This window comes from Macaca nemestrina, chromosome 18, assembly GCF_043159975.1.
Source record: "Macaca nemestrina isolate mMacNem1 chromosome 18, mMacNem.hap1, whole genome shotgun sequence".
NCBI classification, from domain to species: domain Eukaryota; kingdom Metazoa; phylum Chordata; class Mammalia; order Primates; family Cercopithecidae; genus Macaca; species Macaca nemestrina.
In genome coordinates, this window is record NC_092142.1 from 74,551,039 (window position 1) to 74,622,961 (window position 71,923).

The following is a 71,923-nucleotide window of genomic DNA, read 5'->3' on the forward strand; positions in this document are numbered from 1 at the left end:
AGTGAGCTGAGATCCGGCCACTGCATTCCAGCCTGGGCGACAGAGCAAGACTCCGTCTCAAAAAAACAAAACAAAACAAAACAAAACAAAACAAAACAAAAAAAAACAAAACAAAACAAAAAAAAACAAAAGCAGCCCCAAATCTTTTCTAACAAAAAGCAGCCTGAAAAATGGAACCGTAGACATAGATAAGCAAGCTGGAAGCTCGCATGAATAAATGCCAGCAGCTGTGCTAATAGAAAAGGAAAGCCAGGTATGTTCAACATGGAGGCTTTCTTTTCTTTTTTCTTTGTCACTACATGTACAGTGAAAAAGCAGGCAACATGGTGGTGGCCAGGTAGAGAACACATCTGCATAATAAAAGATTTGGATGGGGTAGCCAGCTTCTTTGCATGCTATGCAAATGGTGCATCTGGCCTGACCAATCTTTGGTGCCCTATGTAAATCAGACACCACCCCCTCAAGCTCATCTATAATACCTTCTGCATTTCACTATGCAAGTGGCAATCCATTTTCTCCAGGACCCCTCTCTGCACAGAGAGCTCTTCTCTTTCTTTGGCTTATTAAACTTCCATTCTTAACCTCACTCTGGTGTGTCTGTATCCTAGTTTTCCATGGCCATGGGACAGGGAACCTCAGGTGTTACCTCAGATGATGACACTGCTTCGGTATCAACACTGTTAAATAATTATATCAGAATCTTTTCAGGTAGGCATGCTCCACTAACATGTGTGCATGTGCATGTGTTTTCATTCCCTAGATAAATGAAGGTGCATCTCATATTAGGAGCAACAAATTCAGCTGAGGCTAACTTAGCAATAAATACTGATGTCAAAATATTCTGGCACTTTTGCTTCAGTGTGCAAACCCTACAGAACCCTTTCACATAATGGACACAGACACTGGTAGGGATGTTCACTGCACAACTGTTTGTAGTAGTGCAAACTGGTATCTTTGTAAAACTAGATCTATATATACTGACCTTGTTTCCACACCTTTATATGGAGTTGAAAGCATTGTATAATGGAACAGAATTCAAAAGGATAAGATAAACAAAGAAGTAGTATTTTTCAAGGCTGGGCGTGATGGCTCACACCTGTAATCCCAGCGCTTTGGGAGGCCAAGGTGGGCGGATCATGAGGTCAGGAGTTTGAGACCAGCCTGACCAAGATGGTGAAACCCCAACTCTACTAAAAATACAAAAATTAGCCAGGTGTGGTGGCGCACTCCTATAATTCCAGTAACTCAGGAGTCTGAGGCAGGAGAATTGCTTGAACCCGGGAAGCAGAGGTTGCAGTGAGCCGAGATTGCACCATTGCACTCCAGCCTGGGCAACAGAGCGAGACTCCATCTCAAAAAAAAAAGAAAAAAAAAATTTTTTTTTCAAAGATATTTTTATCGTTCCAAAGTAAACCCCACATACGTCTTGTGGAGGCTAAAATAACTCTATCTTGGATGCTAACCCATGTGAAAGCAAAGTAAATGTGGCCTGTGAAGAACTCTGTGCTTCTATATTTGAGTACTTGTGGATGAACTGTAACCTAGCTTAATAGGTAGACATTGAAAACCTAACTTAGTAGTATGCATGTGTAACAGTAGCTAAGTCTTGGACAATTCCAGTGGCCATACTTCAACCATTCATACAATGCTGAGTGTTCAAATAAGGCATACACCAAGCTGTAACCAATCCAGCCATCTGTACCTCACTTCCAATTTCTGTATGTCAGAAATTGTCAGGTTGTACCTTTATATTTATTTATTTATTTTGAGACGGAGTCTCACTCTGTCACCAGGCTGGAGTGCAGTGGCATGATCTCAACTCACTGCAACCTCTGCCCAGCAGGTTCAAGTGATTCTTCTGCCTTAACCTTCTGAGTAGCTGGGACTACAGGCATGCGCCACCACGCCCAGCTAATTTTTGTATTTTTAGTAGAGACGGACTTTCACCATGTTGGCCAGGCTGGTCTCGATATCCTGACCTCGTGATCCGCCACCTTGGCCTCCAAAAGTGCTGGGATTACAGGCGTGAGCCACCGTGCCCGGCCAAGTTGTACCTTTTACTAAAGAACTTTGCATTACAGGAGTTGACCTAAAGGCTTGAGGTTTCTACATATTGCTGGGGCAATTGGCCAAATGGATGACATGGTTCTCAGCTGAGCGTGCCTGCTGCTGCCACAAGTCTGTCTCAGTGTGTCCCTTTGAGAGGGTCCCATTCTGCAAGCAGAGCCTGGCAGATCTTGTCCCACCTTTGCAAAATGTTCGATATGTCAGGCTGACCCAGATTCAGAGGTTGTTGCTCCCTGTGCTCAGGTTCAGGCTGCGAATGGCTCTTGAACTGTGGTACTCCCGAGCCCGTGTGTTCTTTGTGATTCTGGTGTTCTTCTTGGTATTGGAGCCAGAAGGGAGTCAGAGTATCTAAGTCCTTTTTCAGAATTGGCAGTGTCAGGACGTGATTCGGAAGTATCAGAGGCTGATGAGAGTTATCTACTTCCTGCACAGCCTGTGTGGGCTGCATGATCACGACATTTGGTCCTTGGGTCACATGGACCCTGAAGGAATCCCAAGGCGCCTGGGTTGAAGGAAGAACATGTAGAAGAGTTTGGTGCCCGCTGGAAGAAGTTGAGGAAGAAAAATAATGAGAGCTGTCTGTGAGGCTGAACAGGTTGACTGGATGCCACCCAACAGTTGTATCTGGTCTCTCGTTTGGGTCATCTACCAATAAATTTACTGGCTCCCTTCTGCAATTCTTGGGGTACAGAGATCTTTGTTTCTGAAACCACATCTAAGTGAGAAAAAGGGAGACATGACATCATAAGATATAAGCAATTGTAACTCTGCATCACATGCACTGTAAAACAAAGGAGCTATTAACCTAAGGACAAATCACAGGGTGATTTTATAGAGAGAGTTGGCTCTCTGAATCCATGGGTTCTGTCTATACACCCTGATTCAACCAACCATGGATTGAAAATATTTGGAAGAAAACCCAAATAAAAACCAATGCAACAATAAAATAATACAAAGAAAAATTCAGTATAACAACTATTCACATCGCATTTACATTGTATTAGGTAGTACAGGTAATTTACAGAGGTTTTAAAGTACACGAGATGTGCACAGGTTATATTCAAATGCGACACCATTTTATATGAGGAACTTGAGCATCCTTGGAGTTTAGTATTCAGGGGAAGGTCCTGGAACCAATCCCTCATGGATACTAAGGGACGACTGTATATGAAATCATGTATATATATGTTTATTATTATTTATTTTTATTACTTTTGTTTATTTTTCTTTTTTATGTGAATTTGAGAAAAAGAAAATCTTATACATTTTATATGTGAAATTAACTCCAGTCCATGTGTTCATGTGTGCATGTGTGTGTGTGTAATGTGTATGTTTGTATATACACAAACACAAATACATATTCTGAGGTTATAACACAGTCAGCAATTAAGTACAGGTGAGTTGAATCTCTGAGTGGAAAGGCACGTGTTCTCGAATTCTCCCTCTAATTGCAACAATGGATAAGCAAAAAAGATCTCTTGACCAGGCTGACATTTTTTTCCTCTTCATGGATGTGTGCATAAGAATTGATAGTTTGGCCGGGCGCAGTGGCTCAAGCCTGTAATCCCAGCACTTTGGGAGGCCGAGACGGGCGGATCACGAGGTCAGGAGATCGAGACCATCCTGGCTAACACGGTGAAACCCCGTCTCTATTAAGAAATACAAAAAACTAGCCGGGCGAGGTGGCGGGCGCTTGTAGTCCCAGCTACTCGGGAGGCTGAGGCCAGAGAATGGCGTAAACCCGGGAGGCGGAGCTTGCAGTGAGCTGAGATCCGGCCACTGCACTCCAGCCTGGGTGACAGAGCGAGACTCCGTCTCAAAAAAAAAAAAAAAAAAAAAAAAAAAAGAATTGATAGTTTGTGTGCATGTGTATTCATCTGATTAATGACTAACAAACACAAATAAATGTATTTGAGAGTTTGTGTGTCATAAACCCATGACTGTGCCTCCTAAGTCATGAGCACTTAACATATGCTAAATCACTATCCCCGTAACTTAGGTAAAAGAAAATACTCTGTGGGGGCCAATTTTGTTCCTCAACGGGAGAACATTTGACTATGTCTGTGAATTATTTGCTTGTCACAAACAGGGGAAGAGAAGGTGGGCAGGTGCTTTACTGGTATCTAGATGGTAGAGGCCAGGAATGCTGACCAATATTCTACCATGCACAGGGTGGCCCCTCACAAGAAAGAATTATCTGAGCTAAAATGACAACACTCTCAAGGTTGTAGAAAATCTAACAATGTTCTCAAAATGGGTAGTTTCTGCTAGTGATTCCAAATCCGTGCATAGCAATTTGATTTGAAAATTCTTCCTTGACAAAAATGGGACTTGCAATGCCAGACATTTACCATCCCTCGTCATTGCCCTTGATGACTTTGATAACCCAAGACAGCTCGAAGTTTTTCAGTAACACCTTCAGGGGGCAGTATCACAGGCAGGATATAGTCGGGGTCACAGACATGGAACTTACTTGAATTCTTGATTCCTGCAGGCCTGTTTGTTCAGTCAGTTTTTTCCTGGTAGCAATATCAGGGAATGGGTTCCTCTCAAAGGCTTGCACTAGTTTGTTTTTTTGAGTCCACGTGATGAATGTCTGTTTTTGCCGGGCTTCTTTTGGTAAGTATTCTAAAGGAGAACATAGAAGCTGTTAGGGGAATTTTCATATTCAAACCAGAAAAACAAACCCATGAAGATAATGCTGGCCATATTTGCTCTCTCTGAATCCCCAAGGTGGCAGAAGAGGAGGTCATTGCTCTGCAGCAGGACCAAAAAGCCCAGAGCTAGGCTGGGCCCAGTGGCTCATGCCTGTAGTCCTGCACTTTGGGAGGCCAAGGTGAGCGGATCACTTGAGGTCAGGAGTTCAAGGCCAGCCTGGCCAACTGATGAAACCCTGTCTCTACTAAAAATACAAAAAATTAGCTGGGCATGGTGGCGCACCTCTGTAGTTCCAGCTACTTGGGAGGCTGAGGCAGGAGAATCACTTGAATCCGGCAGGCAGAGGTTGCAGTGAGCTGAGATCACGCCACTGCACTTCAGGCAACAGAGTGAGACTCCGTCTCAAAACAAAATACAAAAATAAAAAATAAAAAAATAAAAAGCCCCGAGCTTGCTTGTGAAGAACCTGCCTGTCTCATTCAATTGTGGGAGGCCGCTCTGCCTATGGAGTGGCCATTCTTTTGTTCATTTACTTCTCTAATAAACTTGCTTTCACCTGAAAAAAAATTGTACTCTCAATGGGACCCACTGAGCATTCTTACCATGAGTCAGATGCTGGGACTGGTCATGCCCCTGGGTTTGATCTTTTTCTGAGAAGCATGTATAATCTAGTTTTCTCTGTTTTACTCTGTAGTTTTTAAACCAAACCTAAGTAGGAGAAGAAGATGTGACAGTCATGCAACTCAGGCTATGTCATTCCAAATATCAATTCAATTGAACAAAACTGATTTGACTACCTGTCGCTGGAATAATACCCACAAGAGAAAGGCAATGCATTGTCCTGGGAATGATGCTACTATTGGCATACGATTCAGGGTCACACATGAATCTCCCTTCAAATCAAAGGAGCCTTTCTTTAATGGTCATTTTTTGTGGCATCCAAAGTAAATTTGTTTGATTTAGGAGACCCTATGAGGTCTCTCAAAGGATTGCACTCTCTCTCTCTCTCTTCCTCCTAGCAGGATTTCAGTTTCTGAATATCTTTTCTTGACCCTCATCACTTCTTCACAGGAAATACCATTTCATAACATACAATACATATGGAATTAATTGCAGAAAAATTTCTTTAAATAGGAGAGCAGAATTAGCCATAGTAAAGAGCTAGGCTAACACTCATCCGTATTTCCTCTTAGTCATTTTTATCCCAGGGTTAACAATAGATGAGGAGACTTCTAGGGAGCCACACACCTCATTTTGTCACTCTCGTCCCTAACAAAACCAATTGAACTCTTTGCTTGTTTCCTCATTATTAGAGTCAGAATTGCAATATATTTTCTAATGATTTCTAAGTGTTATTATTTTGATAATTAGATATTCTTAAGAACATTTAGCGTCTTAATGACAACCAATATCCAATAAACCACTCTTATATCATAGGCATTGTGCTAAAGCTGGCGTCCTGAACCCTGTTAGGAACCGGGTGGCCCAGCAGGAGGTGAGTGGAGGGCCAGCGAGCATTACCTACCTGAGCTTCACCTCCTGTCAGATCAGCTGCTGTGTTAGATTGTCACAGGAGCACAAACCCTACTGTGAACTGTGCATTTGAGGGATCCAGGTTGTGAGCTCCTTATGAGAATCTAACTAATAGCTAATGCCTGATGATCGGCGGTGGAACAGTTTCATCCCGAAACCATTACCCACCCCTCCTTGTCTGTGGAAATACTGTCTTCCACAAAACCAGTCTGTGGTAAAAAAGTTGGTGAACGTTATGTTAAAAGGTTTTATCTCTTCTCTAAATTAATGAATCAGAATAGTTTTAGTTAAGAAATCTTAAGTACAGATGGAAACTGGAAACAAGTGAATAAAGTATAAACACTATAGCAGAGGCAACCTCTATCTACATCATTTCCTGAACTTGCCATTTTCACCATCATTCCAAGTGGGCCCAGTACCTCAAAGCCAATTACCAGTATTCCCATAGAATGTACTTTTGTTACTGGGACTTGAGTAATCCCTGCCTCCCACATCCAGTATAGATACATGAAGAGACAAGTAAAATTCTTCTCTCCTATATCCTCTCAGACTGAGATTCTTATAGCCAATGGCTTGTTGGAGACTGTACATTTGATGCAAAACCCAGAACTCATTATTTTCCTCTAAAAACACAATTTCACTTGGTCTTCATTGGTTTAAATACCATTTTCACTGATAGAATTATATTATTTACAGGGATCCCTTTTTCTTTCTTTCTTTCTTTGAGACAAAGTCTTGCTATGTTGCCCAGGTTGGAGTGCAGTGGCTATTCACAGGCACGATCCCACTACTGATGAGCATGAGTGTTGATCTGCTTTGTTTCTGACCTGGACTGACTCACTCCTCCTTAGGCACCCTGGCGGTCCCCAGCTCTTGGGACATTACCATATTGATGCCAAACTTACTGCAGACATCCAATCCACATACTGCAGACACCCAATCTGCATAACACAAGCACACTATAGCACAGAATGTCTGGGCTCAAGCGATTCTCCTGCCTCAACCTCCTAAGTGGCTGGGAGTACAGGTGCACACCACCATGCCAGGAATCAAAGATATCTTCTTTTTTTTGGTAGACATTGTCTCGCTCTGTCTCCCAGGCTGAAGTGCAGTGGTGCAATCACAGCTTACTGCAGCCTCTACCTCCTGAGCTCAAATGATCCTTCCACCTAAGCTCCCCCGAGTAGCTGGGACTGCAGGTGTGGACCAACACACCCAGCAAATTAAAATACATTTTTTGGAGAGATGTTGTTTTATGTTGTCCAGGCTGGTCTTAAACTCCTGGCTTCAAGTGATCTTCCAATTTCGGCCTCTGAAAGTGTTGGGATTACAGGTGTGGGTCACCCTACCCAGTCCAGGTATCTCTCTGATAACTGAAGAGGTTTAACTTAGCTTCATTTTATATCAGCTATTATATTTAAAATAATTCAGTATGGAATTTTATTTCAAACATTGTGTGTATGAATCGCATTTAAGACATTAAATTAAAAAATAGTCTGAGACTTGGGAATGCACATGCATTCTTACCCCAGTTTCCTTGTAATTACATATGAATAATCTATCTGAATATTCCAATACTAAAATATAGGACATAATTCTCATGGTGATTTCATTTCCTATATTCTCTAAATCTCAAAATATGACTTAATTACCTATTGGCAGAGACTGAGCCACTATATTCTCCTTCCCCATTAGTGAATACAAATGATATTTCCACCTTTGGTAAAATTCATAAACAGCATCCTTGTTTTTATTTGTTTTCTTTCCTTTTCTTTTCTTTTTTTTTTTTTTGAGACGAAGTCTGGCTCTGTCACCCAGCCTGGAGTGCAGTGGCGCAATCTGGACTCACTGCAAGCTCGGCCTCCCAGGTTCATGTGATTCTCCTGCCTCAGCCTCCTGAGTAACTGGGACTACAGGTGCCTGCCACCACGCCCGGGTAATTTTTTTTTTTTTTGTATTTTTAGTGGAGACGGGGTTTCACTGTGCTAGCCAGAATGGTCTCGATCTCCTGACCTCATGAGGCCCCACCTCGGCCTCCCAAAGTGCTGGTACTACAGGCATGAGCCACCGTGCCTGGCCTTTTTATTTGTTTTCTAATTTTGTGTAACAGGAAAACGTTTCTTAGCAAAATACCTGATATAAGGGAACTGGCAAAAGTGCTGGGCCTAGTCTTTCTCTTTACCGTGGTTCTGACAGATAATGAAGTAGAAATCTAATGCCCACCTGAATATTAGACTCTGGAACCCCAATTTCTTTGGCCAGTTGTTCTCTGGCAGCTTTATCAGGGAAAGGGTCATGTTGAAACCATGATTGGAGGATATCCTTTTGACTCTGGTTATACTGAATTCTGTTTCTCCAGAATTCTTTTTGAAGTATGCCTGATGAACAAAAAAGGGGAAGAATAGCATGAAGAATATATTTATAGGTTTAAATCTGTGGTTTAGTTTAATTAATTTATTTTGAGACAGAGTCTAACTCTGTTGCCCAGATTGGAGTGCAGTGGTGCAGTCTCAGGTCAATGCAACCTCCACTCCTCGGGTCAAGCAATTTTTATGCCTCAGTGTCTGGAGTAGCTGGGACTACAGGTATGCACCACTGTGCCTGGCTATTTTTTTTTCTTTGTAGAGATGAGATCTCATCATCTTGCCAGGCTGGCCTCGAACTCCTGGGTTCAATTGATCCTCCTGTCCTGGCCTCCCCATTTTGTTAATTATTATTATTATTATTATTATTATTATTATTATTTTTTTTTTTTTTGTGAGACAGAGTCTCGATCTGTCACCCAGGCTGGATTGCAGTGGTACCATCTCAGCTCACTGCAAGCTCTGTCTCCCAGGTTCACACCATTCTCCCGCCTCAGCCTCCTGAGTAGCTGGGGCGCCACCACACCTGGCTAATTTTTTGTATTTTTAGTAGAGACAGGGTTTCACTGTGTTAGCCAGGATGGTCTCGATCTCCTGACCTCATGATCTGCCTGCCTTGGCCTCCTAAAGTGCTGGGATTACAGGCTTGAGCCACCGCGCCTGTTCTATTATTACTCTGTATTTTTGCTTTTTTTTATGGCTAAAGTCATGCTAAATTGGGTACATAGACATTTAAATATATATATTAGAAAACGATAATTAATGGCCTAAGTTTCCAAAGAGAGAACTTACACAGAAAATGTACAAAATTACCAAAAGAGGAAGCAGTAGGGCGGAGGAAAATTAATAAAAATCAATGAAAAAAGTGAAACTCATGGAACAATTGAAAAGGTGAAATAAGACACACAGGAACTGGTACTTTTAATGAAAAAGAATATATCTCAAAAAAATTCAGTAGGCTGCATTAGACAGTTCATACATTCTTCCCTCCACATAAACTGTCAACTTTAAAACTTTAGGTAGATGACCCTTGTGTGGGACTCATGGCTGCCATCTTACATTTGAAATTCAAGAGTCCAACTTCAAAGCACCCATGGCTGTTCTAACACAATTTATCAGCTAAAAACAGCTGCTGCTCTACCAGTCTGTACCTCGAATCATGTTTGTGCTGTGAACTTTGACAAACTCTGAAAAATAAGCAAGGCATGTAGCAATCCCAAAGAACAGAGAAAAAGCTGATGGGAACTTACCACCTGAAGTACTGTCCAAATTCATCTTGGGTAGAAAACCTGGACTCCACGGAGATCAGCGAGTAATTGAGCAGCTCCCAAAGACAGGCTTTATATAGGATCAGGGTTACCCGACCCTTTCTTAAATACCTTTCAATTTAATCCCCTCATTAAATATTTAACACCTGTAGAAAGAAACTTGAAGTAACTAGATTAAGCGGAAGTACAGATTCTACTTGATGATTTTGTCTTTTTCATAATACCTTTCTAAATATGACTCTTGTTTAATTATTTCAGTTTGGCCATAGTAGTTTCCACATTATAAGAATGTTCTTACCTTACTTTGTATTTTTTGTTTTCCTCGCCTCTTCTGAAACTCGTGTCTTTTTATCATTGCGATGGTGCTGTCTACGTGTCAACTTGGCTGCTCTACACTTCCTATTTTTTCAATAAAACACGAATCTAGGCATTGCTGTGAAGGTATTTTGTAGATGTGATTGGGTTATATAATCAGTTGGCTTTCAGTAAATGAGATTATCCTGGATAATCTGGGTGGGTTATTTTCAATCAGTTAAAGAGCAAAGCTGAGGTTGCCCTGGGGGGTGGAGGTGGTGGGAATCACATCTGGCTGGGTGTGGTGACTCAAGCCTGGAAACCCAACACTTTGGGAGGCTGAGGCAGGAGGATCGCTTGAGCCCAGGAGTTAAAATTCAGTCTGGGAAACACAGGAAGACCTTATTTTATTTATGTAAAAATTAAAAAAAGTTCTATAAGTGCTCAGCTGCTTCATCTGCTGTTTCAGGAGTTTCCACCTGCTTTTCTGAAGGGCCTGCCCTACAGAATTTATTCTGCCCACCCAGCCCCTAGAATTATGGAAGTGAGTTTTGTATTGCTATGGCCTGAATGTTTATGTAGCCTCAAAATTCATATGTCAAAATCTTCACCACCAAGGTAATGGTATTAGGAGGTGGGGCCTTTGGGTAGTGACTAAGTCATGAGGGTGGAGTCCTCATGAAGGGATTAGTGTCTTCATCAAAGAGAGCAGAGAGGGGGAGGGAGAGAGGGAGATCCCTGTGATCCTTCTGCCATGTGAGGTTAGAGTGAGAAAATGACTTTCTACTAGGATGTGAGTCCTCACCAGACACCTAACCTGATTGTACTTCCCAGTCTCCAGAACTGTGAGAAATAAATTTCTGTTGTTGATAAGCTAACCAATCTATGGTATTTTGTTATAGCAGCCTGAATGGACTAAGGCATATATATGGCTTTATATATATATGTACAAGTGTGTATGTGTATAGACGTATATGTACCTATATAATATAAATACACACAGGCACACACACATATATATAGTTCACTAGTTCACTATTAGATTTGACCTCAGAACATTACTGATTGTTTCTCTGATTGAAACCTGAGTGATACAGATGTTGGTGTGCCCAAAATCATATTTACTGTCACGTGCGTCCGTGTGAAGAGACCACCAAACAGGCTTTGTGTGAGCAACATGGCTGTTTATTTCACCTGGGTGCAGGTGGGCTGAGTCCGAAAAGAGAGTCAGCAAAGGGTGGTGGGATTATCATTAATTCTTACAGGTTTTGGGATAGGCTGTGGAGTTAGGAGCAATGTTTAGCGGGCAGGGGGTGGATCTCACAAAGTACATTCTCAAGGGTGGGGAGAATTACAAAGAACCTTCTTAAGGGTGTGGGAGATTACAAAGAACCTTCTTAAGGGTGGGGAAGATTACAAAGTACATTGATCAGTTAGGGTGGGGCAGAAACAAATCACAATGGTGGAATGTCATCCGTTAAGGCTATTTTCACTTCTTTTGTGAATCTTCAGTTCTTTCACGCCATCTGGATGTATACGTGCAGGTCACAGGGGATATGATGGCTTAGCATGGGCTCAGAGGCCTGAAATTTACTGCTTTCTTTTGCATTAAATGAATAGTTTCTAATATAGCATTATTTTTCTTTTTTAGAGACAAGGCTTGGCTCTCTCGCTAGAGCCTCAAACTCCTGGGCTCAAGCGATCCCCCTGCCTTGGCCTCTGAAAGTGCTGGGATTATAGGCATTAGCCACGATGTCTGGTCAACATTTTCTTTTTCTTTTCATTTTTTTTTTTTCCAAGATGAAATCTGGCCCTGTGACTCAGGCTGGAGTGCCATGGCTCAGTCTCTGCCCACTGCAATTCCCATCTCCCAGGTTCAAGCGACTTTCCAGCCTCAGCCTCCTGAGTAGCTGGGATTACAGACTTGTGCCATCACACCTGGCTAATTTTTGTATTTTTAATAGAGATGGGGTTTCACCATTATGGCCAGGCTGGTCTCGAACTCCTGGCCTCAGATGATACATCCGCTTTGGCCTCCCAAAGTGTTGGGATTACAGGCATGAGCCACCGCGCCCAGCCTGGTCAACATTTTTATTAATGATTTTTTGCTGTATAGTTTGAGTGTTTAAAAGGGCTTTTGGCCAGGCCAAGGTATAGGGATTAAAGGCCTGAGCCACTGTGCACAGCCTTTTGCAGAATTATAATAAGAATAATCTAATATGGTAGACTTCATCTTACTTTTTTTTTTTTTTTTTTTTTTTTTTTTGAGATGGAGTCTCGCTCTGCCGCCCAGGCTGGAGTGCAGTGACTGGATCTCAGCTCACTGCAAGCTCCGCCTCCCGGGTTCACGCCATTCTCCTGCCTCAGCCTCCTGAGTAGCTGGGACTACAGGCGCCCGCCACCTCGCCCGGCTAGTTTTTCGTATTTTTCAGTAGAGACGGGGTTTCACCGTGTTAGCCAGGATGGTCTCGATCTCCTGACCTCGTGATCCGCCCGTCTCGGCCTCCCAAAGTGCTGGGATTACAGGCTTGAGCCACCGCGCCCGGCCGACTTCATCCTACTTCTAACCTGACAGCGCCCCCCCCCTTTTTTTTTTTAATCTTATTCTAACACAGAGTTCTCATAGATAACTATGAGAAATATTTAGTTTATAATTAAACATGAGGCAAGAAAAACTGAGCCCTTCCACTCCTTGCCCCCACCAATTCGGAGGTTAAAGCAACATTCATAAGACAAGGTTAAAATTATGGCAGGGACTTAAACTTTTCTTTTTTTTTTTTTTGAGACGGAGTCTCGCTGTGTCGCCCGGGCTGGAGTGCAGTGGCCGGATCTCAGCTCACTGCAAGCTCCGCCTCCCGGGTTCACGCCATTCTCCTGCCTCATCCTCCCGAGTAGCTGGGACTACCGGCGCCCGCCATCTCGCCCGGCTAGTTTTTTGTATTTTTTAGTAGAGACGGGGTTTCATCGTGTTAGCCAGGATGGTCTCGATCTCCTGACCTCGTGATCCACCCGTCTCGGCCTCCCAAAGTGCTGGGATTACAGGCTTGAGCCACCGCGCCCGGCGACTTAAACTTTTCTAAAAAATAGGCATAGTTAACCAATAACCTGCCTTCGATCAGGGTGTTTTTCTATAGGTTGTTGAGTACTCCAGAGTCACGTAGCCAGGAGTTACAAAATTTATAACTTCCCCAGCTACCCCTAAAAATAACATCGCGAATGTAAAACTCAGAGAATGAGTGTGTGAGATAGTTTTCAGATTTGGCACTTTAGTAGATCAAAAGCCCCTCCTGGTCCGTGAGGCCCCCTCCCAGAAACTAGCTCAGCTGCATGAAGACAGTTTTACATACCCCTGTGATTTCATAAATTGTTTCTCAGCACCCTGCTTGCCAAAATATCCTAAAAAAGCCCTAGCCTCCGAATTATCAGAGAGATGGGTTTGAGAAGTTTCTCCTTGTTCTCACCTGGCTGGCCCTGTGATGATTAACCTCTTTCTTTCTTTTTTTCTTTTTTTTTTTTTTTTTGAGGTGGAGTCTCACCCCGTTACCCAGGCTGGAGTGCAGTGGCCGGATCTCGGCTCACTGCACGCTCCGCCTCCTGGGTTCACGCCATTCTCCTGCCTCAGCCTCCTGAGTAGCTGAGACTACAGGCGCCCGCCACCGCGCCCGGCTGATTTTTTGTATTTTTAGTAGAGACGGGGTTTCACCGTGTTAGCCAGGATGGTCTCCATCTCCTGACCTCGTGATCCACCCGCCTCGGCCTCCCAAAGTGTAGGGATTACAGGCGTGAGCCACTGCGCCCATCCTGATTAACCTCTTTCTTTGCTGTAATACCAGTTGTTCTCAGGACATCTGGCTTTCTGAGCAGCAGACAAGATAAACCCAACTGGCTATTACAATTTTACCTTAATTACCTCTTTGAAGGCCCTCACATTTGAAGGTACTAGGGGTTTGGACTTCAACATATGAATCATATGAATGCGGGGGTTGGCCAGAATTCAGGCCATGACGGCCCTCCAAGGGTTAAATCTTGATTTTGACCCCTGAGTCCCCATTTCTGTCTCCTAAGGCTTCAGTGCGCACGTGACCAGGACTGGAACATGCCTTGCCAGATCTGGGACCGCATCCTTGAGGCTTCCCCACCCTGGGTTTTTAGGCACTGGAAGTCTGAGGAGGACACAAGTGAAAGTGGCTTGTTGGGGGCCCTGGGCCTTCCTGTGAGCAGTTGTCTTTGTGGAGGAAAATGGGATCGTGCTGCATGCAAGCCTGCAACACGACCCGCTCTTAACTAAGTCCTTGCTTAGCCTGAGTCCCAGGGCCTCAGGAATCCTTTGTGCAGTGACAGGGCCTTCCTGAAACGTGCAGATGTCTTTTCACAGAGGCCCTCAGTGACTAGGGGATGTGGGTACCCACTGGCAGGAGCCGGGACACCTGAGCTGTCTAGGAGAGGCCCAGGAATCTAACCAGACAGGCCCCCTGGCCCTCAGCAGCCCCCACTGCCCCAGAAAGTCATGCTCACAAAGACCACTGAGGTCTTTCCCACAGACCCTGGTTGTTTGAGAGGACAAACGTCTGGCAAACAAATCAAGAACAGACATAGAAAGTCCAAATATGAAACATTACAAACAGTACACTGCTACATATGCCCTAGGAATGAAAAAGAGGATGTTGGGGTGATTTTATAATAAATTTGAAGATTTCGATGAAATGGATATATTCTTAGAAAAATTCAACTTCCCGGCTGGGTGCGGTGGCTCACATCTGTAATCCCACAACTTTGGGAGGCCAAGGTGGGCGGATCACGAAGTCGGGAGATCGAGACCATCCTGGCTAACATGGAGAAACCCCATCTCTACTAAAAATACAAAAAAATTAGCTGGGTGTGGTGGGGGGGCGCCTGTAGTCCCAGCTACTTGGGAGGCTGAGACAGGAGAATGGCATGAACCCAGGAGGTGGAGCTTGCAGCGAGCAGAGATCGAGCCACTGCACTCCAGCCTGGGTGACAGAGCAAGACTCCGTCCAAAAAAAAAAAAAAAAAAAAAAGAAAAAAGAAAAAAAGAAAAATTCAATGTCCCCAAAACTGATCTAAAGAGAAATGCTTGTCTTGTAATTGTATGGAGTCAGTAGTCAACAATGTTTCCATGAAAATAATGTCAGAGCCAGGCAGAATCACTTTAAATTTCAAGCATTTAATAAAGAATAAATGAAGCCAATATCACTCATGAACATAGACACCAAAATCTTAAACTACTGGCACCTCCAATCTAGAAATACATAAAAAGGGTATGTCATAAGCTAGTTGGATTTTTCTAAAATCGCAGTGCTTTACCAACAGTCACCACATGAACAGATTATGGAAGAAAAATACCATCATCACAACAGATGAAGAAAGACATTTAAAAACTTAAAAATTCGGAGAGATTTCAGATTTTTGAGGGAAGAAGCTAAGAACAACAGAAATAAAAGGGAACCCCTTAAGCCCATATTTGGTAATATATGTTTGGAAATATACCTGATGTGAAGCTTGGCGATGTGGCAGTGATGTTGTTTCTACCCCGATTTAGCATTTTACTGCATTTCTCAGCCAAGTAGTAAGGAAGAAAAATGAAAGTAGAAGGACTGGAAATAAGAAAGAATACTTTTATTGGCAGACGGTGTGATTGTGTGCATATAAAATCCAGTGAATCCACAGACGCTAGTATACTTTTATTCACATTTCTGTTTATAATGCTATGTTTTGTCAATGGAAGAATGATAAGATTCATAAATATGGAAAGGAGAGCTTTATTTTTCATAAAGGATTGTAGCCTGCAGGGTGGCCGTTCTGACAAGCTGGGAAGCATAGCTCCCCAGCCAGAAACTAGAAATAGACACTTCAAGGGTCCAAAGAATAAGACAGGAATTTAAGCTGGATGGGGTGGCCAGATATACATATTCAATGAGCTATAGAGAAAATAATGCATATTTATGAAAGGAGAAACATATATATATATGCAATTCAGCTTCATGCCTCTCTGTGACCCATGTTCAAAGATGGCGGCATCAGCATGATCCCAGGGTGGAGTGTTGTGCTCTTTGACATCCAAAGGTGAAGTAGAGGACACAAAAACCCTCACTGGGCATTCGTCATAGACTGGCCAGGATCATTCCATAGTTGGTGGTCTCTCATCAGAAGAAAAGCTCATCTGTTGTTATGCTGAAACTGCTAAAAGAAGGGAGAGCAGTCAAGCAGTTGGTTGATATAAGTGGTGGAATCTTTTGAAAGGGCTGGTTTTTTTGAGCTCTTACAGAAGAAAGCTTAATGATAGTGAAGGAACAGGTATAACGAGCTGTGTCTGACCTCCCATCCTGTCATGGCTGAGAACTCAGTTTTATTTTTTTTGAGACGGAATTTCGCTCCTGTCACCCAGGTTGGAGTGCAATGGCTCAATCTCAGCTCACTGCAACCTCTGCCTCTCAGGTTCAAGTGATTCTCCTGCCTAAACCTCCTGAATAGCTGGGATTACAGGTGCCTGCCACCATGTCTGGCTAATTTTTAGTAGAGACGGGGTTTCGCCATGTTGTGTAGGCTGGTCTTGAACTCCTGACCTCAGGTGATCCACCTGCCTTGGCCTCCCAAAGCATTGGGATTACAGGCAGGAGCCACTACGCCCAGCCGAGAACTCAGTTTTCTCTTGGGTCCCCTTAGTCAAGATGTGGTCTGTTCAGTAAGTTGGGCCCTTAGAATTTTATTTTTATTTCTCAGTTTCATAACAGAGGAGAAAAGCTATTCTTTTTTATCTTGTCCAAATTAAACTTTCAGTAATTTAAAGACTATCAATACAGTATCTATATTTTTAGAAATATTTTTTACTATGTGTGTATGCATATATTTATGTGTATTCCAGATTTACAATACCTAGCTTTACCTTGTTTCATTTTGATAATTCTTGTACTATACTATTAATTAGGCAACGCACTTTAAAATTAAACATTGTGTCTCTGGTAAGGACTAGTTAATTCCAGAAGCCCAGAGATAGACAGGGGCTCACTGTTCACTTCTGTATTCCCTCTGTTCTCAAGTGGGTAATTGTGACGATACAGTTATTAAGGGTAGACTGTAAAGACTGGTTAAGTCCAGAGCCCAGGTTGATGGGAAATACCCTCTTCAGGATAATAGAAGAAAGGGGGGATGCCTTCTTTTTTATTTTTTCCTTTTTTCCTCCTCTGTTCTCTCTTCCCAGATGGGTAGTCATGTCTTCATATCACAGGACATGCCCCTTGGATGCATCCCCTAAAAGTGGGAAAAATTTAATTTCTCCAAAACGTAAACTATTTGGCTTAATAATGAACTAGGAGAAAATTACAAGTCAGCCTTGGAACCCAGTGCCCCTGTGCAAGAGGTCCTCAGATTAGCCTCTTCAGTCTTTCATAACTGAGAGCAGAACAGGAAGGATAGGGCTTTAAGCCTGTTGGGTAGGGCAAATGGCATCCCTTCCCCTCAAATAAAAGATCCATACCCCTTTTTATTACTTAAGGGACCAATTACCATTCTCCCACTGGTCCTTGGTAATGTCTAAATACCTCACACCTCTTTGGGGCAAAAATATAATCTCCAAGATCAGTGCTCACTGAATATTTACCTTTCCTCTAAATTCATCTTTCTCTCTAATAGCCTTATTTCTCCCAGGAAAGCTACCTAAATCATTAACCAATAGCTTCAACCTAGAAAGCCCTACCTCAGAGGTTTAGAAATATCCCACACTTATTCAGAAAAGTCCTAGCAAAAAATCTAACTGAGCAATCTCTTGAGGGGGGATAACTTTTTTTTCTCATTCAATTGTCACTTTATTGAAAGATGGTAGAATTACAAATTTAAACTATAGCCTGCTAATTTTTAGTTAGGCAGCAAGTTTTAATCTAAGGCAAACTGCTTATTCAGAAGTGATTATGGAACAACTCAGATGCAGAGTAAGAAGGATGAGAAACATCTGACTGGCTGATAGATTTCATTCTCTCACTATATGAAATAAACTTTTCATTTTTAGGAGAGGTAAACTATAACTTCAGTAGACACCAATACAGAAATATTTTGTCACCTAGACTAGTTTCCATTTAGTCAGTCAACTGTTTCTAGCTATCTCAATTGGGATAGATACATTTACATAACTGGCTGTGCTTGGGCCTTCTTTGCCAGCAGCTTAAGGTCTGTAATGCACTTGGTAATTGTCTCCTTTTCCTGCTGTGCAGAGATGCTCTGCACCAACCACGTGCTTCTCCACCCAATTTATAATGTGCTCTTGTTCCTTTCAACACATCATGTTCTGCACAGATATATGATAGTCCAGGCAATTTTTTCTCTGCCCCTCCATGAATGACTTCTGACTTCCCTTCTTGAATTTTCCTTTCTCTGAGCTACCTGTGGAGGCTTTAAATGTTTTAAAAACTGCTTGCCACCTCTTTAAAAGCACCTCATGGTTAAGTCATAACCTTAGTTAAGATTTGTTTCGCCTGTGAGGTTACTTTTGATAATGTTTAAAGGCCAGAAATATTGTTCATTTGGCCTGGATAAAGTAGGGTAATAAGAGATGTAAAATGATTTTTTAAAGAGCGCTATGGTTAAAAGTCAGCTTAATTAAAAGCAGATAGCCAAGCAGATACATATATTAATGGTTGAAATGTTCATGAATATCAAGTGGAATGAGAGTTAACTGAACGCACTGAATAGAAGAGTGAAGTAATCTTTTTGACTTTTTGCAAAATCCTTTGTTTTTCAGAGCCAAGAAAACATTTCTTTTGAGCTATTTACAGCTTTTCACAATTGAGTATACTCCTGTGAACAAAATTTGGAGCACATTTGTTTCTCTCTGATTTCTCCAGAATTTGGAAACTATATGTGAGTATTCTTAATGTGTGGCAATATAGTTATTTGCATAAATGCAATTAGAATGTTTTCTTTTGCAACAGGACACCATTAGAGAAATTGGCTGTTTTACCAGGACTTTGACTGGAATGGCATGCTTTCCTTTAAGGAAATCAAGCTTGACTTATAGGGCCAATAAAAGTTCCTTGGGGAGACTGGCCTCATACCTTGTCTACAGAGTCCCTGTATGGGGACCTAACCTGTGGTGAGTAAAGGATGTCACTGTCTAACAGGCCCAGGTGCTCCAAGTTATCTAGAGACCTCAAGAGGAGAGAAATCTACCCTTCTCATAGGTATTTGAGGGTACAAACCCATGGCTGTGCTTGGCTTTTAAAATGTCTTATCTGAGATTTCTTATGGAACAGAGTTCCATCAAAGCCAATTTTAAAAGCCTATGTAAAAATAATTATCCTTGCTGCATTTTATGCAATCAGGCCAAATATGATAAGACTAAAGTTTGTTTTACAAACAAATCATTCCTATCATGATTTTAATAAAAAGGAGGACTGTAAAGAGAAAAACTATATGTCACAATTTATGGTACACCTACTCTTACTTTCTAACGTCATCAGTTCTAAGCTTTTGTCTGCATTGTAGCCTAACCTTGCTTATTTCTGTGAACCAACCGGTGATCTCTCACTGCAGCTCAGAAGAAACAAAACAGATGGGTAACTTAAAAATCTGGACCAATATTCTAGTTCTGGGCACACTGAAATAAGTTGGCAGCCCAAGTCTTAGCAGGCATGACCATGGCTACCAGTTAACTGGGCATCTTGGCAGCCTCAATTTTTTGGAGCTGTCCTTATTCCCTTATTTTGCTTTGGCGTATGTCTTCTAAATCTAGTAACATGATCTGTCTCCTGTCGCCTTCAGGCCATCAAGCTCCAGATGATCCTCAGTGTGGGATACTGTCCTCTCAATATTCAAGAGGCACCCCTCTACAGGGGACCCCTAGACTGCCCATTAGTGGGACAGGAAGGCAAACTCCTGCCCCTGTCTCCCTTGGACCTTGCTAGATACTACTTTCGCCAACCCACGGAGTCATCCTCCTACCCTGACAGCTAGCAAAAGGCCAAGACATGCAGAACCACCACATCCCCTTTGTCAGCGGGAAGCAGTTAAATAAGACTGACCTTTATCTAATTTCTTTCAAAGATTTGAGGTCTTGGGCTCTTGAGGGTGAAAATTTTACAGGTAGTTAGACAGGCATGAGACAGGCAGGAGAGGTCTCTCCCCCACCCCCAGGAAAGCCGGGTGATGGTTCAGCAAGTTTCACATTGCCTCTGTAAAGGCAATAAACTGGCCACTGGGGCCAGGGAGAGGCCATTTTCTGATGATCCATACCTGTTACACTAAAGTGTTAATTGAATGCAGATGCCAGGGAGCAGCAAATTCTGGGGCATGTGCATCAAGAGACAAAATGGTGGAATATGTCCTGGGGTTACTCCACCAGAAAGGCGAGGAAAAGCCTCAGATGGGTACACACACAACTCCCTAAACACACTTTGTGTGCTTATTTTTCAAGCACTGCACATGTGGGCAGACTGCCCTAAAAGAAGAATCATGGAAAAGGGGTCACCCTATAAAGTCCTAAGATCAAAGTTAAAGACCACACTTGACCTTCACGTCCCAACTTAGGTTTCTTCCAAACTTACTTTCCTTTCTTTCCTGTTCTAAAGTCCTTTAAAATAAACATCCACTCCTGCTCTGGAAAAAACAATGAAACGTTGTGCCTCATAAATCTCACATGTATCTATAGATCTAGCTCATTCTTATTAACTGTGCTAGCTTATTACTTTATACTTTATTTTGATTCTTCATCAGTCAACTTGATATACTGTGTTTCTATGGCTGTGTATTCTTTGGAACACTTGGAAGAATTTCTATGTAGGATGCATCTAATAGAGAATTGATGGGAAATTTCAGCTTTTAACGCAAGTTGCCTAATTCATATTATAATATATGCTTTGACAAAACTCTGGAATCTTTGAGAAATAATTCTACATGTCAAAGACCAAAACTATTAAAAAGACCTGGAAGTTCAAAGACACTTGATCTTTTCTAAAAAATCAGGTCAGCACCTGACATTCAGAGACTCACCTGGGTACTTCAGATCTTTGTTGGCCTTGGCGTCACATCCCTAGATGATTGGGTCACAAACTCTGGATTCCTGGGCAGCAGCTGTCAGCTAAGAGGGCTGGTGGGGGTTGCTTCAGCACAGCAACTTCCTGAGGCTTTTCAGAGTCCTCTTGTACTGTTTTGTTTTCTTCCTTTTTCTAGAGACAAGGTCTTGCCATGGTTCCCAGGCTGGTCTTGAATCCCTGGGCTCAGAGAGATCTTCCTGCCCTGGCTTCCCAAAGTGCTAGGATTACAGGTGTGAGCCATTGTGCCTGGCTTTATGTACTGTGTCTTTAAATGCCTTACACTTAAAAGCTCCTGCCTTTATATTGGGCTGCTTTTGAGATGTACAAAGGCCAGGCTGATGTTGCCGCAGCTCCCTTCACAGGCAGAGCTTCTTCGGTGGAGCTGGCTGCTGAGAAGATACAGCTGGGTCCTGGTAGGCCATGCTTCACATCCTGGAGATACTGCTCTGGTCCATGGAGGAGAGAGTTTTGTAAGAGTAGCCTTTAGAACCCCCCATCCAATTGTCACTGCTGTGGGACTTTGTGGTTACTCTGTTCTTGTTGGCTATATTGCCTCTGAGGGGAACAATGCCTGAAGCAGGGGCTGGGCAAGAGCCTCCTTTTTCTGAAGGCAAAATGTCATTAGACTTTGCATGATGTGGTTTGAGCAATGCTCCTGCAATCTTTGTGCTTGCTAGTTTTTCAATCCATATTATATGGAGTCAGACTTGTCAAGGCCACCATAAACTACATGGTCACGAGCTATAACACATGTGGACACTGTAGACAGTTTTAGTTTTCTTCTTTTTTATTTTATTTTTCATAGACAGGGTCTCACTCTGTCACCCAGGCTGGAGTGTAGTGGAATGATCACAGCTCACTGCAGCCTCCACCTCCCAGGCTCAAGTGATCTTTTCACTCTGCCTCTGAAGTAGCTTGGACCATAGGCACAAGCCACTATGCCTAGCTAAATTTTTTGGTTTAGTTTTATATTTTTGTTTTGTTTTGTTTGTAGAGATGGGATCTTCCAATATTGCCCTGGCTGGCCTCGAACTGCTGGGCTCAAGTGATCCTCCTGCCTCAGCCTCTTGAGTAGCTGGGACCACAGGAGCACACCATCATGCCCAGCTAATTTTTTAAAAAAGTTTTTTTATAGAGACAGAGAGTCACCATGTTGCCCAGGCTTTTCTTGAACTCCTGGGCTCAAACAACCTCACCTGGCTTTTTTTTTTTTTTTTTCTTTTATTAATGTGGAGGCTTCTGGTAAGGGCTCTGCCTTGCACTACTGTGTGGGTGACTGGGGTTCTCTGACACTTAGCACTACTTTGCAGAGCTGCATCCTTGGTTCCCTGCTGCAGACCCTTGCCTACTCCTCACCTTAAAGTTGCTGCCCTTGGGCCCTGGGTTGCTCTGAAGCCCCTTCCTGCATATCTTGCCCCAGAGGCAGCAGGGGTGAGTCGGCAGCTATTTGGGGAGGCACCTGCTGCAGTTGAGAGCACAACGGCTTTCCATTATTCTGAGGCAGTTGACTCTGCAGCTGTGACTGAGCCGAGGGCCACTGCTTCCCTAGATCCCAAGGACCCGAGTCCATCGGCAGCCGCTCCTGGACCATCATCCCCTCTAAGTAATTCTGAGGCTGTTGGTGCTGCTGCGGGTGATACTGCCAATCATTCTGCTGCTGTTCTTGCAGCAGTGAGAAAGAGAATGAGCAATGACAATGGTCTTTCTTCACCCCATATGCACCTTGAGCATAATCCAAAAGGAAGGGACTTGCATGCTGGCTTTCCCTGGTTTCAGTCCTTTCTCCATGAAAATATGGCACAGAAGATGGAGGAGGATGAAGGCATACTGCAGAGTTGTAGCTGAGAAAACGATAGTCAGTAAAATGCCCACTTCCTGTGTCACCACCATACTCCAAAGCACAGCGTGGTTGCTTTTCAGTGCCTGTGACCAGATGGTAGCTCTGGGAGGCCACCTGCTGACTGGGAATCCCCGGTTTCTCCAGATAAGAGCACTGGGGGCCCACCTGTTGACTGAGAATCTCTTGGTTCTCCAAAGAGAAGCAATTGTAGCCCATCTGTTGACTGGGAATCCTCTGTTTCTCCAGAGGGGAGCAACCAGCTGTACTCATCAAAACCCCCTGGGCTCCAGAGAAGCTCTGCTCTGTGGCATAGTTAGGAACTGCAGGCTGGGCCTCCTGACAGCTTAAAAATGGATGGGCTCGGACTGGAAAATAATGCTTTTTCTGAAGAACAAATAATCTGTGTCTTTCTGCAGGTGGAAGTCTGGCTCTTTTATTTTGGAACCAATTCTAGAGGGAAAAGATAATATTATTTTATTGACTCTACTTATCTGAATATATTCTTGTATGCATTCCTTAATGTAGGAGGATTTTTCTATTTAAGCCTCTTCCAAACAGAGTCCCTGACTTGCCTGCTGACATTAAAGCATATAAATAATAAAGGCAATCTATCCTAGGAGGCACATGTGGTAACACAGGTCACGCACTGTGCATTTCTAGAACCATAACCTCCTTCACTGGAGACAGTGACACCATGGTTTACATGTAAACCGTGGCTTTCCAGAATCTCTCCCCAACCTGTTTGTGACCCATATGTGATGTTCTGCTTGTTCACGGAGAAACTCACTCTGTGCTACAGAAGAGGCTCCCAGCTGTCCCACCTAGTCGTGCATTGTTCACACAACCCTGCTACTTTACTCATACTCTCCCGGTAAGGAGAATTAGTGGTGTGTTTTCTGACATCCACATTTCTGTTCCTTTTCTTGACTTTTTTTTTTTTGGAGATAGAGTTTTGCTCTTGTTGCCCAGGCTGGAGTGCAATGGTACAATCTCGGCTCACTGCAACCTCCGCCTCCTGGGTTCAAGTAATTCTCCTACCTCAGACTCCGAGTAGCTGGGATTACAGGTGCATCACCATGCCTGGCTAATTTTTTTGTATTTTTAGTAGAGATGGGGTTTCGCCATGTTGGCCAGGCTGGCGCTGAACTCCTGACCTCGGGTGATCTGCCCGCCTCAGCCTCCCAAAGTGCTGGGATTACTTGTGTTTTACAAAAAATACAAGGTGCTGGCATGAGCCACTGCACCTGGCCCACTTTTCTGTTTCTTATATGCACATAATTCTTACATGCATTGGTTCACAGGTTACAACTAAAGAGTAGAATTGTTTGAATAACTTCCTGAGCATATATTTGTTGTATGACTCTGCGGGAAAAAAAAAGAAACCATTTTTCCTCTGCTCTCATACCACAACAATCAACAGGGAAAGGCTTGTGTGAGCAAATGTGTTTTTCCACACACCAGGCCAACAGTTCTGCAGTACACACAAGCTGGGCGTCCTTCAATTCTATTCTGACACTATATACCTGGAAATACTGTCAGATCCCACAGGTCGAGGGCTCAGTCCTGCAAGACTGCCCCTCCTTCAGATGCCAGTTGCAAGTCTTGGCTTCTGAAACTTTTGACTGACTGGCTTCAGGTCAGGGCTACTGTTGACCTCCTATCTGGGTTTGATTAACTTGCCAGTGTGGCTTACAGAACTAAGTGAAACACTCAGGTTTACCAGTTGATTAGAAAGGATATTACAAAGGATATAGATGAGGGGATGCATAGGGTGAGATATACGGCAAGGGACGCAGAGCTTTCCTGCCTTCCCTGGATAAGCCACCTCCAGGAACTTCCACATGTTCAACTATCTGGACCCTCTTCAAACTCAGTCCTTTTTTTTTTCCTGGAGGCTTTATTATATAGTCATGATTGATTAAGCCATTGGCTATTGGTGATCAATTTAACCTTCAGCTCCACCTCCTCTCCAGAAGTTGGAGGATGGGGTTGAAAGTCCCAATTTTCTAATCCTGCCTAGATCTTTTCAACCCTCATTCTGAAGCTACTAGGGGCTACCACCCATCAGTCAGCTCACTAGCAGACAACTCTCAGATTTAAATCTTAGCTAAGTGCTCTCCCAACCCTTCAGAACTGCATATTCGACTGTTCACTTAGTGTTTCCACTTGGATGTTTATCTTACATATGAAACTTCATGTGTCCAAAATGTAAATTTTGATTTATCTGACACACCTGCTCCTCCCTAGGTCCCCTCCTTAGTAAAAGGCAACTCTCATCTTCTATAGACTTAAGTCAAATGTCCAAGTAACCTTTGAGTCCACCTTATCTTTCACAGCATATCCCACACATGGTAAACTTTGTCAGCTTCATCTCAAACATCTACAGTCTCATTAGTCCCATCCATCCGCACAGCTAGCAAGCTGGCCCAAACCACCGTCACCACCACTAACTACAGCAGCATCAACTCATCCACTGCTTCCAAATTTGCCTCACTGTAGTCTGGTTTTCACAATACATACCCACTGTATTTTCAGAAGTACATAATACTATTTCTTATGCAATGAAATGCTATATACTGCTTAATTTTTTATATTTTCATATTGTTGTGTGCATGTATACAATTTTCTCTGAAATTGGTTATGGATACCAATGTCTGAGGATGTCTCAGGCCCTCATACATATGAAATGGTGTGGCATTTGCATATATACTATGCATGTTCTCTCATATGCTTTAAACCATCTCTAGATGACATACAATACCTGATATCTAATATAACACAAATGCTACATAAATATTTCTTATTCTGTATTGTTTTAAAATTTGTATCATTTTAAAATTTTTGTATTGTTATTTGCGCTCCCCCGCCAACCCCGACCTCCCCTTGTTTTTGAAACAGAGTCTCACTTTGTCACACAGGCTGGAATGCAGTGATGTGATCAGGGCTGGAAGTGAGAGCCACAGCACCCATCCTATTTTCATTTTTTAACTTTCCAAATCTGCATGCGGACCCAGTGGATATGGAGGATTAACTGTATATACATATATATTTTGATTGCTCTCTCCCATTTCTTTGAATTCTGTACCTTCGTATCCAATCCCCTGCATTCTACCTCCATCTGTACTCATTGCCCTTTAATTTTATAGGAAACAGCTGGATGTGGTGACTTATGCTTCTAATCCCAGGACTTTGGGATGCTGAGGCGGGTGAATCTCTTGACCCCAGGAGTTCATGACCAGCCTGGGCAACACGGTAAGACCCCAGTTTTTACAAAAAATACGAAGCCCAGCGGGGTGTAAGACCTCATTTTTTACAAAAAAATACGAAGCCCAGCGGGGCGGTGTGCTCCTGTAGTCCCAGCTACTCAGTGGACTGAGGTGGGGGAATCATCTGAGCCCGGAAAGTGGAGGCTGCAGTGAGCCGTGATTGTGCCACTGTAAATCCGCCTGGGTGACAGGAGTGAGACCCTGTTTCAAAAAAAAAAAAAAAAAAAAAAAAAAAAATCTTGAACTTACATCTATTACATTCACTGGACATCCAAATTTGTTGGCCAGTGTTTTCCTAGTTGTGTAATCAGGATAACAGGTTTCGCCAAATATTTCCTTAAGTTCCTGCAATAATTCTTCAGAAAATTTATGTCGGCGTTTTGTTTTTCTTTGTTTGTTTGTTTGTCTTTCTTCATTATGATGATTCTCTTTGGCTGGGAAACCTGACAAAAGTATCAACAGAGAGAAGAACATTGGAGAATGTTGGTAATTACCAGACCAAAGAAGAGTTCCAGTGTTAGCACCATTGATTCCCTCCCCTTCCCAAGGTGAAATCCAGGCGTGACCTCATAGCTACTCACAATAAAATTACAAATGAAAGCATGAATTGGCTAACTCTAGGCCTATGAGCCAGATCCAGCCAGTTGCCTCATTTTGTAAATAGAGTTTTATCGAAACACCAGTCACATTGATTTGCTTATGTACTGTCTATGGCTGTTTTCAAGCCACAGTAGCAGAGTTAGTTGAGGCTCAAATGTGTCTAGGGTCCACACAGCCTAACATATTTACTATCTGGATTAGAGAATTTATCTTTAAAATTAGAACTAATTGCAGAAGAATATTTTATTATTTCATCACTGTAATGTACAAGAGGAAAAACTCATCTATACTGATTGAAAGGCACGATATGGGCTACTGAGGGAACGCAGTCTGAGCCTGAAAGGAAGCGAACGGAGACCTTTGGGTGCCACTACGTTCTCTTTATCTGAGTGCTCTCTGAGTTCCATGAGTGTAGTTGGTTTGTGAACATTCATTAAATTAAACATGTATAAATATTCGCTATTTTAAGCATGCACACTATATTTCAATTAAATCCTTCTTTTTAAATTTATTTTGGAGACAGTCTCCCTCTGTCGCCTAGGCTGGAGTGCAGTGGCGTGGTCTCAGCTCACTGCAACCTCCGCCTACTGGGTTCAGGTGATTCTTGCACCTCAGCCTTTGGAGTAGCTGGGACTACACGTATGCACCACCACCGTGCCTTCCTAATTTTAAAAAAAATTTTGAGATGGAGACTCGCTCTGTCGCCCAGGCTGGAGTGCAGTGGCGCCATCTTGGCTTACTGCAAGCTCCGCCTCCCCGGTTCACGCCATTCTCCTGCGTCAGCCTCCCGAGTAGCTGGGACTACAGGCTCCCGCCACATCGCCCAGCTATTTATTTATTTTTGAGACAGTCTCCCTCTGTCACCTAGGCTGGAGTGCAGTGGCGTGTCCTCAGCTCACTGCAACCTCCGCCTACTGGGTTCAAGCGATTCTTGCACCTCAGCCTTTGGAGTAGCTGGGACTACACGTATGCACCACCACCGTGCCTTCCTAATTTTTAAAAAATTTTTGAGATGGAGACTCGCTCTGTCGCCCAGGCTGGAGTGCAGCGGCGCCATCTTGGCTTACTGCAAACTCCGCCTCCCCGGTTCACGCCATTCTCCTGCCTCAGCCTCCCGAGTAGCTGGGACCACAGGCGCCCGCCACCATGCCCGACTCATTTTTTGTATTTTTAGTAGAGTCGGGGTTTCACCGTGTTCGCCAGGATGGTCTCAATATCCTGACCTCATGATCCATCCGCCTCGGCCTCACAAAGTGCTGGGATTACAGGAGTGAGCCACCGCGCCTGCCTGGCCTCTTTTTTTTTTTTTTTTTTTGTGGCGATAGTACTTTGCTCTACTGCCTAGGCTGGTTTCAAACTCTGGAATTGATCCCCCTGCTTTGGCTTCCTTGTTTTATTAATTGTTACTCTGCATTTTTACTGTAGGCCTACAGCCAAAGTCATACTAAATTGGATAAACACTTAAATGTACATATTAGAAAGTTATAATCAATGACCTAAGTTTCCAAAGAGAGAATTTACTGAAAATGTACAAAATTATCAAAAGAGGAAGCAGTAGGGAGGAGGAAAATTAATGAAAGAGGTAAAACTCATGAGACAATTGAGAAGGTTAAGAAAGATACACAAGAACTGGTACTTTGTAATGGAAAGTAATACATCTTAATAAAATTCTGTAGGATTCATTAAGTAGTTCATATACTCTTTTCTCCACTTAAAGTGTCGACTTTAAAATTTTAGGTAGATGTCACTTGTAGGGGACTCACGGCTGCCATTTTACATTTGAAATTCAATAGTCCAACTTCAAAGTACCCATGGCTGTTCTAACAATTTATCAGCGAAAAACAGCTGCTGCTCCAACAATCTGTACCTCTAACCGTGTTTGTGCTTTAAACTTGGACTTGAAAAAAAGCAAGGAGGCCGGGCGCGGTGGCTCAAGCCTGTAATCGCAGCACTTTGGGAGGCCGAGACGGGCAGATCACGAGGTCAGGAGATCGAGACCATCCTGGCTAACACGGCGAAACACCATCTCTACTAAAAAAAAATACCAAAAAACTAGCCGGGCGAGGTGGCGGGCCCTGTAGTCCCAGCCACTCGGGAGGCTGAGGCAGGAGAATGGCGTAAACCGGGGAAGCGGTGCTTGCAGTGAGCTGAGATCCCGCCACTGCACTCCAGCCTGGGCGACAGAGCGAGACTCCGTCTCAAAAAAAAAAGAAAAAAAAAAAAGAAAAAAATCAAGGCATGTAGCATTACCAAAGAACGGAGAAAAAGCTGATGGGAACTTACCACCTGAAGTGCCGTCCGAACTCATCTTGGGTAGAAGATCTGGACTCCACGGAGATCAGAGAGTAACTGAGCAGCTCCCAAGACACAGGCTTTATGTAGGGTCAAGGTGACCCACCCTTTTCTTAAATACCTTTCAATTTAATCCCCTCATTAAATATTTAACACCTGTAGAAAGAAACTTGAATTAGATTGAGTAGAAGTACAGATTCTACTAGGCGATTTTGCCTCTTTAATAATACCTTTCTAAATATGACTCGTTTAATTATTTTGATTTGGTTACATTAGTTTCTACATTATAAGAATGTCCTTACCTTACTTCGTATTTTTTGTTTTCCTCGGCTCTTCTGAAACTCATGTCTTTTCATCATTTCGATGTAGAGCAGTCAACCTGGCTGTGCTACACTCCCTATTTTTTCAATAAACCGTGAATCTAGGCGTGGCTGTGAAGGTATTTTGTAGATGTGATTAGCTTATATAATCAGCTGGCTTTCAGTAAGTGAGAATATTTTGGGTAAACTGAGTGGGTTCAATTCAATCAGTGAAAGGGCTTAAGAGCAAAACTGAGGTTTTTCTGGAGGGAAGCCGGAAAACACATCTGGCTGGGCGTGGTGTCTAATGCCTGTAATCCCCGCACTTTGGGAGGCTGAGGCAGGAGAATCACTTAAGCCTTGGAGTTCAAGACCAGCCTGGGCAACACGGCGATACCCTTATTTATATGAAAATTTAAAAAATTCCCACCTGTGCTCAGCTGGTGCCTCAGGCGTTTCTGACTGCTTTTTCAAAGGGCTTGCCACAGACTTTATTCCTGTCTATCCAGCCCCTACAATTATAGAAGTAAGTTCTATATTGCTATGATCTGAATGTTTATGTAGCCTCAAAATTCGTAGGTCAATATCCTCCCCCACAAGGTAATGGTATTAGGAGATGGGGCCTTTAGGAAGTGGTTGAGTCACGGGGGTGAAGTCCTCTTCAAAGGGATTAGTGCCTTTATCAAAGAGAGCAGAGAGGGGGAGGGAGGGAGGAGACCTCTGTGATTCTTCTGCCATGTGAGATTAGAGTGAGAAGATGGCTGTCCAGGAGGAAATGGGCCCTCACCAGACACCAAACCTGATTGTACTTCCCCATCTCCAGAACTGTGAGAAATTTCTGTTGTTTATAAAGTAGCCCGTCTATGGTATTTTGTTATAGCAGCCTAAATGGACTAAGGCACATATATGTCTCTCTATATATGTATGAGTATGTATGTGTATTGTATATGTATTTATATATTTATAATATAAACACACACACATATGTTTTATATAGCTCACTAGTTCACTATGGGATTTGACTTGGGAACACTACTGTTTCTCTGATTGAACCCTGTATGATACAGACCTTGGTATTGGAGGTGGTTCTATAAGAACAGAACCTTACAGAGATATATATGCTTATAAATATACAACTAAAAATAGGTATACTTTAAGTTATATATACGTCTTCTTTTTATATAAGGACTCCAGTTCCAGTGGTAAAGAGAGCACTGGTAGTCCATGGCACGATGTGGCAAACACTGCCATTGAACAACCCCAGCTGAGTGCCAAACTTAACCTGCAGCAGCAACCAACACTGAGTCCTTAGAGTGCTAACATAGGGACAGATGCATTACACTGGACCATTTTCTTTGTGGAAGGGTCACTGCATCGTTCTTATTGGAACAGATACTCTGGAGACAGATTTACCTTTCCTGAATGTAACACTTCATCAGAATTACTATTGCGGACTTAGGAATGTCTTATTAATCCTTATAGCATTGACTTTGGTCAAGGAGCTCACTCCACAACGAATAAAGTGTGGTAATGGCTAGGAGCGGTGGCTCACGCTTGTAATCCCAGCACTTTGGGAGGCCAAGGCGGGTGGATCACCTGAAGTCAGGTGTTTGAGACCAGCCTGGCCAACCTGGTGAAACCCTGTCTCTACTAAAAATACTAAAATTAGCCAGGCGTGGTAGCAGGCGCCTGTAATCCTAGCTACTCAGGAGACTGAGGCAGGAGAATCACTTGAACATGGGAGGCAGAGGTTGCAGTGAGCCAAAACCGCACCATTGCACTCCAGCCTGGGTAACAGAGCGAGACTCCGTCTCAAAAAAAAAAAAAAAAAAAAAAAAAAAAAAAAAGTATGGTAAAGACTCATAATCTTTACTTAGCAGTTCAATTGTTAAATATCTAAAGCGACAGATATAATTAGGAGAAAATACTTTCAAGGGCTAAGCCACCCAGACAATGAAGTTACCTATTAAGCTAATATTGTCTGTTTATCCCTGCATTTAAATAAGTGACAGCCCATGATCACAATTAATCAAATATTAATAGTATATTTCAATTTATATTCTTTTATATATGCTATAGGAATAAAATAATTGAAATTATAATCAAATTTATCTACTAGTTTTTAACCTTCTCTAGGAAATTTCTTTTGTTCTTCCCCAAATCATGAGAGCCTGAAGAAGACAAATCATCATTTCTGTTACTTTTTGCACAACAGGGAATATTCAAAGTACAAGGCCGGGCGCGGTGGCTCACACCTGTAATCCCAGCACTTTGGGAGGCCGAGGCGGGCGGATCACAAGGTCAGGAGATCGAGACCATGGTGAAACCCCGTCTCTACTAAAAATAGAAAAAATTAGCCGGGCGCAGTGGCGGGCGCCTGTAGTCCCAGCTACTCGGGAGGCTGAGGCAGGAGAATGGCGTGAACCCGGGAGGCGGAGCTTGCAGTGAGCCGAGATTGCGCCACTGCACTCCAGCCTGGGCGACAGAGCAAGACTCCGTCTCAAAAAAAAAAAAAAAAAAAAAAATATTCAAAGTACAATCACGGTTTAGAAATGCATTGCTTTATAAGTGAAGTGTAGAACTTGGGGACACCACATGCCATTCTATTTCTTGACAATGACACATATTATTTTATTGTCAAAAAAGGCAAGCATAGATCAGCCTCCTGAGTAGGTGGGACTACCGCCATGTACCACCATACCCAGCTAGTTTTTTTTTGTATTTGTAGTAGAGACAAGGTTTCTCTATGTTGGCCAGGCTGGTCTTGAACTCCTGGCCTCAAATAATCTACCTGCTTCATCCTCCCCAAGTGCCAGGATTACAGATGTGAGCCACCGCGGCCAGCCATGTCTTTATCATTTTTACTCCAAGATTAAGACATAACTGACAAATAAAATTATATATGTATATGGCATACATGATGTTTTGATATATGTATATATCATGAAATGATTTCAATTGAGCCAATTAACATATTGTCACCTCACATACTGTCATTTTTTCGTGTGGTGATAACATTTAAGATCTGGTCTCTTAGCAATTTTTTTTTTGTTGTTGTTGTTTTGAGATGGAGTCTCACTCTGTCACCAGGTTGGAGTGCAGTGGTTTGATCTTGGCTCACTGCAACCTCTGCCTCCTGGGTTCAAGTGATTCTCCTGCTTCAGCCTCCCAAGTAGCTGGGACAACAGTTGTGTGCCACCACACCCAGCTAATGTTTGTATTTTTAGTAGAGATGGAGCTTCACCATGTTGGCCGGGATGGTCTCTATCTCCTGACCTCGTGATCCGCCTGCCTCAGTCTCCCAAAGTGCTGGGATTAGAGGAGCAATTTTTTTTTTTTTTTTTTTTGAGACGGAGTCTCGCTGTGTCTCCCAGGCTGGAGTGCAGTGGCGTGATCTCGGCTCACTGCAAGCTCCGCCTCCCGGGTTCACGCCATTCTCCTGCCTCAGCCTCCCAAGTAGCTGGGACTACAGGCGCCTGCCACCACGCCCGGCTAGTTTTTTGTATTTTTAGTAGAGACGGGGTTTCACCATGTTAGCCAGGATAGTCTCGATCTCCTGACCTCGTGATCCACCCGCCTCGGCCTCCCAAAGTGCTGGGATTACAGGCTTGAGCCACCGCGCCCGGCCTAGAGGAGCAATTTTTAAGTATACAATATATTATCATTAACCATGCAGTACAATAGGTCTGCAGAATTTATTAATCTAACTGAAACTGTATACCTTCTGACTAACATCTCCCCATTCCTTCCACACCCCAGCCCCTGGCAACCACCATTCTACTCCCTGCTCCTTTATTCGTTTTAGTTTTTTCTTTTGTCTTTTTCTTTTTTTCTTTTTTTGAGATGGGGGTCTTGCCATATTGCCCGGGCTGGAGTACAGTGGCTATTCACAAGCACAAACATAGTGATCCCCCTGCTTCAGCCTCACGAGTAGCTGGGACACAGGTGTGCACCACCACACCTGGCCATCCTTTTTAAATATGGAATTTTGATTGTTGTTTAAAGGGCACAATTGTATTTTATTTTGTTTTATTTTATTTTTGAGACAGAGTCTCGCTCTTTTGCCCAGGCTGGAGTGTAGTGGTGTGATCTCGGCTCACTGCAACCTCTGCCTCCTAGGTTCAAGCGATTCTCCTGTCTCAGCCTCCTGAGTAGCTGGGATTACAGGCATGCACCAACATGCCCTGCTAATTTTTGTATTTTTAGTAGAGACAGGATTTTGCCATGTTGGCCAGGCTGGTCTTGAACTCCTGACCTCAGGTGATCTGCCGGCCTTGGCCTCCCAAAGTGTTGGGATTACAGGCGTGAGCCACTGTGTCCCCCGACAATTTTTTGTCATTATAGGAAGTATAAAGTCAGTGATTACTTTCTTTCTTTGTCAGGCAAATAAACAAACCCACAGAGAGGCTCATGGTTTACTCCCAGATCCCAGTTCTAAGTATGCAGCAGAACTGGGCCAAGAGCCAGGTCATCCTGCCTTGATATACTTACAAAATCATACACATATATTATTATTTTTTGTGTGGCTAACACTATCCAGGGGAGGAAAATGATATGCAGATCAATATCACTTAAAATTCTGCTATACGGTATTTATTATAACAATACAACTTTTTTTTTTTAATTTAAAAAGTGGTCACAGAACCTAACATCTTAAGATGACTTAAAGTCAGCAAAAGTAGATAAACCAAATTGCATAATACTGGCTTGATATTATTTTTAATTGCATTTAATTTTTCAATGAGCTTTCTCAGATTGAAGTAGATCTGTGTGAATTTGGTTTTGATTTTGCAGAAGATGATTGTGATAATAAGAGAAAATGCGGTGGTCCTCATAATAACTGAATCATGGCTGGGTGTGGTGGCTCATGCCTGTAATCCCAGCACTTTGGAAGGCCAAGGCGGGTGGATCACCTGAGGTCAGGAGTTCGAGACCATCCTGGCCAACATGATGAAACTCCCTCTCTACTAAAAATACAGAAATTAGCTGGGTGTGGTGGCAGGCACCTGTAATCCCTGCTACTTGGGAGGCTGAGGCAGGAGAATGGCTTGAACCCGGGAGGTGGAGGTTGCAATGAGCCAAGATCACGCCATTGCACTCCAGCCTGGGGGACAAGAGCGAGACTTCATCTCAAAATTAAATAAATAAATAAATAAATAAATAAATAAAATAACTGAATCATACAGAGAAATGTATTGTATCAGCCTAGTCATCTGCACTAGAAAACCGCTTCTATCATAATTGCTGAATCAATATATTGTCTTAAATCTATTTGTTCTAAATAAATTTGTCAAAAGTCAAAGTCCCCATTTATAAACTTTACTGACTTACCAAAAATTTATTTTTCTGTTTATCATAAAATTGTTTAGGCCAGGCATGGTGGCTCACCCCTGTAATCCCAGTACTCTGGGAGGCTGAGGTGGGTGGATCACCTGAGGTCAGGAGTTCAAGACCAGCCTGGCCAACATGATGAAACCCTATCTCTACTAAAAACACAAAAAATTAACCTGGCATAGTGGCAGGTGCCTGTAATCCCAGCTACTTGGGTGGCTGAGGCAGGAGAATTGCTTGAACCTGGGAGGAGGAGGTTGCAGTGAGCTGAGATAATACCATTGCACTCCAGCCTCGGTGATAGAGCAAGACTCTGTCACACACACACACACAAAAAACCAAAAAAAAGACAATTCATAGTTGGATGATTTTTCTAAATTTGTTTTTTAAATACCATTAAGGCGACCTAAGAAGATATAGTTGAACATTTCCCATTTTATCTTGAAAGTACCATTAAAGCGACTACTATTTATTGGCTGTCAGGGCAGTTTTGTCTTCTAATAAATACAATATTTATGTGACAATATATACTTTTTAATCAGAAACCTGAACGCAATTGCGATGTAACGTAGCAAATAAGATAACAATTACAAAAGTCACCCTGCAAACAAAACCAGGATTATAATGGCTTGACAGTTAAAAGACTAGGATTAAGAAAATTACTCAGAAAATACCTGGCTGTAACTTTGAGCAAGAAGTTCCCATTCTAGAGAAATTTCTATGAAAAAAATCCAGTAGTTAAAGAAATAAAAAACAGTGACCAGAGACCGTCTCTTTGAAGGTCAAATTCAAAGAATACAAAACCAAGGCAACACAGGGTTCCAATAAATGTAAGATACCATGATAATGTGGAATCTTTGTTCTTAAAGGGCCTCCATGGATAAAAGATTTTTAGATGTAGGAAAATATTTTCATTCAGTTCAGCTATTTACTCATATATATATATATTTTACTCTTGTAACCAAAGAAAGTAGTACCCTACTTTCTTTAAAAAATACCTTTACCATTTCTTTTTTTTCTTTTTCTTTCTTTTTTTTTTTTTTTTTTTTTTGAGACTGAGTCTCACTCTGTCGCCCAGGCTGGAGTGCAGTGGCGCCATCTCGGCTCACTGCAAGCTCCGCCTCCCGGCTTCACGCCATTCTCCTGCCTCAGCCTCCCGAGTAGCTGGGACTACAGGCGCCTGCCACCACGCCCGGCTAATTTTTTGTATTTTTAATAGAGACGGGGTTTCACCGTGTTTGCCAGGATGGTCTCGATCTCCAGACGTCGTGATCCGCCTGCCTCGGCCTCCCAAAGTGCTGGGATTACAGGCGTGAGCCACCGCGCCCGGCCTACCATTTCTTTTTTTCCTGTGTATTCACCTCTTCAGCTCCTTAGGAATGCCATTATAACCTTTACCTTCTCTCCACCGGGCACTTCCTGCACGGCAAGTTTATCTTACTAAATGTTTGCTTAGAAATTCTAATGACCATGTGTTGAACCAAACCTGGCACCGTCTGGAACTCCTCCCTACCAGGAGAATACCTAGGGACAATGGTCAATTTACAACCTAGTTCTGGCCAGATGCTGCCAGCCGGAACATCGCCTAGCTAAGAAGTGGAAGCAAGTCACACAGACCCTGCACCTCCTCGTGCCCCGCCCCTGCATGCCATTCATGACATGTCCGCCTTTAAAGCCCCTGCTTTTTGCCTCAGAAGATGAAATGGTTTCCTTAAGGGAGGAGCCTGTACTGTTTCCCCTCAGCTAAGCTCTGGAATAAAAGTCGCTTTCTTTTACCAACCTCATGCTTGTTATCTAAATTTGCAAGTGGCTGAACCTGCATTCAGGTACAATTTTGGTGGCCCATACAGGGAGTCTTGTGTGTTCCAGGGGCCTGAGCCTGCTGGTCTGGTTCTACTGGAGAGGGCATATGGCTGCCCGTGAACACCAGCTGCTTATGGCTAGCCGACCCCATGGCTGGAACATTAGGAATTTCTCTGAAGCTGCCAAGATGCTTTTGTTTTTGGGAAACTGTCTTTCACTTCTGGCATGATTCCTGTGGCCTTTCTTTGTTGGTACAAAGAAAATGAACTCTGAAGAAGGCAACCTTTGGAACTGGGTGAGCAAGTTGGAGTATACCTGACCACCCCCTGCCTCTTTTGGGGTGTTGCTGCGGCTCTGTTCTATTTAGATTTGGCTGCCAGAAACAACATTTGAGCTTTTTCTGCATTTGTGTTTGTATTTGCAGCACCCTTGAGGCATTGCTTGGTTTGGACTCAGTCATCTGGAAGAGCTATTTGGAACTGAGGCAAGAGATTTAGGACTAAACCCAGCCTCTTAACTGGGGATCTGTTTGGAAGCACTCTATTTGTTTGTGTGAGTGTATGACCTTTGTGTATAGGCCCTGACTCCTTCCTTTCCTGTTCACTTTTAACTTCATCTTCCCGATTATCTCAGAGAGCCACCTACAGCCTTAGTCTTCTTGGCCAAAGGCACCCTTAGCTCTGTCTGGTTGGAAATAGTTTAACTTGACCAGTGATTTACGGAGGAGGAGGGATTCATCCCACACCATGCAGGTCTAGGATACTGTGGCTCTTCCTGATGGAAGGTAAATGGGAGTGGTGAGGGTACCAACCACACACCACGTAGTGGCTTTAAGGGTCATAAATCTCCTTTTCTTTCTTTCCTTCTCTTCTTTTCCCCTCCTTTAAAGCCTGGGTCCTTTGCTGAGGCCTGCCAGGAACTTCATACTCTCATCCTCTTTGGGATTCCAGCTAGTTACATATTATGATCCATTTTTATTTTATTTTATTTTATTTTATTTATTTATTTTTTTTGAGACGGAGTCATGCTCTGTCGCCCAAGCTGGAGTGCAGTGGCCGGATCTCAGCTCACTGCAAGCTCCGCCTCCCGGGTTCACGCCATTCTCCTGCCTCAGCCTCCCAAGTAGCTGGGACTACAGGCGCCCGCCACTTCGCCCGGCTAGTTTTTTTTTGTATTTTTTAGTAGAGACGGGGTTTCACCGTGTTAGCCAGGATGGTCTCGATCACCTGACGTCGTGATCCACCCGTCTCGGCCTCCCAAAGTGCTGGGATTACAGGCTTGAGCCACCGCGCCCGGCCTATGATCCATTTTTAATGCATGTTTTAAACTAATGGGAAAATTATAGCAAGAAAAATTAAGAGCGCAAATGGTTAGCCTGCAACTAACTGTAGAGTTAAAAAGAGTCTTCTAAAGCTCTCTATCTTCCTCTATTTTCTTTACTGTCTGCGTTGAATCTGCTGTTACTAAGTTGCTGGTGCTGAGATAAGATTCATTATTTGTGCTCTAAATGGAATGTAAACATTGGAAATTTGTTTGAAACGGAAGGAAAAATAAAATAATAAAAGAGACTTAAAAAAAAATGCCATAGAGACTGCTTTACTCAAATTTTGTGTTATTTATTTATTTATTTATTTATTTATTTATTGAGACAGGGTATCGCTTCATTGCCCAGGCTAGAATGCAGGGGTGTGGTCATAGCTCACTCCAGCCTCCATCTCCTGGGCTCAAGCAGTCCTTCTGCCTCAACCCTCCAAGTAGCTAGGACTACGGATGTGTGCCACCATGCTCAGCTAGTTTTAAAAAGTTGTTCATAGAGATGGGGTTCTTGCTATGTTGCTCAGTCTGGTCTTGAACTCTTATCTCAAGTAATCCTCCTGCCTTGGCCTTACCCAAATTTTGGTTCACTGTTTTCATTGGATTATATATTGTGGCAAACAAAGTTCAGCCATATAAACAGGTTTCAATTTCATCAAAGAATAATGTGCATCTGGCTATCTTTTATAAAATGGCGAGTTTGTATTGTTAGCTAGAATTCCAAAGTAAAAGCTATTGGACCTTTGTGTGTGTATATGTGTGTTTATATATATTTATGTCTATGTACATATATTTTGTGTTTAGCAAGCTACTAAATTGGCTTATAAGTGAGTACTCATAAATTAAGTCCACATGCTTTTCAGGTTCATGGGAATTTAGTAATCCTTGATAAATAAAACTTAGTTTTAAGAATATTGGTGAGATAAAAATAGGTAAGTCTTCAGAATTGTCAACACATATTTTGGTCTGAGTTTATTGACCAAATGGTTTTGTATTGTCATATATTAAGATGTCAGGGTTTGATATATAAACGTTATAAGACTGTAAACCCAGCCAAAACCAGAATAATCTTTGTTTATCTGATTTTTGGATGAATAAGACTAATTTAGTATTATTTGTTCAATGAAAACAGTTAAATCTTCTTAGTTATTGACAAAATGCTTGGATGTAACTTTAATGTTCTTATGTAAATATCTTATGTTCACAGCCTTTAAAAATGGTAAACAGAGAAATAACTTTAAATAATTATATACTACTGATACAGTTTGGATGTGTGTCCCCATCCAAATCTCATGTTGAAATGTAATCCCCATATTGGAGGGAGAGCCGGGTAGGAGGCAATTTGATCATGGGGGTAGGTGTCTCATAAATGGTTTAGCACCATCTGCTTGGTTCTGTCCTCATGACAGTTAGTTCTCATGAGATCTGGTCATTTAAAAACGTGTGGCTCCTCCTCACTCTCTCTCTTCCTTCTGCTCTGGTCATGTTATGTGCCTGCTCCCCCTTTGCCTTCTGCCGTGATTATAAGTTTCCTGAGGCCTCCCTAGAAGTCAAGCAGTTGCCAGCATCATGCTTCCTGGACAGCCTGCAGAACCATGAGCCAATTAAACCTCTTTTCTTTATAAATCACCCAGTCTCAGGTATTTCTTTACAACAATGAGAGAACAAACTAATAGAATTACCTTTGTGTAATAGCTCAGTTTTCAGAAGTAATCTAGATGTGCTATTAAAAATGGAAGAATTGAGTACATGTAAATGAGATAAATGCTTGTAAATGAACTTTTTGTATAGTTTAAAATCTTAAAAGAATTTAGGATGCTTATTGGATATCTGGGTCATTTCTAATTAAGAAAGGGTTATTATATGTGGAATAGTTCTCATCTATAAAATGTTAATATTCAACAGGGAGTTCAGGGTTTCTTGCTTCCTAGATTTATATAAAATATGTCAAAGAAGATGTGTTCTTATTGAGAAAAAGAATAATTTTGTCTAAGTTAAAACTTTTCTAAGAGTTTATTTGAATTATGGATTTGAAAAGGTTATTTATGAAACAAAGTAGAAAGTTACCAGTAAGTAGGAAAGAGAGATGTGAAGAAAGATATGGATAAGAAGATGTCTTTTTGGTAAGGTAAATTATAAAGAAAAAAGAGTACTTTTATCTGAGAAACAATCTTGTATGGTAAATGCTTGCCCTAAAGTAAAATGACTGGTTATTTAAGAAAGAGGTAGCACAGGGCAAGTCAGAAAGTCAAAGCCTGTCATAGATGGTCTGTGTTAGTTGTGATAAAGTTCATGAAGGGGAGTTTATAAAAGGAATTTTGTATGTGATTAATTTAGCTCTAATTAACAGGGAATTATTTATAATAACCTTTCTAAAGAATGGTCCCTGGCCGGGCGCGGTGGCTCAAGCCTGTAATCCCAGCACTTTGGGAGGCCGAGGCGGGTGGATCACGAGGTCAGGAGATCGAGACTATCCTGGCTAACATGGTGAAACCCCGTCTCTACTAAAAATACAAAAAACTAGCCGGGCGTGGTGGCGGGCGCCTGTAGTCTCAGCTACTTGGGAGGCTGAGGCGGGAGAATGGCGTGAACCCGGGAGGCGGAGCTTGCAGTGAGCCGAGATCACGCCACTGCACTCCAGCCTGGGAGACACAACGAGACTCCATCTCAAAAAAAAAAAAAAAAAAAAAAAGAATGGTCCCCTATGTTAAAACAACGTTTTCTTAAGATGTTGATTTGCTCTTAATAAGATTACAAGAAATGTTGTGTTTCAATTCTATAACTTATTGTTTAAAAAACTTCTCAGATTAGTATCTTAAAAGTTCAACTGTTGTTTCACTGCCTTCAGCTTTTTTTGCCCCTTAAAATGGTGTGAGATGATAACTCTCTCCTTCAGCTTTTTCATCAGCTCCTGTAAATTTTCTTCTCTGGTTCCAACTGTTGTCGTGGCCTGATGCTGAAATATTTTTACCTTAGCGTTCCATAAAATCAGTGTTTTTCCCTAGTATAACTTGATTCTATACACTTGACTTTCCTTGATGTGTCTCAATTTTCAATATAATCGGGGAACTTCCCATGCATTTACTAAGAGTCATGTATTTCCCTGCTATATTCATAAACTTGAACATATTCTTTCTGTGTCCAATTAAATCCAAGTACTTTTAAAATCAAGTTTGTCTTCCAGATTATCTAAACTGGCTTCCCATGAGGAAGAGAAGTCACATGAAAGAGGTTTTTCTTTGCCTTTTTGATAACTGGCTTAAGAAACAAGGTTTTACATTTTATCAAGATAGTTCACATGTTCTTTCTTTCATTTTTCTTTTTTTTTTTTCTGAGACAGAGTCATGCTCTGTCACCCAGGCTGGAGTGCAGTGGTGCGATCTCCGCTCACTGCAGCCTCTGCCTCCTGAGTTCAAGAGATTCTCCTCAGCCTTCCAAGTAACTGGGACTACAGGTATGTACCACCATACCTGGCTAATGTTTTGTAGTTTTAGTAGAGATGGGGTTTCACTGTGTTAGCCAGGATGGTCTCGATCTCCTGACCTTGTCATCTGCCTGCCTTGGCCTCCCAAAGTGCTGGGATTACAGGGCATGAGCCACTGTGCCTGGCCTCATATATTGTCTTTGAGTTTTTAATTGCTTAAAAATCACCTGAGATTTGAAATAATTAGTTTTTACACTCATGTAACCTTCTGTATTGCCTTTAAAGTCTTTTAATTATCACTTTGGATAAATGAATAACTATTGTTTTACAAGAACCTGTGGTTCTGTTTTGATCATATGTTTTAAGCTTTTTCACATCTTTGATAGACGTCTTCAAAATTGAATCCTAAGTTAAATCTCTGACTTATTGCTGGGGTTTAGCAAAGTTATACCAATGAATCACTGCAAGGTTATAAAATATTTTTACAGCTTCCAGTCAGGTCATGAACTCCAGTATCACCACCTCCAATCCCTTGAAAAAGTCCTCACCAGGTGCTATCAGCTAATCCTTGTGCTGCTAAGTTAAAGGGCTTTGACTCCTGGATACATGTATCATTTCTAAGGGCACCAACTCCTGCCAGTATCTGACACCAAACTCAAGTTAATGGAAGCCTCGTCTTCAAACCTGGGGAAAGGTGGCAAAGTAAACTGCTTTCATGAGACATAGGGAAAGGTCTATATCCAAAAACATAAAGATTTGCTTAATAATTTTGCCTGTGTCTGAAATAATATAATTTAAATATTTAGCTACCTGTGGGCTTCCTTTCCTGTCATTCTTGGAACTAGGCAAGATTTATGACCTTTTTGTTTAAAGTGTTGGTAATTTTTTAAAGGTTTTACTTTCCTTCCAAAATGTGAAACTGTTCAATCCTTCCAAGCCCGGGGAGTGTTGTGGAGAAGGTAGATGTATGAGATTGTAAGGGCTGGTCTTGAGGGAAAAAATTAATTGAGACCCTCCAAATCAAGAATGGGCACACATGCCTAAATAGCTAAACAAAAATACTTATGTTTTGTACAACTACTTGTTACAAGCCAAGATTACAAAAGTTCAATGCATAAAATTCATAGATAAGTCCATTTTATAACCTGGCCTTTTTGCTTTTAGTTTTTGGCTCTTACATTGCATAAAAGGGGTTTTAAGGTTAATGAGTGCCTGCCCACCTCCATTCCCATCTGGCCTAGAACATTTAATTGGTGATAAGTCTTTTGACTCTAAGTCTCTTGGCCACAGGGGTCCCGCTGAGGGACATGATATGCTACCCAGGGAAGGTAGCACACCACTGCAGCATCAATATAAGACAAAATAAAAGCTTGGCCATTGATATGGCCTCTGGCATATCTTGACAAAAGAGGGGACTCTAAACTGAAAAAAAATTCATGCTGGGCTGGGTGTGGTGGTTCATGCCTGTAATGTCAGCACTTTGGGAAGCTGAGGCAGGCGGATCACTTGAACCCAGGAGTTCAAGACCAGCCTGGGCAACATAGTGAGACTCTGTCTCTGCCCCCCCCCCCCCCCAAAAAAAAAGAGCTGGCCATAGTGGTGTGCACCTGTGGTCTCAGCTACTCAGGAGGCTGAGATGGGAGGATCACTTGAGCTGAGGAGGTCAAGGCTGCAGTGAGCCATGATCACACCACTACACTCCAGCTTGGATGACAGAATGATACCCTGTCTCAAAACAAAACAAAAATCTGAAACCCCCACTGACTGAATGGACTTGCCTTTGTTAAAAGGAAAACTTCAGCCAAATTAAATTTAAAGGAGTTTAATTGAGCAATGAATGATTTGTGAATCAGGCAGCCCCACAATTACAGCAAATTCCGAGAGACTCCAGGGATGCCTCATGGTCAGAACAAATTTATAGACAAAAAAGGGAAGTGACACACAGAAATTGGAAGTGAGATACAGAAACAGCTGGATTGGTTACAGGTTGGCGTTTGCCCTATTTGAACACAGTTTGAACACTCAGCAGTGTATGAGTGGTTGAAGTATGGCTGCTGGGATTGGCCAAGGCTCAGCTACTGTTACAGGTGCATACTCCTAAGTTAGTTTTCAATTTTGTCTATTAAGTTACAGTTCCTCCACAAGGACTCAAATACAGAAGTATGGAGTCCTTCTCAGGTCATTTTTAGTTTGCCTTAACTCCCTCTTGGCCAGACAGGACCCTCCCCACCTAAAAAACTTGAAAAACTAGTTCAGGCAATGATGAGAAGTGATGGTGGTGTGGGAGATGGTCAGACATGCCTTGCTAAACCTTCCCCCACTTTTTTTGAATTCAGGCACAGCTGATTAGCATTCATATTGAAATAAAAATTATAAGGCTGCAAAACAAACTCTTTATAACAATAAAATACCAGATTATAAACAAGACCTAAAACCATGCCAGGCAAGGGGAAGTCACACACTCCTATCCTTAAAAAAGTAAACTATGGGCTGGGCGCGGTGTGTCATGCCTGTTATCCCAGCACTTTGGGAGGCCGAGGCGGGTTGATCACAAGGTTAGGAGTTTGAGACCATCCTGCCTAATATGGTGAAACCCCGTCTGTACTAAAAATACAAAAAAATTAGCTGGCTATGGTGGTGGGCACCTGCAGTCCCAGCTACTTGGGAGGCTGAGGCAGGAGAATGGCGTGAACCCAAGCGGCGGAGCTTGCAGGCCAAGATTATGCCACTGCACTCCAGCCTGAGTGACACAGGGAGACTCCGTCTCAAAAAAAAAAAAAAAAAAAGTAAACTATGTTTATAGTTGCCACAACTTTTCTCTTCTTCTCTAGCAGTCAAATAAGTACTGGCCTCGAAATAAGATGACTAAATAATCCTCAGCCCCTGTTCCACCAGTCATAAGTATAGCTTTATTTAGACAAGGAACTAATGTCAGTAACTTTCTCCTGATAAAAGACCACTGACCTTGGACCAGTTCTGGCTAGTTTACAGAAAAGTCACACTTGCATGCCTTTATGTCCTGAAAAGACTTTTTGACATAAAAGGCCTAATAGTAAAATGGTAAGTCTCCATCCCAAAATAAACATGAGTCATATGTTATATTTGTTCAATACACATGTGTCAGGACCACCTTCATGAATACTTATAACTCCTCCTATAACTTGTTAAATATGTATATTTAATCAACCTGTTGTATCACCCTAGGAACTCAGGGTACAATTCACAGTTGGGACCGTGCACTATAATCAAGACTAAATGCTGTGTGTACTTCTCAGATGTCTCCAGAAACATATCCTCAGTCGTACAAGACATGCACAAGCAAACTAATGTCGTGTCTAATGCCATAACGTCGTTAAGTTATAGGGCTTTAGACAGCCTGACTACTGCCCAGGGCAGTACTTGTGCATTAATTAAGGCTGAGTATTATATATAATACCATATTATTCTCACATGATAACTCAAGCTATCCACGCATTAGATTTCCATATTTCTGTTATAGATGTCCCCTATCAGGACCCTACGATGTAGTCAGCTTCCTAGTGCATGGAAGACTTTTATCTATAATATAATTAATATTCTGCACAGTGACCTCTCCAGCTTCTGTGGCTTTTATTGCTGTTACACACTCTGTATGGGGATGCAAGACAAATGTCCTCAGAAACTCTTGGATCCCCTCATCATAATGCTTCAGCAAGATCCTGCTGTAAACTTGAGAATATTTCCAACTTCAAGCAAGCAGATTCCATTTTGATGCCCTACAGCTATGCCTCCTTTCAGCAGAAAGTAGCCAAAATGAATAGGACACTCAAATCCCAAAGCAATTGAGTGGAATTTGACAGTGAGGAGTTGTCATCGAGTACCCCATTTTTCTTTTTTTTTTGTTTTTTTGAGACGGAGTCTTACTCTGTCACCCAGGCTGGAGTGGAATGGTGTGATCTTGGCTCACTGCAACCTCTGGCTCCCAGGTTCAAGTGATTGTCCTGCCTCAGCCTCTCAAGTAGCTGGGATTACAGGCACCTGCCATCACGCCTGGCTAATTTTTGTATTTTAGTAGAGACAGGGTTTTGTCATGTTAGCCAGGCTGGTTTCGAACTCCTGACCTCAGGTGATTTGCCCACCTTGGCCTCCCAAAGTACTGGGATTACAGGCGTGAGTCACTGTGCCTGGCCTCCACTTTACCAAAAATTATTTTTATGTTTTCTCTTTTTCCCTGTGTGTTCACCTGTGAGTTCTTTAGGGATGCAATTATAACCTTTACCGTCTCTCTACCAGGTACTTCCTGCATGGCAAGTTTATCTAACTATGTGTTTGCTTAGAAATTCTAAGGATCAAATGTTGAACCAAACCAGACACTCTCTGTCACTCTCACCTGCTCCCAGCAGATTGTCTCGAGAAAATGGTCAATTTATAACCTAGCTCTGCCCACGATGGCACCAGCCAGACCATCTGTTAGATAAGACATTAAAGCAAGTCATGTAGATCCTGCGCCTCCTTGTCCCCTACCCTGCGTGCCATTCACCCCAAATCCCCCTTTAAAGCCTCTGCTTTCTGTCCAGAAAGCTGAAGCAGTTCCTTTGAGGCAGGAGTCTGTACTGCTTCCGTTCAACTAGGCTTTGGAATAAAAGTCACATTCTTTATACCACCCCAGTGCTTGTTATCTGAATTTTCCAGCAGCGGGTGGTCAAACCTGTGTTCACCTACACTCTCACTAGAAATTTTAAATATTCCCTTCTCCATTCACAAGAGCTAATTTAGGAGATATTTGTACCATGCCTCTTCCACTGTCAATCTGTTTCTCCCACTACTAGTTCTAGTTACAAGTGACCAGTTTCACCTCTCCTACCTGAATTCCCTGAGAAATTATTATATATCCTTCAAGAATAACAAAAGATATCATTTAAGTGAAGATAAGAAATATGGGTCAGAAAAACTAGAGGACACCCAATAAAGAGACACTACTCTTGAAATAGCCATTGCAAAATAATACCTAAGACAGTGACAGAGATGTGACCTAACCAGCTCCATCTTGCTTGTACCTTCCAAGCTGTCCTTATTCATTCCTGGGCGTAGGCCAAACTAACGTTGGGAGGAACTTAATTTAAAACAAAGATGATAACAGCCCTCTCCCAAAACAAAACTCTGTCTTGCCTGAGGACTAGACTGCCTTTGTAGGACTAACAAATTAGCCACAGTATTAGAAATTATGGTTTAGGAGTCAGGCAGCTGGAGGCTAAGTAGCAGCCATGCAGCTGGAGACTACAAGATTCTGACCCTCCCCAAGTTGCTTTTGGGAATAACATCGCTATTGTACAGCCAAGAACAGTGCTTGAGATATTTTGCAGACCCTGTACTTGATGGATCAGCTGGCATCACCCAGATTGATAAGCAGGCTCATCTGATTTTGTGGCCTCCACCCAGGAACTAACTCAGTGCAAGACAGCTTCAACTCCCTTTGATTCCATCTCTGACCTGACCAATCAGCACTCCTAGCTCACTGGCGCCCCACCCCCCACCAAATTATCCTTAAAATCTTTGATCCCGGGCTGGGCGCGGTGGCTCACGCCTGTAATCCCAGCACTTTGGGAGGCCGAGACGGGTGGATGACGAGGTCAGGAGATCGAAACCATCCTGGCGAACACGGTGAAACCCTGTCTCTACTAAAAATACAAAAAAAAATTAACCAGGCGTGGTGGCGGGCGCCTGTAGTCCCAGCTACTTGGGAGGCTGAGGCAGGAGAATGGCGTGAACCCAGGAGGCGGAGCTTGCAATGAGCCGAGACCGCGCCACTGCACTCCAGCCTGGGCGACAGAGTGAGATTCTGTCTCAAAAAAAAAAAAAAAAAAAAAAAAAAAAAAAAAATCTTTGATCCCCAAAGCTCAGAGAGACTGATTTGTGTAATAATAATACTCTGGTCTCCCACACAGCCGGCTGTGCATGAATTACTCTTTCTCTATTGCAATTCCCCAGTCTTGATAAATTGGCTCTGTCTAGGCAGCAGGCAAGATGAATCTGTTGGGCAGTTACACTTTCTTCTCTTGAAATGCGCACTCATCACTAACATACATTAGAATGTTTCCCAGGTGTCACAAGTCAGAATTTATTAAGATTAGGATAAAATATGTTTTTAAAAAATCCTAAAGGGACAAATACAGACAGAAGTGACACAGTCACCATGGAATCTAAAAAGAATGAGGAAGAGGAAAAAAAGGAAAGGGAAGGAGGAAGGAGGACCAAAAAGGAGAAAGAGGAAGGGAAAGTGTCATTGATAAACTGAATTCTTTCCCTATTCAGCATCTGTTGCAAAGAAAGAGCATTCAATTGCGGGGGAGGTTGGGGGAAGGCAAGTAGATTTTATTCCTGGCCAGGAATGGAGACGGAGAGAGGTTTTGCTCTAAAGACAGCTTCTCCGGCTGGGTGCAGTGGCTCACACTTGTAATCCCAGCACTTTGGGAGACAGAGGCGAGCGGATCACCTGAGGTCAGGAATTCGAGACCAGCCTGGCCAACATGGCGAAACTGTGTCTCTGCTAAAAATGAAAAAAAAAACACAACTAGCTGGGTGTGGTAGCAGGTGCCTGTAATCCCAGCTACTTGGGAGGCTGAGGCATGAGAATTGCTTGAACCTGGGAGGCAGAGGTTGTGATGAGCTGAGATGTGCCACTACACTCCAGCCTGGGTGACAAAGTGGGACTCCGTCTCTAAATAAATAAATAAATAAATAAATAAATAAATAAATAAATAAAAGCAGCTTCTCCACTAGAGACGGGAAGCTGGGGGAATTGTGAGGAGTTAGATGTGGGGTGGGCAGGTATGTAATCATGTGAAGAGAAGAACCATGGACAAGCTGGTATAGCTCATAAACATACCTTTTCATACCAGGTACTTTCGGTAAATGGTGGTGATTTTCTCCTATAGGTGGGGAGTTTAGTATTAAGATGACATGTTAATGATCTAAAAGTAACAAGCAGTTGCTGGTTCCAGTTTGCCCCAGCCTTGAGCTGACTTCTTGTCCTCTGGCAACTGGGGAAGGGTCCTGAAGCTCCTGCAGCTCTCTGGGTCATTTGGAGTTCTTTTAAGCAAACACACCTATAAAAAAAGAGAATAGAAAAAAAAACATGTTTAAGAAAAAATAACGAACTTTCTTAGCTATCTATTGTTTAGGAAAATAATAAGCTTTCTCAGCTATATTTCCAGAGCTGCCCTGGTAAGAAAAGGAGGAGTAGAGAAAGAACAGAATTTGCTGTGGTGTGTCCTCTGGAGCTGTCTCAGGCAGAGATGAAACCTGACTATTTTAAGTGTCTAGTTATTAAAAAGTTATTGGAGAGGGTTTTTCTTGGGCAATAGGAATCAACCAACAGGCATAGTCTAGATCCCACATTCCTTAAGATCAACCAACCTTTTTTTGTTTGGGTCTTGTGCCTTGTAAGCCACACTTTGGTAATTAATGTTCATTTTCTGGTGCCTAATCTTTGATAGGTGTGCACCTGGCTACACCAGAGGACGAATGACTGTTTCTAGCATTTGGTTATTCTGGACAAGTGGAATGGTCAGGTATTGAATTTCTAACACTGTAAAGCCAAACCCTGGCTTCTAAGAAAACCATCACAATGCAGCCTTTTATGAAGTCCAATTTGAGGCTTCTTTCCTTCAGCTTTCGGAAGCCCCTGCTGGGAAACTAACAGAGAGGGCAGCCAGGCAAGAGTGGTGAGGATGCTATCTACAGTTAGAAGACCTGAGTCTGACACTATGAGCACTGTTACTGCCTACTCAGGGCCACAGGACTTAATTTCACCTCTCCCAGCCTGCTTTCCAATCTGTGCAATAAAAATAATGACCTCAGTGTTTACCTGAGTGTCATGAGATCAAACAGGTGCAAACACCTCTTATAGTGCCTGGTTCTTGGTAAATCATTAATGTTTCTTGAATGAAAAAAAAAAAAAAAAAACCTCAAGAATTCTTAAGGACATTTGATAAGTCTGTTTTTTGAAGGGATATGAGTGTAGCAATTCTGAAGTAGTTTTTTTGTTTTTGTTTTTTGAGACGAAGTCTTGCTCTTGTCACCCAGGCTGGAGTACAATGGCATGAACTCGGCTCACTGCAACCTCCACCTCCTGAGTTCAAGTGATTCTCCTGCCTTAGCCTCCCGAATAGCTGGGATTACAGGTGCCTGCCACCATGCCTGGCTAATTTTTGTATTTTTAGTACAGACAGGGTTTCACCATGTTGGCCAGGCTGGTCTCAAACTCCTGACCTTGTGATCTGCCTGCCTTGGCCTCCCAAAGTGCTAGGATTACAGGTGTGAGCCACTGAAGTGTCTTTTATATATATTATATAACTTAGAGCATGATTAAATATATTGCAGTTGTTGGGAAATAGGGCCCCATTATTGGAAAAAGAAGTTACAGATATGAAAGAGGGAAGAGAGGACCAGTCCCAGGGTATTGACTGGAATTAGGGTTATTAGTATGAATTCATAATGTGTGTGTATATGTGTGTGTGTGTTTATTTCATAGCTTTGTCTATTAAAAAGTTCTGGAAACAATGACACCTCAGTAGTAATGAGCACAGTTGGTACTCATATCTTGGTTTCTAAAGTTCATTTCCCAATAGAAGGGACCAGCCCTCCTTAGAAAAAAGGTTGTGAGGCTACAAAGCCATGTCCTCCATCCCTAGTGTGTGATGGTTAATTTTAGGTGTCAACTTGACTGGATGAAGGAATACCTAAAGTGAGGGTGTTTCCAGAAGAGATTAGCATATGCATCTGAGTGAATTAAGTGGGGGAAGATTTGCCCTCAATGTAGGCAGGCACCATCCAATAAGATGGGGACCCCGATAGACCAAAAACAGAGAAAAGAAGAGTTGATCTCTCTCTCCACTTATTTTGTTTCTTTTCCTGCCTCAGACATCTGAACTCCATGCTCCTCAGCCTTTGAGCATCAGGACTTATGCCCGTGATGCCCTGGGTTCTCAGGTCTTCGGCTTTGGACTGATAGCTACACCATTGGCTTCCCTGGTTCTGAGGCCTTTGGGCTTGGACTGAGCTTCCGGGAGTATCCCAGGATCTCCAGCTTGCAGATGGCTTGTAATGGGACTTCTCAACCTTCATAATCATATTACCCAATTGCCCTAACAAATATCCTGTCTCTCTCTCCTCAGTCAATCCATCCATCCATCCATCCACCCTACTGGTTCAGTCTCTCTGAAGAACCCTGACTAATACAGCAAGTTTCAACATCCAGAGGTATCTACATGGCTCATCTACACTCTTGTCCCTTAGGAGCTGCAGCTTGGAGGACTTCAACACTGACTAGAGGGCCATCAAGAAGGAAGATCCTCTCCAAACTACAACAGGGGCTGCAGCCCTCCTCAGCCCCAACCAGATGGGAAACATGGCACTGTGGGGTGTGTTCATGGTATGTGGGGCATGGATCCATAAAGTGCTGATCAAGAGCCACTGCTGAGTGAGGTCCACAGGAGCACCGTGTGTGTGTGTGAAGGACACACTGGGACAGTGGCAGATTCAGCACTGCTATGTGCAAGTTCAAGATGACCTCTAGGCTGCAGCTTCATAGCCTCAAATTGGAGCCAAATGCACCAGGAATGGCTACAATAGTATGTAGTTTTCACTGAATAAGCTTCCTTTCTTGACTTCCAATCCCACTGTCATCTAGGTGCTAATTTCACCTCAATCCTGACGTGAATCGCAATGAATGAGCAGAATCGTGCATTCTAAATCTTTCTAGTTGTGAAACTACTCATGTAAAATTCTCTCTAAGGTTCTTGTTATAGGGCCTTGTTAAAGGGAGTCAACCAAAATCCCATCCCTACTGAAATACTAGCCATGATACATAAGCAGAAGAGGGGACGAAAGTCTAAATCATTTTAGAAGACAAAATAAAATTGTTTCTGTACTATTTTCATGGACTTATTAGCAACCACAAAATACTGTCACTCTATTACTCTCTACGAATGTAATAATATGGAAGCACAAATAAGTCACATCGAAATAATCTACAGTTACAGAGCATCATCTGAAAACTATAATCCTATCAAATTCCCACACCAAGCAGTGAGTGGTCTCTGTAAAGTTCTGCAGGATTCCAATGGCCAGTTGTGAGGCAGAAAAATCACTGCATTCTGAACACAAAAAGGCTCAGAGTCGAATGATGGCATTATATGATACTCAGACGGTGGTGACGTGAATTACTGGATTTGAACACTCACTGGGTTTCAGCTGTTATTCCAGAGAAGCCCTGAATGTTTCTTTACTTCCAACATTCCCTTAATTATACCCTCCCATTTATTCTGACAGTGAGCTCCACATTTTGCCAATACCCAGAAAGTATGCCCTTGGCGTTCTAATAGGGGTTGCATGAATTAGTGACTTTCCCTGCATTCCTTTATCACTCACAGTGAGCCTGAAATGCCCCCTTTTACCCTTAATTTTCCAGATCCCTGGGGGTTGTTTTTGCCATCTGCTATTCAAGATTTCCTGCTGAGCCCTTCCCTTTCCCTGTGCCCACTGGAGCTTGGATCTGCCCCTTGAAAGGCGTGGTCCATGCTTCCAACCTGCACACAACTGGTCAAAGCAGATGCCTATTCACAATCACTAGGGACCCTTCTTCATGTGAATGATATTTACAATTTCTCACCATGAGAGGTCCTCATACTCTCCACATTTCCAAACAGTGTACAAGTTGAACACAGCTTAAAGAACAGCAATTTTTCAGATCTTGGAAAGTGAAAAAGATGTGGGAGCAGAGGTCCTGGATTCAATGCCAAGTTTATCATCACCTTAGAATATGATACTGGCCGGGCGCGGTGGCTCACGCCTGTAATCCCAACACTTTGGGAGGCCGAGGTGGGAGGATCACCTGAGGTTGGGAGTTCAAGACCAGCCTGACCAATCTGGAGAAACCCCGTCTCTACTAAAAAATACAAAATTAGCCAGGTGTGGTGGCACATGCCTGTAATCCCAGCTACTTAGGAGGTTGAGGTAGGAGAATCGCTTGAACCTGGGAGGTGGAGGTTGCAGTGAGCCGAAGGTTGCAGTGAGCCAAGATCATGCCATTGCACTCTCGCCTGGGCAACAAGAGCAAAATTCCGTATCAATAAATAAATAAATAAATAAATAAATAAATAAATAAATAAGAATATGATGCTAAAAACAGCAAATCACACAGAGATTTAACATGTGCTAAGAGTTTAAAATGAATTCATTTCATTTAGCCTATACAACTTTCATTTATTTTAGAGATGAGAAAGTCAAGGAACCAGAATGTTAATTAAGTAACAGGTCCAAGGTACACAGCAGGGAAGGTGCAGAATGAGACTAGTTCCCAGGCATCTGGCTCTGCACCTGAGCTGTCAACCACTTCTCCAAGTTGTGTGATTCAGAGCTTGTTTGAAAGCCAGCTTCCTGATGTTTGAATGTAATTCCTGTAGTAGAGATTAGCCATATGGGAAGTTAACTGGGATAAACAAAACATGGCGTAAATTTATATGGCACTCTGTGCTTCAGGCATTGGGTGCCTCACAAATATTTGCAAACGCAATCAGGCAAGAGCTGATAAATGCCTCTGCATGGCTGCCTCCTCACTAGGAATTACTCAAGCCAGTCAAATGACCTGGATCCCTGGGGTTCAGAGGCCTTTTCATAAACACAAAAACCCTTAAGCTCTTTGGTGCTCAACTGTGGTTCAGTAAGCAATTTGCTACCCAGCCATTTATCTTTTCTTAAGCATCTTCTTCCTCTTTTACCTGCAACTGGCCTTACCATTCATCCCCATCATCCCCATTGACATAGAATCTTAAGACTCACTGGCAGGGGCTGGACACAAAGGAGCCAGTGAGAAACCCACATATAAGGGTGGTGCAGACTCTAGAGAAAAGCCAGGGTGTCTGAGGGAATGTTCAGGCAATTGGGAGCACCTGGGTCCTAGGTAGGCACCAAGGAAGTACCCCCAGGTGTGTGGGTCCTGCCCCGGGAGGCCCAGAACAGCCTTACTCTGATGTGTGGGCAGGTGTGAGATCTCAGAGGTCTTCTCACTAGATTCACTTGTCCATTTCTTGCTCACTTTCCCAAATCCTTAATGAGTGCCTCCCAGTGCCTCCCATTTATAAATGGTAGGAAAAACTACCATTTATAAAACCATTAGATCTAGTGAGCATCCATTCACTGTCACAAGAACAGCATGCGGAAAGCTGCCTCCGTAATCCAATCAGTTGCCTCCCTCAACACATGGGGATTACGATTTGAGAGGAGATCTGGGTGGGGACACAGAGCCAAACCATATCAGAGGGGGCAATGCAGGAAAGCTAGCAGCTTGGTGTCTGAGGTCCCTTCCAACTCCCGGTCCAGGTTTACAAAAGGGATGGGGAGAGGAATTCTATGTGTTGTGAGTTGTGGGCCTCAGGAATATGAGTGATAATACCCAGGGAAGAGCTGATTGTTAAGCACTTGCAGGTTCCTTGTATTGTTAAGGACAATCCAGGTCAGTGAAATAATCTCAGCCTCTGAGGACCAGTAGCTTTTCCTTTAACACAAAAGCACCCAAGCTCTGCCCTGCTCAACACTGTGGTGCAGGAGGCCAGTGGCTATCCTGCCATGTCTTTTTCCTTTAACACCTCTTTCCTCTTTTCCCACAAACTTGAGCTTCCCTGCCTTCTATATAAACAGCATTAATGAGTCTTGTGCTACACAGAGGGAGTAAGAATCTCTCTGCCGCACCAGCCCATACAGTGCAGAGGATGATGCAGAAAATACACAAGGAATAAACGCAGAAACAAGATGATTCAGAAAGGAGGAGTGCTATGAAGTAATAAACAGGATCAAAGGAATAGAGAATGTGTTAGTTCGTTCTCACACTGCTATAAAGAACTGCCCAAGACTGAGTAATTTGTAAAAGAAAGAGGTTTCGTTGACTCTCAGTTCTGCATGGCTGGGGAGGCCTCAGGAAACTTACAATCATGGTGGAAGGTGAACAGGAAGCAAGACACCTTCTTCACAAGGTGGCAGGAGGGATAGTGAATACAGGAAGAACTACCAAACACTTATAAAACCATCAGATCCCGTGCGAACTCACTTACTATCATGAGAACAGTATGGGGGAAACTGCCTCCGTGATTTAATGACCTCCACCTGGTCTCTCCCTTGACACATGGGGTAATGGGGATTACAAGGGGGATTCAAGATGAGATTTGGGTGGGGTCAGAGAGCCTAACCATATCAGACAGGGATGAGGAAGCACCATCACTAAGCTACAGTGGTCAGGAAAGGGCACTTTAAGAAGACAGGATTACAGTTGGTATCTAAATGAAGGAGGCAGCCGCCACATATGTGGGGTAAAGGTATTCTCAGCAGAGGAAATGCCCAGTGCAAAACTCTGAGACTCAGTGAGCCTGTCATGCTAATTGGACAAAAGCATGGTCAGTGGAGTTACAGGAGGTGCCTGTAGGTATACACTTGCATGGACCAGGGCATGGACAACCTCATGGGCCGGGAGAGCATAGATTTGAGTCTCAGTGTAAGTTGGAGGCACTGGAGGACTTTGAGCAGCATGGCCCGTGGTCTTATTTATGGTTTTTAAATGCTGACATTGGCCTCACAGTTGTAAAGGTGAGACAGTTCAGGGAGGAGATGGGGAAAGGGTTGATTGCTTAGCCTTTGTAGTCCTTCCAACTGTCAGTGCAGGCTAGTGATGGGGCAGAGAAGACACAGAACAGGGAAGAGAATCAGGGGTCCTCAAAAAGCCGTTCACATAATTTTGCCTGGGGCTGGTCCTCAGTGAAGAGTGTTGGGTTTGACCCGTAAACCCACCTGAGACACCCTTCAGAGTCAAGGTTAAGGTGGCTTCCCAGTGGACACCCCTAGGGAGTTTGGGGTGAGAAGGAAGCTTGTGCTGTCAGGGTTAAATATGATTCGCATCTGCATCATGCACATTTTAAAACTGCAATCCTATAAACATCGTAATCCTATCAGGTCTTCATTTGAGATGTGTAATTATTAATACATTAAATTATGGCAATAAAACCAATAGAGAATCAAATAAAATTATTTAAAAAGAAAGCTAGAATAAAGTAGTTGCTGTTTTCCTGGATTATTTTAGAGGCTTTGCTAAAAACAACATAAAACTGTAATTATGCTACTCACAAATAGAATAAAATGGAAGTAATTAATTTATTAGCATTGTCATTGAAATAATCTATAGGCAAAGCACATTATGAAGCAGAATCTTATCTTTTTTCATCTTATACATGATATAATCACTGGCGATAAAACTAAAATAGAAAAATGAAAATTACTGTAGAAGAGAGGAAAAGGGCTCTTGTGGTTGTGGTTCTGTAGTAGCATGCTCAATGGGAGGTGGGATCTACCCAGGGGTGACTCACTTTTGTTTTTAGGCTGAGTGGACAGTGCTTTGTGTCCAACATTTCTTGTGGCCAGAGGAGGATAGGGAGGATGTGCCCAGCCAGGGAAGCTCCTTGGTGAAAAGGATTCCTAGGCAATTGTGTCCTGGATTTCTGGAACAGGGGAAGAGCAGAGATTTCTCTTCTTAGGACCTGTTGCTTTAAGACTCTCTAAACATCTGAGGTCCGACAAGGGGATGAGGTGGAGGACCAGGGCCTGGACCAGTGGAACTCTGGTCTAGTGAGCATGTTGAATAGAAAGAAAGTCCTGAGCTGTGGCAGCCCGCACCAGGAGCACCAGGTCATGCTCTTTGTGGACCTTGTGAAGGATCTGTTGAGTCAGGGTGGAGTTGACCTGAGGGAGGCCTCTTTCTCCTGGGATCCTGACCTTGGGACGAATGCTGGATCTCCCATCAGTCACAGCTTGGTGTTCCTTTGTAAAATATTTTTTGATTTTTAATTTATTTTATTAATTTTTTTTGTGAGTACATAGTAGTTGTATAAGTTTATGGAATACATGAGATGTTTGGAAACAAACATGCAATGTGAAATAAGCACATCATGGAGAATGGGGTAGCCATCCCCTTAAGCATTTATCTTTTGAGTTATAAACAATATAATTACACTCTTTACTTTAAAATGTACAATTAAGTTGTTATTGAGTATAGTCACCCTATCAATAGTAAGTCTTATTAATTCTATTTTTTTTGTATCCATTAACCTTCCCCACCTCCCCTCAACTCCCCACTCGCTTCCCAGCTTCTGGTAACCATCTTTCTACTTTCTATATCCATGAGTTCAATTATTTTGATTTTTAGATTCCACATTAAGTGAGAACATGCAATGTTTGTCTTTCTGTGCCTGGCTTATTTCACTTAACATGATGACCTCTGGTTCCATTCATACTGTTGCAAATGATGGGATCTCATTCTTTTTTATAGTGGAAGCTGCTTCTCTTTCTTTGGGGATGTGGAAATCCAGAGGATGCCCTGGTGGTGCTTCTGACAAATACCCCATTTGCAAGATCAGGGACATAAGTATATTTTTGAAAATGTTACATTTTCTTCATTTTTTTTTTTGGTGTCAGATATGCATTTTCTTTTTTATTTTATCTTCACACTATGTATTCAATAAGTTGCATTTCCTTTTCTTTTCTTTTTTTTTTTTTTTTTTGAGATGGAGTCTTGCTCTGTCACCCAGGTTGGAGTGCAGGGGTGCAATCTCGGCTCACTGCAACCTCTGCCTGCCAGGTTCAAACAATTCTCCTGCCTCAGCCTCCCAAGTAGCTGGGACTACAGGCGTGTGCCGCCATGCCTGGCTAGTTTTTTTTTTTTTTCCCTGTATTTTCAGTAGAGACAGGGTTTCACCATGCTGGCCAGGCTGGTTTCGAACTCCTGACCTTGTGATGCACCCACCTCAGCCTCCCAAAGTGCTGGGATTACAGGAGTGAGCCACCATGCCCAGCCACATTTCCTTTTCTTTTTTCTTTTCTTTTTTTTTGAGATGGAGTCTCAGTTTGTCTCCTAGGCTGGAGTGCAGTGGCGGGATCTCAGCTCACTGCAAGCTCCGCCTCCCCAGTTCATGCCATTCTCCTGCCTCAGCTTCCTGAGTAGCTGGGGCTACAGGCGCCCGCCACCACACCCGGCTAATTCTTTTGTATTTGTACTAGAGACGGGGTTTCACTGTATTAGCTAGGATGGTCTCGATCTCCTGACCTAGTAATCCACCCGCCTTGGCCTCCCAAAGTGCTGGGATTATAGGTGTGAGCCACCGCGCCCGGCCTCACATTTCCTTTTCTTAAGGTACAAAGATGTGTCTTAGCCAACAGAGCTCTCAACTCATTGTCATGGGATTTTCTCTCATGGGAAATAAGTTGCTTTAATAATAACCTGTGATTCTTTCAAATTTTTGTGAAAGTGTTTTGGCTTGTATTTTGTAGGTGTCAATCTTGTCACAGTCATGACTGAACTTGTCATCCACTTTTGGGAGATTATCCTGTATCTGGACAGGGTATGCTTTCTCTACATCAGATATCTAGTAAAAATTATTATTTTTTGGATGCAGTTGAAGGAGGACTTGAATTTCCACTGGAGTTGTTGCATTGCCTTCCCTTCCCCTCCCTTCCCATCCCTTCCATTCCCTTCCCCTCCCTTCCATTCCCTTCCCCTCTCTTCCCCTCCCTTCCCCTCCCCCCTTCCCTTCCCCTTCCTTCCCTTCCCTTCCCTTCCCTTCCCTTCCCTTCCCGTCACTTCCCTTCCCCTCTCTTCCTCTCCCTCCCCCTCCCTTCCCCTCACTTCCCCTCCCTTCCCCTCCCTTCCCCTCACTTCCCTTCCTTTCCCTTCCCCTCACTTCCCCTCTCTTCCCTTCCCTTCCCCTCACTTCCCCTCCCTTCCCTTCCCTTCCCCTCACTTCCCCTCCCTTTCCTTTGCTTCCCCTCCCTTCCCCTCCCTTCCCTTCCCTTCCCTTCCCCTCACTTCCCTTCCTTTCCCTTCCCCTCCCTTCCCCTCCCTTCCCTTCCCTTCACCTCCTTTCCCCTCCCCTCCCTTCCCTTTCCCTCCCTTCCCTTCCCCTCCTTTCCCCTCCCCTCCCTTCCCTTTCCCTCTCTTCCCTTCCCTTCCCCTCACTTCCCTTCCTTTCCCTTCCCCTCACTTCCCCGCCCTCCCCTTCCCTTCCCCTCCTTTCCCCTCCCCTCCCTTCCCCTCTCTTCCCTTCCGTTCCCCTCCCCTCCCTTCCCCTCCCCTCTCCTCCCTTCCCTTCAGTTCCTCTCCCTTCCCCTCCCTTTCCCTCCCTTCCCTTTCCCTCCCTTCCCTTCCCTTCCCCTCATTTCCCTTCCTTTCCCTTCCCCTCACTTCCCTTCCCTTCCCCTCACTTCCTCTCCCTTCCCTTCCCCTCCCTTCCCCTTCCTTCCCCTCCCTTCCCTTCCCTTCCTCTCACTTCCCTTCCTTTCCCTTCCCCTCACTTCCCCTCCCTTCCCTTCCCTTCCCCTCGGTTCCCCTCCCTTCCCTTCCCTTCCCCTCACTTCCCTTCCTTTCCCTTCCCCTTGCTTCCTCTCCCTTCCCTTCCCCTTCTTTCCCTTCCCCTCACTTCCCCTCCCTTCCCTTCCCCTCACTTCCCCTCCCTTCCCTTCCCCTCACTTCCCCTCCCTTCTCCTCCCTTCCTTTCTCTTCCCCTCCCTCCCCCCTTCTTTTCTCTTCCCCTCCCTCCCCTTCCCTTCTTTTCTCTTCCCCTCCCTTCCTTTCCTTTTCCTTCTCTTCCCTCCCCTTCCCTTCCTTCCCTCCCTTCTTTCCCTCCTTCCTTCCATTCTTCATTTTCCCTCCTTTCTTCCCTCCCTCCTTCCTTCCTTCTTTCCTTCCCTCCCTCCCTCCTTCCTCTCTTCCTTTCTTTCCATTTTTCCTTTCATTCCCTCTCTCCCTTCCCTCCTCCCTCCCTCCCTCCCTTCTTCCTTCTTTCCTTCCTTCCTTCTTTCCTTCTTTCTTTTGTTCCTACCTTCCCTCCCTCCCTCCCTCTTTCCTTCCTTCCTGTCTGCCTGCTCTCTGCCAGAGTACTCTTGTCCCCTTGACTCTGGAAGGTCTCATGCTGTGAGGGACTCCCCCTCACCTGTGATCGACTTCCCCTCACCTGTGATCCTGCTTGTCCGGAGCTGCACGCCCCGGCCATAGCGAGTAGTAGCTGACGATTGAAGACGCCTGAGCTATGTTCGTTTCCACCCCACACCTTCTCCCTATCTTTGCCTTTTTCCCTGTATTAATACCTCATAAAAGATGGCGCTCTTCCTGCTGCTGCTTCACCCATTTTTCCCACGCCCGCGAAAATTGCTACCTGACAGCGCAGGTGCAACATGACGTTTGACCAGAGAAACCAATACCTATCTGGCCACGCCTCCACTACGAGATCATTTTCGCCTTGGCCCAACCCCTTTCCCTCCAAGTGTATATAAGGCACTGCATTACCGCCATTAAAGAAGACTTGATCAGAGCACTGTCTTGTCTCCATTTCTCGTATCTCTTGTTCCCCAAATTCCCACCCCCTCCTCCAGGGCCTGCTTCGACTATCCCGCGGGCCGGGAGACCTGCTAAAGCACCGTCCAAATAAAACCCATTGTTTGCTACTGCCACTCCAAGGTCATATCTTTTTCCTTATTATCTGTGAAATCCTGTGAACTCTGTACACATCCTGTGTTCTTCCTAAGATGGGTATAAATGTAGAAGAAACCATCTTTGCTGATCTCAGAAAACAATGCCTTATCCTTTTTTTTTTTGGTAGGATCTCACTCCCATCACCCAGAATGCAGTGCTGTGGCATGATCACGGGCTCTCTGCAGCCTCAATTTCCCAGGCTCAAGCAATTCTCCCACCTCAGCCTCGCGAGAAGCTGGAACTACAGGGATGTGCTACTGCATCAGGTTAATGTTTTGTATTTTTAGTAGAGGAAGGGTTTAGCCATGTTGCCCAGGCTGGTCTTGAATTTTTGGGCTGAAGCAATTCTCTCACCTCAGCCTCCTAAAGTGCTTGGACTAGAGGCGCAAATCATGCCTGACTCTTTATCTCTACTTTTGGCCAGAAGCAATCCAGTTAATACTCTATTGTATGTTATTCCTCCTACTGTTTTCTCCTCTCTAAATTCTTCAACTTTGGCTATGGGACTTTTCAACTTTTAAAATTTGTTACAAAATTGTTAGGTAATTAAGATGGGTCCTCATCCGATGTAACTGGTGTTCTTACAAGAAGCAGGGAAATGATGTGGAGGAGACACAGGAGGGGAAAATACCATGTGATGATGGAGGTAAAGGCAGGAGTTATGCAGCTGCAAGCCAAGAACACCAAGGGCTGCTGGTGACAGCAAGTGAGGAGGGAGCCTGGCCCTGCTGTCATCTTGATTCAGACTTCCAGCCTCTACCAGTCTGAGAAAATAAATTCCTGCTGTTTTAAGCCACCCGGTTTAGGGTGCTTTGTTGTAGCCACCTTAAGAAAGCAATACATCGTATCAGTCCCAGAAACTGCTTGAGCCTCAGGGTATGAGACTGCAAAGTGCTGAGCCTCCCTCACTACCAGATGCCACCTTGGCGACGTTGAGTAGGTTAGGGAAGGCTGAGCAGTGACCCCACATTCATGTGTTATGGTACATTTGAGAACATACCAAAGAGGAAATGAAACTGATGTGAAACAGAAATTTCTGTCATAAAAGCAATTTGCATGAAACGTTCACAGTACTAAAAAAGCAGATGATTTAGGACAATTTTAACTTTTACCCTGAAAATAAATGTTTAAACCATTCATGATGAAACAGTAAGATGACACTGTACTATTGGATCCAATGGGACTGTGTGTATGTGTATGTGTGTGTGCGTGTGTGTGTGTGTGAGTAGTAGTGATCACATTCATTTGACATGCAGGTTGAATAAGTGAGTCACTTTCCCCAGTACACAGGGGGCTGCCTCTCCTAGTAGCAAATTTTCTCATGGGTTACTGCTATGTTTTGGATGTCCCCTCCAAAACTGATGTTGAAACTAAGTTCGCAAAGTGGCAGTATTGAGAAGTGGGCCCTTTAAGAAGTGATTGGATCATGAGAGCTCTACCCTCATGAATGAATTATCCATTCATGGATTAATAGATGAATGGGTTAATAGATGAATGGCTATCATGGAAGTGGGACAGGTGGCTTATAAGAAGGGCAAGAGACACCTGAGCTAGCATAATCGACCCCCTCGCCAGGTGATGCTCTGCCTTGCCTCAAGACTTTTCAGAGAGTCCTCACCTGTAAGAAGGATCTCATCAGATGTGGCCCCTTGACCTTGAATTTCTCAGCTCCACAACTGTAAGAAATAAGTTTCTTTTCTTCATGAATTACCCAATTTCAGGAATTCTCTTATAAACAACAGAAAACAAGACAGTTACTGTATATCTTCATAAAACTAATTTTGTAGGATCTGAGGACTTTGTTCTCCAAGAGAACACTTGCTCTAATTTCCAGGTTTTCTTCCCTAGTTCTGTAATTTTACTTAAAGAGAAGAATGTCAAGAAAAGACACTAGTAATTAATCAATGCTGGTGGATGATCCCTCTAGCATAAAACCGGATCATGGCACTGTTTTGTTATTGGTGCTATTAAATCTGAATTATCAGTTTTAAAACATATCTGAAAAGTGATACCAGGATTCAATTACTGCTTATTTCGTGGAGAACCAGGGAAGAAGAATGAACATATAAATGTGTTTTTAAATTTCTGTTTAATGCACATCACTGTTTCATGTGATAATGTGTGGATTCACATGCCCCAGCTTAGAAAGAAAAGCAAACTCATCCAACAGTGCTTGTTGTTGTGTTCATTTGCACACTAGAGAATGATGACTTCTCTTTTTTAGAGCCACCAAGTATATGTAAATTGAAGAAAATAAATTTGCGATTGGATTAAGTACAACCAATACATTGCTAGGTGATAAGCAATTCCACTGGGAGATTCATTCACTGTTGCTACTAGTGGATTTCACAGAATGGCGACTGCAGGCAAATTATCTGTTTCCTGCCTGGTTGCTGGGATCCAGCATTCTGCCTAGAAACAAGTCAGTTTCCATTGGTTGGGGTTAACCCTATTTAATAATAATGATAATATTATCCCTTATAACATTAAAGGTTTAACTCTTGGTAGGCTTTTCATTTAACTGGACTTCAAGAAAGGAATATGCAATTTTAAAAAGTTTATTTTGAAATAGTTTCAAACTTAGAGAAAAATCACAAGGACTGCACGAATAACCCCCCCCACCCCCTTTGAAGGAATAATGATAATGATATAATAATGTGTTTTTGATTACTGGCAGGTACTTCATTTGGAGGCATTTCTGTGATTGGGACAGGAGTTGAGATGTCAAACGTATGATAGTATGATAAGAAAGTAAATCCCTCAAATTTTCTCAGTGAAAATGTTAAGAACAGTAACACTACTCTTAAATTCCTTCTAGTTTTCAACAGAAAGGGCCAGTAAGTGAAAGTGCCTTTACATTTTTATTTTGGAACAACTCTGCAATTTCATTTAGATTTCATATTTCTAGTAATAAAGCCTCTTCTGACTCCACGTTCTTATTTCTGGGCATACATTTTATTCTTAAGAATTGTAGTGATGGACAGGAAGCTAAATTGGAATGACTAATGTATCGATGATGAATTTGATAATTATAACGATGTCCAAACATTTAGGAATTACAGTATTTCATCAGATGTATTTTTAAAGAGCCACCTCTGTGAGAAGAACAGGTAGGCAGGCCAGCTTTCCCCTGGCTTATAACCCCTTTCCCTGGATTGTAGAGCATCCTTTACTTGGTCTCCTGTGAGGGGCCAGCAGGTTGCTCTGCTCTCTGTGGGGTTTTCGTTTGTACCAGACTCTGCAATAACAGGCCCAGATTTTGCAGCTCTGATGACGCTTTTTGGTGATGAAGCCACAGGGTACTAGCACCTCCTCGTGGTCATATGTGTAATCTGAGACTGCTCCTTGTAATAGTGATGATAATGACAGTGTTAGTGCCAAGCCACGTTAAAATGCTTTTAGTTCCTGGCAGATATTTTATTTAGAGTGATTTCTCTGAAACTAAATGCCACTTATGGAGGTTTTATATATTTTAATTAAGTATATATAAGGTCTTATTTTAGTAATGGAAGTAATAAATCAATAGCTCCAACAAGTTTAGAGCACTACTTCACAGGATGTATTTTTTCAGAGATATTTTTGTAAAGAAGACAAAAAATGAAGACGGCTTTGACTTAAAAAACTTTTTTAGGTTCAGGGGCACATGTGCAGGCTTGTTATACAGGTAAACTGCGCGTCATGGGGGTTTGGGGTACGGATTATTTCATTACCCAAGTAATAAGTATAATATCTGATAGGTAGTTTTTTGATCCTCTCCTTCCTTCCACCCTCCACCCTCAAGTAGGCCCATGTGTCTGTTGTTCCCCACTTTGTGCCCATGTGTTCTCGTTGGTTAATTCTCACTTGTAAGTGAGAACATGTGGCATTTGGTTTTCTGTTCCTGTGTAGTTTGTTTAGGTTAATGGCCTCCAGCTCCATCCATGTTGCTGCAAAGGATGTGATCTAGTTCTTTTTTACGACTGCGTAGTATTCCATAGTGTATATGTACCACATTTTCTTTATCCAGTCTACTGTTGATGGACATTTAGGTTGATTCCATGTCTTTGCTGTTGTGAATAGTGTTGCAATAAACGTATGTGTGCCTGTGTCTTTATGGTAGAAAGATATCTATTTCTTTGGGTATATACTCAATAATGGAGTTGTTGGGTCAATTGGTAATTCTGTTTTAAATTTCTTGGGGAATCACCACATTGGTTTTCACAATGGCTGAATTAATTTACATTCCCACCAGCATTGTATAAGCATTCCCCTTTCTCTGCAACCTTGCCAGCATCTGTTATTTTTTAACTTTTTATTAAAAGGCCTTTCAACTGGTGTGAGATGGCATCTCACTGTGGTTTTGATTTGCATTTCTCTAGTGATTAGTGATGTGGAGCATTTTTTCATATGCTTGCTGACTGTATTAAATCCTCTTTTGAAAAGTATCTGTTCATGTTCATTGCCCACTTTTTAATGGAGTATTTTTCTTGTAAATTTGTTTAAGTCCCTTACAGATGCTGAATATTAGACCTTTGTCAGATGCATAGTTTGCAAATATTTTCTCCCATTTTGTAGGCTGGGTTTTGACATATTTTTAACTGAATACATTCCTAGTGGTTACTATGATAATGTGACAATAATAAACTCTACCACGATATATTTCTTGATACTATTTTATTTGAGGAGGTTTACACATAATCCAGTCACTTGCTTAGCCTGTTTAATTTAGATATACTTCGTAGCTCTGCCAAGGAGGACTTACCCTTCTGTCGCGTGTGAATGAGCACAGCATGAGAGATGCTGGATGACAGTCCTTGAGTTAGATATTAAAACATACAAGATTATTTTTTATGTGCCTCGAACATGTAAATTCACAACTTTCACTTGAATCATTGAGGTAGGTGTGTCATACAGGTTAAGAAATGCATTTATATTTTTCTTCTACTTCCCTGGTTCTCTATGAAATGAACTGTAATATAATCTAAAATCAGCTTTTGATATTATAATATTATTTGAAATTTGATAATTCAGGTCTAGTTAACACTGATAAAATAGTCCCATGTTCCAATTTTATGCTAGAAGGATCATTTCCTGGCATCTAGTAATTACTAATGTGTTTTTCAGGGTCATTCTTCTTAAGCAAAATTAAAGAGGTAGAGAACAAAAACTGGAAAATAGAAAGAAGTTGTGCCCTCCTGGAGGAAGATAAAAGCTCTCAGTTCCCAAAACTCTGTGGTAAAATCAGTTTCATGAGGACCCGTTGTATATCCATGAGAACCTTTTTATGTAGGAGAGGCAGCCCACTGTGTACGCATCTCTCCTGGCGAATCCAATGGGCATAGTTTCAGCTGACTTTGTTTCATCAAGTATGATTTAAACATTTATTTTCAGAGTGACAGCCAAAGTCATTTTGCTCCAAATTGAAGTATAGTACTTTTTCAGTTCCATAAATGTTTCATATGAAATATTTTTTGGGATAAAAATTTCTATTTTATGTGAGTTTAACTTGGTCTTCAGAATAGTCTCAAATGTGCTATAGGATAGTGGCACATGGATGTGGGGGTCACTGCTCAGTCTTTCCTACTCCTTTTCCCTCTCTAAGTTGGCATCTGGTAGTGAAGGACTTTCAGCATTTCCGAGCTCTGAGGTCCATAGGGCTGACATTTAAGAAGCTTTTGGGACTCAGTTTGCTGGTGTGGAGTGGGATAAATAGCAGTGAGTGGAGGAGAGTGGAGGAGAATGGAGGAAAGTGACATCTATTCTTAATGGAGGGGAGGGTCAGGTCAGACAGCAGGAGACACTGGGGAGGGAGTAGCCCTAAGGGGAATTGTTTTGGATTCCCCAGCTGCGTAGATACTGGCTCTTCCCTCTCTTCTACTCCTTTCCCAGTCAGGTTCACTGTGATTGAATTATTTTCGGACAGGTTTTAGTTTTATTTCTCTTTTCCCCTAGACCCAGATTTGAGAGCTGGCATTATCATGACCCTGGCAGATTGTTTTTCTATTCTCCTTTTTATTGAAGCTTCTAACTATTAAGTTTGAATTGTCTCTTCCTTTAATTCTATGTGTTTTTGCTTCATGCATTTTGGGACTGTGTTGTTAGGTACATACACTTTAATTATTGTTATATCTTCTTGATTAATTGATACTTTCATAATGATAAAATATCCTTCTTTGCCCTAATAATAATTTTTATCTTAAAATATTTTGTCAATTTTGTCTGGCATTAATACAGCTACTCCAGCTCTTTTGGTTATTGCTGGTGTAGCTTTTCCATCCTTTCGTGTTCCATTTATTTGTGTCTTCAAATCTTAAGTGCCTATTGTAAATAGCAAATAATTGTGCTATGTTTAAAAAAATCCATTCTCCAAATCTCTTCCTTCTAATTAGACAGTTTAATCCACTTACTTTAATATAATTACTGATAAGATAGAATTTATTTTTTGCTATTGTGCTATTTGTTTTCTATATGTATTATGTCCATTGTATTCCTCAATTCCTTGATTCTTGAATGCTTTTGTGTTAAATAGATATTTTATAGTGTACCGTTTTAATTACCTTTCATTTCTTTTAAAATATATATTTTTAGTTATTTTATTAGTGGTTGCCCATGGTATCATAATTAATATTTTAATGTTTTAAAGAGACAGTGTCTTGATCTGTCACTGAGGCTGGAGTGCAGTGGCATGATCATGGCTCATTGCAACCTCAGGCTCCTGGGCTCGGTGATCTTTCCACCTCTGCTGCAAGTAGATAGGACGATAGGCATATGCCACCATGCCTAGCTAATTAAAAAAAATTTTTGTAGAGACGAGGTCTCCCTGTGTTGCCCAGGCTGGTCTCAAACTCCTTGCCTCAAGTGACCCTCCTGCCTCAGACTCCCAAAGTGCTGGGATTACAGGGATGAGCCACCATGCCCAGCCCAATATTTTAATTTATAACAATCTAGTGCAATATAATACCAACTTAATTTTAGTAGTATACAAAAGTTTGTTCCAATATAACTGTTTTCTTCCTTCTCTTATTAACATTTATTCTTATATAGGTTTTTAAGAGATGGAGTCTCGTTGTATTGCCCAGGCTGCTCTTGAATTCCTGGGCTCAAGTTATCCTCCTGCTTCATCCTCCCAAAGTGCTGAGATTACAGGCATAAGCTACCATGCCCAATCTACCTTCCTTCTATATGCTGTTATTTTTACAAATTAGATCTTTATTGCTTGTGTACCCATCAACATAGACTTACAATTACTGGTTTTTGTAGTTGTCTTTTAAATCAGATAGAAGAAAAGAAAATAACTATAAACAAAAATACATTTATGCAGTCTTTTATATTTAACCATATAGTTACCTTTACCAGTACTCTTTATTTCTTCATTCAGGTTTGAGTTACTGCCAAATATCCTTTCATTTAGGCCTAAAAGAACTCCTTTAGTATTTCTTGTAGGACAGTTGTGCTAGCAATGAATTCTCTTGGTTTTTTAAAAGTCTGGAGATGTCTTAATTTCCCCTTCAATTATGAAGTATAGTATTGCTGTATATAGACTCCTTGATTGACAGTCTTTTACTTTCACTACTTGGAATATGTCATCCTACTCTCTTATGTCCTCTTTTCCTTGATTTCTAATGAGAAACAGCTAATAATATTACTGAGAAGCCATTGTATATGAATCACTCCTTACTTGCTGAAACCAAGTTTTTTCATCTTTATTCTTTAAAAGGTTGATTATGTTGTAGTATGAATCTTTTTAGTTTATTACACCTGAAGTTCATTGTGTGTAAACCAATATTTTTCAACAAATTTGGGAAGTTTCCAAGCATTATTTCTTCAAATATTGATTCTTGACATTTCTCTCTTCTCCTTCTGAATCTCCCATTACATATATATTGGTACTTTCAAAAATTTCCCACAGGTCTCTGAAGCTCTGTTCATTTTTCTTTATTCTTTTTCTTTTCTGTTCCTCAGACTGGATAATTTCAATTGACCAATTTTGAAATTTGTTGATTTTTTAATGTCTTTTCATATCTGTTACTGAGAAGCTGTAGTGAATTTTTCTTTTCTGTTATTAAACTTTTCAATTTTATAACTTTTATTATAAAGTTGAATTTTATAATTTCCATCTCTTTATTGATGTTTTCTGTTTGGTTAGACATTGTTCTCATACTTCTTTAGGCACACTCTCCTTTTGGTCTTTGGGCATATTTAGACTAAATGATTTAAAGTCTTTTCTAGTAAGTCCAATATCTGGGCTTCCTTTAGGACAAATTCTATTGATTGCTTATTTTTGTGTATGTATGTTGGCAGTACGTTGTTACTTTGCATGACTCATAATTTTTTACATTATTAAAACCTGGACGTTTTAGTAAGTATTATGTGACAAGTTTGGAAATCAGATTTTCCTACATGTCCATGGTTTGTTTTTATTGCTGCTTATTGGTTATTGTTATCTGTTTTGTTACTTACATTTCTTTTTTTTTTTTTTTTTGAGATGGAGTCTCACTCTGGCATCCAGGTTGGAGTGCAATGGCGCCATCTTGGCTCACTGCAAGCTCCACCTCCCGGGTTCACGCCATTCTCCTACCTCCCTCCCGAGTAGCTGGGACTACAGGCACCCGCCACCAAGCCCTGCTAATTTTTTTGTATTTTTAGTAGAGACGGGATTTCACCAGGTTAGCTAGGATGGTCTCGATCTCCTGACCTTGTGGTCTACCCACCTCGGCCTCCCAAAGTGCTGGGATTACAGGCATACGCCACAGCACTGGCTCTTACTTACATTTCTAAAGCAATTCAGTAAAGTTTGTATTCTTTGTCATGTGTGGGCATTGATGCCACTACTCAGCTTAGTGGTTAGCTAGTAATGAGACAGGTTTCCTTAGAGGTCTGGAATCAATAAATCTTTCAGTTTGCTGAAGGGCTCTCTGTGCATGTTGGGCCATGTCCTCAAAACTTAGGCAGCTTGTAACTCCATCTTAGCCTTTACTTACTGCCTACATAGATCCTCAAGGTAAGCCAGAGATGAGAGCTGAGGGCCTTTCCAGGTCTTTCCTGAGCTTGTGCACTATCCTGGGAGTACACAAGGTCTTTTAGATCCCTGAGATTTTGTCAGAGCCTTCTGATGTCTTTCTAGACATCTTATTTTCAAACTTCTATTTTATTTTCAAGGTTTTTGGTTAGTCTTTTGTTTGCCTCAGCTGTTGTTCATCTCCTCAAGCAGCCACAAAGTTAAAACACTTGCCTGTAATTGGCTTCAAAAATAACATCACCTGACAGAAATTCTTTGAAGTGAGTGAGCTCCAAGGCAGCCTCTTAATGAGTTTTTCAAGAGAACCACCAGACAAATAAAAAATGGTAATATTGACTGGGCATGGTGGCTCACGCCTGTGGTCCCAGCACTTTGGGAGGCTGAGGTGGGTGGATCATGAGGTCAGGGGATCAAGACCATCTGGCTGACATGGTGAAACCCCGTCTCTACTAAAGGTACAAAAAATTGGCTGGGCATGCTGGCGGGTGCCTGTAGTCCCAGTTGCTCGGGTGGCTGAGGCAGGAAAATGGCGTGAACCTGGGAGGCGGAGCTTGCAGTGAGCCGAGATCGTGCCACTGCACTCCAGCCTGGGGATGGAGCAAGCCATCTCAAAAAAACAAAACAAAACAAAACAAAAAAAACCCCAAGATAATATTTTAGAAATTATACTTTGAAAGAGCTTCATCTCTATTCTGGTTTCACTGATAACTGCTAGGCAGCACCAGAAATGCAGATGAGCATTTTTTCAAGGCTTTTTCAGAGCTAGAGAGTTGGGGGGTGGGACCAGGGGAAGTTAAAATGTCACAAAGTTGACTTTTCTTACAGCCATCCAGTCATTTTTCTTGAGTAAACTCTCCCCAGGTCACTGGAAGCTTTTAATTCATTTTTAAAAAATTTCTACATCCACTTCAATCACACAAAAGCTTTTGATTCATTTCTGGAGATCTGAAAAAGGTAATTCTGACCATTTAAATAAATTTTTCAATGCTTTTATGGAAGGGTGAATTTTTGAGGGTCCTTGCTCTGCCATTTTTGCTGATGTTACCACCATCAAGATTTTCTTGAGCAGGTGTCTGCAAACCTTTCCTAGAAAGGTACCAATTGTAAATACTTCAGAGATTGTGCTTCAGATGGTGTTTGTCGCAGCTACTCAACACTGCCAGTGTAGTACAAAAATAACCATTATAAGTATATAAATAAATGGCTGTGTTTCAATAAAACATTATGTATAGAAAAGTCATAGACTGGATTTGGCCCAAGGATCATATTTTGCCAACCCCTCTTTTTGAAGATAAAAAACAACCTTAGAATCCCAGACCACACTGCTCTTTAGTCATCTTCTTCTTATTCTCATGGAGGTTGTTTTTCTTCCAACTGAGATACACTAAGATGTTTAAACATTTAAGACGTATTTAATTCTGCATTTTTACTATAATTCAGAAAATTTGTTTTTGTTGCTTTCAATTTATATTTACATTTTCCTCCTGAATTCACATTATTACTGCAACCAGAGAACCAAATCAGAATAAATTGATTCATTATCATCCAGAATATGGGATATGTATTAGATTCCAAAGGAAGTAAAACAAGTTTAAAATATAAAAAGTTTCAATTAACTTTATTTTTGTAGAGTGTGGAACACTGTCTTACTTCTATAAACTATCCAGTGGTTAAAAAAAGGTGCTGATCAGGAAATGGAGAGTGAATGGGAGCATTAATGGGAATATATAGAAAGAAATCTTACACTAAATAAAACATCCAATAGAAGTTTTGATTGGAGACCATAGAGGCCATGTATCTTTTGAGTAAAAGAGAAAACTATTGGGGTTAAAAAGAATACAAAGGATACAGTTAATTTCCATATCACTGATATATAGTAGATTATCAAAAAAGGTAACGAATAGTGAAAAATAAATTCTAATAGAATCCCAGTGAACTGTAAGGTAGGAGGTATCTTATCTCTAGGTAGGTAGCTGCTTACCAGGTATGTTTTGATGACTACTAAGAAGAGCCTGTAGATTTCCTTCTACTTCAGCTCTTCCTGTGATTTGATAAATACTTATTTCACAGGCCTTTTCCTGATAAGTAAAATAAAGCAATATATGTGTAATTTTTTGCTGTCTACAATCATCTTCTTCCTGATTCCTAGTTTGATTTAGACTTCCAAGAAGTTAGAATGTACAAGACATTGGGTCCCAGTAGAAAGAAAATGACAAATGTAAGTAATGGTGGAAAAAAGGGAAGTAAAATGACATTAGAGGAAGATTATCCCATTTTGCAATTTTGCCTGTGGTCCTTCTAGTAGTTGAAATTGTTGGTCTCTAAGGTTTGCATTTGCTATCCTTGTCACTGTCTTCTCCTCCTCCTCTTCCTCTTCTTCTGAAAGCAAGCAAGCAAGCCAGACAGCAACAAGGCTATATAGTGTTGGAGCAGCCCTTCCACTGAAAACAACTATAAAAGAAAGATGAACTGTGAGTTTTTGATGGGATAGCAGAGCTACCAAAGCAGTAAAGATGTGATGAAACAAATTCCCAGAAAGAAGGTAATCCTAGGATTTGAGCTCAATATTTGGCACAACTTATATCCTCAAGGCATTTGCTGATAGAGAAAGCAGGAGCTGGAGATTTCAGCTGAAAACCAGAGCAGAAAGCAGCGGCCAGCATCTGAGCAGAACATTTGCCAGTTTCATAGAACTGGAGAGATGAGCCGGGCACGGTGGCTCACGCCTGTAATCCCAGCACTTTGGGAGGCTGAGGCGGGCGGATCACAAGGTCAGGAGATCGAGACCACGGTGAAACCCCGTCTCTACTAAAAATACAAAAAATTAGCCGGGCGCGGTTGTGGGCGCCTGTAGTCCCAGCTACTCGGGAGGCTGAGGCAGGAGAATGGCGTGAACCCGGGAGGCGGAGCTTGCAGTGAGCCGAGATCGCGCCACTGCACTCCAGCCTGGGCTGGGCGACAGAGCGAGACTCCGTCTCAAAAAAAAA

At 42.4% G+C, this 71,923-nt stretch overlaps 2 protein-coding genes and 1 long non-coding RNA gene across 3 annotated transcripts; 1 reads left to right on the forward strand and 2 right to left on the reverse strand.

Moving 5' to 3' along the window:
• Positions 1 to 2,149: 2,149 nt before the first annotated feature.
• Positions 2,150 to 4,695, reverse strand: LOC105491256 (double homeobox B). Its single transcript, XM_011757464.3, has 2 exons — positions 4,541 to 4,695; positions 2,150 to 2,782 (listed from the first exon to the last, which is right to left on the reverse strand). Exon 2 carries the CDS (start codon positions 2,780 to 2,782, stop codon positions 2,186 to 2,188), a length of 597 nt encoding a protein of 198 aa, XP_011755766.3. The 5' UTR covers positions 4,541 to 4,695; the 3' UTR covers positions 2,150 to 2,185.
• A 12,827-nt stretch (positions 4,696 to 17,522) lies between these two features.
• LOC139359919 (uncharacterized) lies at positions 17,523 to 27,985 on the forward strand. The gene is made up of 3 exons (XR_011616578.1): positions 17,523 to 19,054; positions 26,212 to 26,317; positions 26,785 to 27,985. It is a non-coding gene; the product is annotated as an uncharacterized lncRNA (long non-coding RNA).
• LOC105491255 (cytoplasmic polyadenylated homeobox like) lies at positions 22,557 to 29,597 on the reverse strand. The gene is made up of 3 exons (XM_071084989.1): positions 29,215 to 29,597; positions 26,581 to 26,774; positions 22,557 to 23,515 (listed from the first exon to the last, which is right to left on the reverse strand). Exons 1-3 carry the CDS (start codon positions 29,237 to 29,239, stop codon positions 22,583 to 22,585), a joined length of 1,152 nt encoding a protein of 383 aa, XP_070941090.1. The 5' UTR covers positions 29,240 to 29,597; the 3' UTR covers positions 22,557 to 22,582.
• Positions 29,598 to 71,923: the final 42,326 nt, after the last annotated feature.

What these genes read in the sequence shown, in the direction of transcription:
- LOC105491256 (XM_011757464.3), bottom strand. Translation starts at nt 2,782, where the DNA reads ATGTGGTTTCAGAAACAAAGATCTCTGTACCCCAAGAATTGCAGAAGG.
- LOC105491255 (XM_071084989.1), bottom strand. Translation starts at nt 29,239, where the DNA reads ATGAGTTCGGACGGCACTTCAGGTG. An exon ending in TTCGGACGGCACTTCAGGTG is followed by an intron (nt 26,775 to 29,214) that starts GTAAGTTCCCAT and finishes TACTTTTGTCAG; the next exon opens with GTTTCCCAGCCAAAGAGAAT. An exon ending in GTCCAGTGAATGTAATAGAT is followed by an intron (nt 23,516 to 26,580) that starts GTAAGTTCAAGA and finishes TTTTCCCTCTAG; the next exon opens with AATTGGTTCCAAAATAAAAG.